We start from the raw sequence: 63,196 nt of genomic DNA, 5'->3' as shown, positions 1-63,196 counted from the left end.
TGCTCTGGAATTAAATATCTATCCAATTGCCTACTGGATCTCTCTCCTTTAGAAGATTCCAAAGATATTGGGAATTTAACAAAACAGAATTATGCCAATCGTCTTTCCCCTCAATTTATTTCTCTCTCTCTTTTTTTTTTTTTTTTTTTTTTTTTTTTTTTTTTGTGAATGGCATCACTTGTTATCTGGTTATTGAAACCAGAAACCTAGGATCAACTTGACCCTTTCTGTTCACTTCTCACATCTATTACCAAGTCCCATTAATTCTGCATCCTTAAGAATTGCCCGCTTTTCATTTTGACACTTTAGTTTAGTGCTGTCTTTTTCCTGGGTTATTACAGTTGGTTTCTAACTGGTTTCTCAGAACTTTCATGATCTGGCAGTAGCATGTAAGCTTCATGAGGGCAGTCATCCCTATCTATTTCTCAGTGCCTAGAAAAAGCACCTGGCACAAAGTGGGGACTCAAAGAATATTTGCTGAGTGAATGTTGCATGAGTAAACGTCTCTTAGTCTGTCTTTTCAGCCTCGCTTCACACACCATGTACAATCTTCACTCAGCAGCCCTACTTGAGTGTTTAGATTGCTGAACAAGTTGTTTTTGTGCATTTTGTACCTTCTGCCTGCATGTGCTTGGCTCACATCTACTCATTATTTAAGACTCAGCACCCGCATAGTCACCTATAGGAAGATTTGTCTCCCCCAGTCTTGGTTAAGTCCCCCTTCTCTGTGGTCCTATAGCACTCTGCGTGTACCTCTAAAGTAGCGTTATCTTGCTTTCTTGTATTTGTTGATAGACGTTGACTATGAACTCTCTGAAGGCAGGGTTTTTCATCATTCCATCTCTATTCCCAGTGACCCGTAAAAAGCACTTTATGAAGTTTTTTGAATTAGTGCACGAAATAGCTCTATCCCAACTGACATCACATTTTGTCCTTTCAGGCCACACAGGACATTTCAACAGTATTGGTGATTTTTTTTAAAGCTGGTTAGTAAGTCCAATGATGTGTACTTTACTATCCTTTATCCCTTATACATTGACATGTGTATCATTTTGTATGTATGAAATATTTTATTAAAATAATTTTAAAAATTATTTTTGGAGGACCGACCCCATATGCCAGTCTCCATCTGGACTTTAGGAACATGAGATAAAAACACAGGGTCTACCTTCAAGCTGCTTATAGTCAGGAGAGAAGAAAAACTTGTAAACATGTAGTGTGTTTTTACAAAGTACTCTATGTGGTATCTCACAGGATAACTGAAGGAAGTCAAGTAAGGCTTCATGGAGGAGGTACCCTTTGAGCTGACGGGAAAGCATACGTTCAGAGGCTTGCAAAAGTAGGGCTGATTTCTGTGGAGTGGTTCAGTAATGCTGAAGCCAAGGGTTCCTTAGGGTAGGATGGGAAATGGAAATGCAAGTGGGACCTGACTGGAGGACTGAGTGGTCTGTACTTCATGTTCTCATAGGTAAGAGGCAGCCATTGAAGTTCTGTAAGTGGGGAATGATGTTTACATTCATTCATTTCCTACCAAATACTGACATCGGAGTTCCTATTTGCTGCTTCTTGGTCTGACTTTTCCTTTCACACAAGGCTCTCAAGCCCACTCAGGTCCATCAGTTTCTGCATGGATGCTGAGAAGCAGGGGAAAGGGATGATCCATTTCAGAAGGGAAATGAGTAGAAAGGCTGAGTTGCCAAATATGACACAGTAAGTAGGATAAAGAACTTGAATAGGAACCCAGGTGTCTTCTCTCCCTGCTCATGCAGTCAATTATCCTTCCCTGACCTCCCTGTCAGGGACCAGGCACTGCATCCTGGGGTAGGCAAATCGTGAGTAAGGAAGAGAAATGCCTCTATACTACTGGGAAACTCTCAGCCTGAAGGTGCAGATTGCACACCAGAAGACATACAAAGGGCAGAGAAAGGAATAGCTGGGGCCTCTAAATATCTGGAGGGAGGAGTCTGATGAGGGAATCAGGGCTTCATGGAGGAGGGGAGTGTGGAGCAGGTTTGGGAAGGTGAAGGAGAATTGGGCTTGGGAGAAAGGAAGGTAGTGAGAACAATCCATGTCAAGTTTTGGAGGTGAGAAAGAATGAAACCTATGCTGCAGTCCTCCAAAGAGCTTTCAGTCTAGCAGCCTGTGTCAACAGCCTTGTGCAGCTTCTTATGTGGCTCCTGTGGGGTGTGTGAAGCTTGGCAAGGGCTTTAGGGTGGGAGCAGGGGCCCTGGGTTCCTGTTTTTGTCTTCCTCCTCTTTTGAACAAGGGGGCCACCTTTCTGGAAGTCAGGGTATCTGGGTTCCAGATTCTTTTCTCCTCAACCTCCCAGACATAAATCACAAGTGATTTCATTAAATGCACCTCCTGCTGGGGATGTTGGCTCATAATTCCTCTCTGATTAACCCCCACTACCCCAGCAAGTTTATAGGCCAAGAGTGGGAGGGGGAAAAGGGAGGGGAAAAGGAGGGCTGGGGGGAATCCCAGGCGGGTGATGGATGCCTCTGTCAGCCCAGCTCGTATTTATTAATAGTCTTAATACGGGAAGCAATAAAGGAAGAGAGGGATTCTATTAATTAAATCATTGTTATAATTAACTTTCATTAAAGGAGGATCAATAAAGAGGAGTTGAGATGGAGAGAAGAGAGATCCATTATCTCTAATTTCCTTGGAAGGGATTCAGGGAATAAGATGGGGTTGCTAGGAGACAGCAATGTGAGAGAAGGAAGGAAGGATATAAGATGTCATCCAGGTGGGGCTGGAAGTGGGGTGGATGGGAGAGTTTCAGATGGATGGAGACAGGGAATAGTGGGGTGGCAGCGGCCCACCTTGGGGCTCTGAAGGGAATAGGGGGTGGCTGATAAGGGAACTACTGGGATGGCAAACAAGGGGGGCTGTATGCATGGCTTGTGCTGGGCACTGCTGCGAGCGCTAGTAAGAATGCAGGTCCTTAGTAAATGCTTTATGATGCTGTGTGTGTATTCTAGCCTGTGAAACTGGTTAGAGTGTGTTCATGGATGAGGATGGCAATGGAGGAAAAGAGGGAGGCAGGGCTTGGAGGAAAGTCAAGTAGTCATTAGAGGTATGGGGTTTAGGGCAGTTTTACAAAATGTATACTCAAAGGTGTGCACTCTTGACAGGCAACAATGGCTGCTATGGAGGGCGAAGAACTGAGTGGTGGGAACCTCACCTGCCTTTCAAGGCATGCACCTTGGTCCAATAATCTGGGTCCCACCCCACCCCATCCTGGGACTACACCCTGAGTACAGCTGACATAAACCCACAGTTCGCTCCCTTCCCCACTGTAGTATTCCCCAAGCCAGACCCCCATCTGAGACAAAAGTTCCTCCCTCTTCCTCTTTCTACTTGTGGCCAGTACAGCAGGAGACACAATGAGATAAAGCCACCTGGAGTCCCTTCCCTCCCTCACTCCTCTATCAAGGTCTAAGAGCCCAGTGTCTGGACCTTCTTTGCTCTGGTCACACCTCATGATAAGAACATATTTTATTAGAAGAGTTATACTTACAATATAAATATATTTGTCCAAACTATGGGGGTAGGGATACTGGGGCAAAGCTGTTATTGCTGGGGAGGAACCTGGAGAGGGAGGAAGGGCTGGGAAATGGGGGTACCTGGGGCCATTTGTTCCCCCATCCCTCACAGAAGGCACAAATGCATTATTTCCATGTGAGGACACTGAGGGGAAGGGCGGCAGCAAGGAGTAGAAGATAAGAGTACAGAAAACCTCGAAAATACAAAAGAAACCTCCAAACTTAATATCTAATGGTATGGAAAAGGCTGAGGTGGGTGCGGAAAGCAATGGGAGTGGGGGACAGTAAGAGGAACCAGCGAAGCTCAGAACCGAAAGAGACCTGCAGAGGTCGTGATGTCCATGCTGCTGCCTCAACACAGGCCCCAGAGGAAACCCAGGGGAATAAACATAGATCCCAAATAAGAGGGTGGGTGCCCCAGGGATTGGCTTTGGGGCACCAAAGAGTATGTGTTTGTGTGTGTGTATGTGGCGATGGTGGTGTGGTGGCTAGTGAGAGTGACAGAAGCAACCAGGGCTAGGAGGCGCTGATTCTATTCCTCCTGGGGAATGCCTCCTCCACCCTGGCTCCTCCAAAACCGCTTTCAGTGGGTAAATTCTGCCACTGCTTCCAAGAGGGACCCTTGCCTTGACAAAAGAGCCATATAGGAAAGGATGAAGTTGGAGAGCTTAGGGTGAAAAGAGCACATGGGAGTGGTTCTTAGGGAACAGACTATCGTAGAGCTCACTGTGTTGAAAAGAGGCATGAGACTAAAGTGTGTGTCTGTGCATAAGTGTGTCGCATGCGTGTGTGTGTTTGTGCTTGTACTAGGGAGGGGTTAGATCACTCAAAGGTGAAGGGGTCCTGGGTGCTGAAAAAGAAGTGTCCATCCATGTGGTCCTCCAGGGCATCCTTGTCACTCTCAGCTGGGAAGCGCTCCTTACAAATAGGGCACTCCTTCCACGGAGGGGTGGCAGGGCCCCCAGTGTTGGCCTCTGACAAGGGACCTACTGTAAAGCCACTAAAAAGAGACAGGGGAAAGGAGAGGGTCAGTTTGCTCTACTGCCCTGACTCGTGGACCTCAGGTAGAAGGACCCATGTGCCTGGGCTCCCAGATTCCTGTTCCTAATGCAGCATCCTAGTAGTTCTCTCCTAGCCTCTCCCACAGCATCTTTCTCCCCACAATACTGGAAGCCTTAGTTTCCCTGCCCGCCCCCGCCCCCCGCCTTCTTTAGTCCCTGCTGGTCTCTGTAGTGCAGAGCCCAACCCCCAACCCCCTGCTCTCCTCCCTCCATCTCCGTCTGCTGCCTAATGAGGCTGAAAATGAGTCTGACATCGTCCTTCATCTTCCTGCTCCAGCCAAGAAGGATGACAGCATCACTCCCACCCTGCCCTTAGCGCATCTCAGATCCAGGCAGAGCTAGTGATAAAATTTCTCTTCCCCCTGCCTTTCTCTCCTGACCTACTGTGGAAGGCAGAGGGGACAATCTGATCCCTGAATTCCCCACCCCTGCTGCTTTACCACCCAAAGGGTTTTCCCAGGGAAGTCACAGAAGAGGGACAGCATCTCAGGGGTGATCAGATGGATGCTAGATCTCAGTTTTCTCCCTGTTCCTGTCCCTGGGGGCTTGATCACTCCCTTCCTCCCCCAATGGAGCCTAGGTACCTACCTGATAGTTGGGAAAGGGGTAGGGGCAGGAAACAGGGGATGCAGGGCAATTTGGGCTCCACGAAGGATAGTGCTAGAATACAGAAGCCAGTTAAAGGCAGGGCCTGTGAGTGCACATGTCCATTGATAAGCTGAGGGGCGGGATTACCAGAAGGCACCTGGGATTTGGAATTATGGGTAATTTTCAGTGTCAATCATACCCATGTCTCCTTTTCTTGGCTAGAGCCAAGAAGAGGGAATTTAGGGGAAGGGCACCTGGATGCCCTTTCTGGCATTCTCTCATTTCCCTCCTGTCCACCTCCTTCTGTACTTACCTGGCCATATCATAGAAGGTACTGCCCAGTTCAGGAAGCAGCAGATTGGCCTCCTCACCCCCACTCTGCACAGCTGCCATCAGGACTGACTTCTCATCTTCAGCCTCCTAGGCACCAAAGAGATAGGTTGGGTTTTCAAGTAGTGTCCCAGGATCGGGGAGTACCACACTGGGACAGGTAATGGAAGAGCAGTCCAGGTCAGTACAGAGAACAGTGGGCTGTTGTAAGAGTAAGGCAGGAAAAGTGTTTTGATGGGAGCTGGGGGATAAGAAGAGGAGTGTGGGGAGCAATTACTCATAGCAGTGAGGCTATTGGGCCAGATTAGGTTTTGGGGTGCTGTCCACTGGGTGACCCTGAAGACAGGCTGGGCCTGCCTTCGTGCAAGAAAAAATGAGAGCCCTATATGGCTAAGACTTCCTGCTCTGGAGGCGGGGCCACTGGGCTTGGCCCTACCCCGTCTTCACTGCTCACCGAGTCAGAGCTGCTGTCCTCAGCTGGCCCTGAGAGGTGGGGAGCAATGGGAGCTGGTTGGCTGATGACAACTAGAGAAGCCTCTCGTGGCCCAGCAGGAGAGGAGCCTGGGTCTCCACGCTCACATAGGCCATAGGGCGGGAGCCTCATGTCTTCAGGGGATTCATCCTCTGAGTCTGTCAGAGCTGCTGGGCAGCCTGTAGGCAGAGCAGGAAGAGAAGAAGGATGCATTGTTAGAGGGTTGGATCAGCTCTGGCTCCTTTAGATAAGGGATACAGTTAAATTAGATAGGGGCCAGGGTCTAGGAAGGAAAAAGGCAAAACACAGACGGCACAGGCAGCTCCCAGAGGGGTCGCATGGAGCTTTCCCCAGTAGGAGAAGGAAGAGCGGGAAAGAGGTGTTACAAGATTGGGGGTGTACAGACTCAGCCCTGCAGCAGCTTCCTCATCCTCTGTGGCAGCATCCTCATTCCACTTCTCATCTGCTACCTTCTCCAAGCGGGCTTCCAGCTTTCTCATGTACTCTAGTAGTTCCTGGAGTTGGGAAGGAAAAGAGGTGAGGTGCTAGAGGCTGGGAAGATGCCAACTTTGCTAACCTGCAGAGCCTTCTCTTGATTCAGGATTAAGTCTGAGCTCCTCAGGATTACACACCTTTACCAAAGGGTAGGGCAGCTTAAGGTAGACCCTCAGCACCCCTCACAAAGGCCCTTCTTCACCCTATACATCCTTCCCTTCTGCCAGCAACTGTCTCCTGTCCTGCCAAGTCAGCTAATAAGAGAAGCCATGGTCCCATTTTTAGCTTCTGGGCCTTCTTAGAGGTACCAGTTTCTCAGCCAAGAGATAACAAGAAGATACAAAGTTTCTAGCCCCCAAGTCCTCATCAATTCCGGTGTCTAGGGGGCCCGAGTTAGGGGTTCTCACCTGCTTCTCCTCCTGCAACTGTTCCTTTTCCTTCTGGAGCACACGCAGGGCTGACCGCAGCTCTGTCAGCTCCCGCTTACTCTCTGACAACTGCACCTAAGGGAAAAGGGCCAGGTATAGTCTGAAGCCTTGAATGTACCTCCAAGAACCTGGGCTCTGGGACCTGGACCAACAATCTAGAAGCACTTCTCTCCATGCCTTTGTTTCTCTCTTGCCCAGACACACACAGGGGAAGCTCTAACACTTTTTCCGTGAGTCCTTTGTCTTGGCTGTGAGAGATTCAGTTGCCTGAGTCCTAGTTTCTGCCTCTCGAATAGAAACCTGGATGACTGCTCTGGGCTGGGCTGCAAAGGCCTTGGTCATAGTAGGGCCACTCTATAATTCTCTTAAGTCATCACTACTACACCCAGAATGTGTGCCCTGAGAGCAGAAAGGGACACTGCATGTTTCAAACCAGTGAGGGCTAAGAGGTGTGCAAGTGAGATGCCGCCGCTAACATATAAGTGAGCACCTTGCACTTTTGAGCCCACACCTAAGACAGAGGGGCATTGGCCTCAGGAAGCCACAGGACCAGGACTCAGGAGTGGCTAGGCACCTTACCAGGCTAGAATCCTTTTCCCGGGCCAGTTCGGTCTTGAGCACTTGATTCTGTGTCCTCTCCTCCTGAATGGCCTTTTCCAGCCGAAGTATCTCTGCACTCAGCTTCAGGATCTTGTCCTTCTCTGCCTGGGAGATGGCCAGCAAGGAAAAAGCAAGGTGAAGGCAAAGGGATGCCACTAGCAACAACACCTTCTCTCATCATAACCCTTCATTTAATTGAATCTTTTGGGAGCAATTTTTCCTTTCTGCCTTCCTCATTCCTTCATTCCCTTAAATGAAGGAAGAGACCTGACAGCAAGGCACCTTGCTGATCAGGAATGGCATATGGCATAACTTGGTGCCTAGAATGGTAAACGTTTTTGAATCAAGATGCTAACTAAGGAAGTTGCTACGGAGACCAGGGTTGAGACACTGTTTAGGGATAGGTCATACCTGGACAGTGAAGTGTTCCGCCCCCCATAGCCCTTTCCCCCGCAAGTCCTCTGAAGTTCCCACCACCCACTTTCTCTCCTCCCAGGAGATCTGACCACATACAGGTGAGCCTGCCAGGTCCCCATACTGCTCTACCTCCACACTCTGCAACATCCCTGCCCGCTCCTTGCTCCATTGGCTTTTTTCTTCCTTCAAGTGCAGACTGAGCTCAGCCAGCCTGCCATTGACTCCAGCCACTTCCAGGCGGCTGTGGTGTAACTTGGCTATGGTGCGGTCCCTGGCTCTGGCTGCGCTGGCCAACTCTTCCCCAAGAAGAACGGCTTTCTGCTGGCTTGAAGCTGCAAGCTCCTGCGCCTCTCGAAGTTGTTCCTTCAGGGGCTCCAGCTCAGCCTCAGAAGAAAAGATGAAATGGAGATTAGGGCTCTCAGTGAGTCATCATGAACCAGGGAGGCGACTAGACTTCCCCCAACCCCGCCACATTAGGACTCAGGGTTGTTAAGTCTTTAACCATGTCTTTCCCCATACTTGTCTACAACTACCCCTTAGAACTTTCTCTGCTTCTTGTTGCCTAGGGGTTTCACTCACCACCCGCTGCTGGGCCTGGTTTAGGGTTTCCTTCATCTGGGCCACCTTGTCCTTCAGTCGCTGGGCCTGAGCACCCTGCTCCTCCTGCCGGCCCTTGGCCTCCTGCAGTTCCAAATTCAAGCAATGATTCTCCTGTTGTGCCATTTGGAGCTCAGCCTGATGGAGGTGGAGAGTAGGTAAGGAAAGGGGTATGTGTATTTGGGGTGCCCAGAGAGGTGAACCACGGTGATGAGAGAGGTCAAGGTTCTACTTCTCAGATTTAACACAAACTCAAGCATTCAGTTCTTGCCAGCCCTCCTTGGGTTCTCAGCTGAAAGTGGCTTAATTCTAAACATCTAGTCTCTATCTCCCAAAATGAAGTATCCTGTCACAGCCTAGGATCTTACATGAGTCTAGGTATCCCATGTCCCATTTCTGCTTCCACACTTTTCCTTTTAAATCAAAACACAGTCTGGGTATTCTAAAGGCCCTGCAAACTCAGCATATTCTCCCAGTCTACTGTAGGCATTTCCACTTTTATTTCTGTCCATGGTACTAACTGCTTCACAAGTCACTCAGATACCTTGGTGCCATGCTTGGTTCTGTTCTCTCCCTAGTGGCCCACAGAAAAGCCTATTGCTTCTCCATTTTCCATCTTGTTTATAGGTTGTTTTCTTTTTTCTACTATCTCTATGACCATGTTAGCTCAGGCTCTGGTCATTTCTTGCTTGGACTGCTGAATAACCTTACAACTAGTTTATTTTCCACAAGGCAATCAGATTAATCTTAAGTACAGTTCTTTAAGTACATGTCACTTGAAAATTATCAATGCCTCTTACTGCTTGCAGAATAAAGATTAAACTCAAAATCATTTACAATCTGACATAGGCCTTATCTCAAACTCTTTACCCACACATTCAACTGCTCTGAGTGTTCTGGGTGTTCTAAGCCTTTGCTCATGTTTTCCCATTCCTACAATGGCCTCCTTTCATCTCTGTTTATTCAAATTCTACCTATCCTTCATTGTTGAGCAAATGGTTTTCAAACGATCTTTTACAGAGGACTAGAGTTCTGAGAAAGCCATTTAGAAGTTCTGCAAGTATTTGGCTTAAATTTCTAAATTATTAAAAACTCTAATAAAACAATGATGCAAACTCACAAGTTAACACATTAGAGATCACCAATCCACTGACATGTGCTTCCAGGTTAATTCATTTTTGTGTAAACATCATAATAAAGTTTCTATTGTATTTTCTATTGAAGTGAAGAACAAATAGATTGCAAGGTGGATAGTTTAAAAATTATTATCAATTTGCACTCGTTTGTGTGTGACTCAAGGTTTTTCAATATTATACAACCGAAACAAATTCAGAGACACATTAGTTGCTAAGGCTGACAGAGCAGTCATCCATAACTTCTAATTTCAAGGTTTGGTATCCATCAAAATTACCTAATTGCTTTCATGACCTTTTAAGTAAATGTTATACTTTTGAATTTATAAAAATAAATTCATAGTAATAAAATATTGCTTTTATTTATTCAGTGAGGTTCCACTTAAGATGTAAAACTTCATTGCAGAGTGGGGCAGAAAGGGTTATGCTGCTGAAAAAATTTAGAACTACTAGGCTAATTTATGCTTCCTTTTTAAAAGTTCTTTCTAATGTCCCCAACAAGATGTTCCCCCATTTTACCTCCATGGAGCATCGTGACACTTTATTACACTTCTTTGTGACACTTACTACGTTCCCCTTTGACAAATCCTGATTTGGGTATATGACTTGTGTTCCCTAGGAGAGTGTACACAATGTTTTCTTTACATTTTTATCCCCTTTGGTGCCCAGCACTCAGAAGAGACTCGATGAATGCTGGACGAACAACTGAGAAAGCAAATCAACCCTGAGCCCTTACCTCACTTTGCTCCTTATCTGCAAGCACCTCCTTCAGTTGCCCAAGGAGCTTCTCTTGTTCCCGAGTCAGGGCCTTCACTGTGTCCCTAACCCTGTGAGTAGAAGGATGGGATATCAGATAACTGACTGGTAGCCAGAGAAGGAATGAAGGCCATGCACTTCTGGCTTAAGATCTTCTACTGGTGCTCCTCTAGGCCCAGACCTCTACTTCTCTCTGGGATGCTCAAATCCCCAAACCATGACAATCTTGTTCGAGCCCCAAGTACCTAAGATTCCTGGTTCTAGAGCACAATCTAGAAATAAACAATTTTTTTCCTTTTCTTTATTGTATCACTTTAAGGAATGTTCTGTTGATGGCTCCCTTGTTTTCACTCAGTCAAGAGACCAGAATCCAGTCTCTTCTAAAAAGGCTGATAATAAACTTTTGGTCTAGGTTAGAAGTTGGCAGGCTTTTTCTGTAAAAGGCCTAACGGTAAATATTTTAGGCTTTACAGGCCATGTGGTTTCTGTGACAACTACTCAACTCTGCCACTGTTGTGTGGAAACAGCATAGACTATAAGTAAATGAGAGAGCATGGCTGTTCCAATAACACTTTATTTATAAATGCTGAAATTTGAATTTCACATAGTTTTCCCATGTAAAAAAAATTTCCCATGTTAACCATTAAAAACTGTCAAAACCATTTTTACCTCAGGGGATATTAAAAAACAGGTAGCTAGTGAGATCTGGCACATGGGCCATAGTTTGCTGACCCCTGGTGTAGACAGTCTTTAATCTTTTCCAGATGCTCAGTCCAATCCCTGCTTTTCTATTCCATGATCTAGAACCTAAACATTTAGTCTCTCTCTAAGGCAAGTCTAACGTATCCTGGACTGAAGAAGCCTCATGGATTAACTCACTTTTTACTCCTGGATAGAATGCTTTTCTTTAAAGAGTTTTTAAAAATATCAAATCTACTTGTACTAAATGAATGAAAATTATGTCATTTGATAAAAAGAAAGAATTAGAGTATTTCTCTTGATGAAATGTGAAGAATGGGCAGGGGAGCTGGTCAATATTTGTGCTATTTTGTAGAAATAATAATTATCTGGTAGAAGAAAGAAATTTATTCTGTGTGGCTCCAATGGGTGAAAGTTACAGGATGGCAGAGTTTGGCTCAATATAAGACATACAAAAATAACAGCTTTCCAATATTGAAAAAAGCTGCCTTCTAAGACAGTAATCTTCTCTTACATACCCTCTTAAATACCTTATATCCCTCCCAATGCAAAGATTCTATGATTTATACCTTTTTTTCAGGGGAGAGATTCCCTAACATTCATAGATCACCAGTTCTAACATTTTCTAATAGTGAGAACAGAGTCTAATCTTATTCTTTGCTGTGGCAAAATCTGAAATACATCCTCTCTTAACTTGCATTGACTCTTCTACCCATTCTTTTTTTCCAAATCCTCTACTCCTAGCTCCTGCTTAGCCTTTGCTGCACAATAAATGGTTAACTACGATTGCTGCTGCAGTTCAGGAATACAGAATAGGTTAGGAAAGATGGAAGAGGGCCTAGGCAGAAAAAGATATCCTTAGTAATTGGAATACCCTAAGTGAGGTTGATAAGGGAAAGAGAAGCCATGTGAGACAGAGTGTAGCCTTGCCTGTCTGAAACAGAAAGCTGGAGTTCCGGGGTCATAGGAAATGATGGGAAGTAATGGGAAGAGAGGAGGTCTCCTCACCTGTCTAGCTCCACTTCCTTTGTTAGAACTTTGTCACTGATGGTCTGGATGTCATCTTCCAGCTCCAGGATGCGTGCCACGTGGTCTCCCTGCTGCTGGCTCAGGATGTCCCTCTCTTCAGTGAGCTCCCCGTGGGACCGGGAAAGCCCCTAGAATTAAAGTTCCCCCAGAAGAAGAGAGAAGCTAACACTCATCTTAAAGAGTGCAACATACCGAGTTTGACTGTTCCCACCTCCCTATCCAGTCACCTTTCTCAAAAAAGAAACTAAGGGAATATTCCCTTACCGGTGAATACAGTGAGCCACCTCCACCCTGCCTCAGCATTCCTGTGTTCAAAGAACTGCATCTCATTACAAATTTGGGATGTGTATCCTGTCATATCAACTTTAATGCCACTTGTTAGCCCTTAAACCTATTTCTTTGATGCCAAAAATAGCCCACGAATGTCTCCCCTTTATCTTCTTCACTAGGTTCAGATTTTCGACCATGGGTGAGCAGCTAGGTCTGTCCCCCATGTGGTCCAATTCCCACCTTGTATTGCTCCATCAGCTCTGCATGCTCCTGCCTGGCAGTTGCCAGAGCCATCTCGAGCTCCTGCACTCGGCTCCCCAGCTCCGTGACCTGCCCCTCTAGCTGCAGCTTCAGTTGCATCAGGTCATTCCTCTCTTGCTGGCTCTCATCCAGCTGGTTCTACAGGGGGCAGGATGGAAAGAGAGGTGTGCTTGTGAAGTACCCATTCCAAGGTCCTTTCTCAATCATTTTGCAGATCCATTTCAGGGTTGGGAAGTTACATCAGCACAGGCTACAAAGAGGCAAGTAAGGGGAGGCTTTGTGTGCTACTGAAGCCTGCCCACCACCCAGCAGACACACCAGCTGGCACTCTTAACTGCTCACCCCTCTCTTACCATTCCCCACCCAAGGCCTGGTCCCTGCTTCACTCAGCAACTGCAAGAACCCTTGTCTGGCAAAAGTCTTTCTCAATCTGCACAGACAAAAAGAATGGCTCCCCTCATTTCACCCTATCTGTTCTGGAATCAGATAGATGTGGGTTTAAATCTTCAATACAATCCTTATTAGTTATGTGACTCTGAACAAGTGACTTAATTTCTCTGAGTCTCTGTGTCTTCATTTGTAAAGAGATCCCTTAGTATAGGTTGTTGTAAGGTAATTGTAATGAAAATAATAAATGTAGAAACAACACAGGGTAGAAGCTCATATATCTCTTGACTCATGTGTTGATCCTATGTGTACAGAGTGTTCTAGAGGGTAGGAATTTATTTAAATCACAGATAAGCTACTCATTTTCTCCTTCTAAGCCTTCCTCAGGCTTGTCCTCCTGTCTGGGGAGTATACTTCCTCCCTACTTAGCCCTGGCCCTCGCCTTCCTCAGGGAGTCTTCCTTGCTAATGTCTACCTCTACTCTTGAATTCTTCTCTATTTGGTCCAACAGAAAAATAATATGAGCCACATGTATAATTTAAATTTTTCCAGTAGATACCTTAAAAAAAAAATTACTAGTAAGAAACAGGTGAAATTAATTTTAACAATATTTTCTCCAACCCAGTCTACCTAAAATATTATCATTTCAACATGTAATCAATATAAAAAGTTATGAAAATCTTTTACACTTTTTTTTTTAAAACTAAGTCTTCCAATTCCGGTATGTGGTTTACTCATACAGTACATCTCAATTTGGACCAGTCATGTTTAAAGTCCTCAAGCGCCACATGTGGGTGGCACCTTTGGTACTGGATACAGCAGACCTGGGGGCATACCCATCTGCTCTCACTCTTCACCTATCCTGGAAGTGGGTCTCATCCTCCCCTTCCTCTGGTTGTTCCTTCCCTGGAGTGGCCTCACTCCACCCTATGCATCTTCCTCTAGGGTCTAAGGCAGGATATAGCACTTGAAAAAGGAAGGATCAAAAAGCTCTTAGGAAATCTTGAGTGATGTTGGTCTGTGGGTGGCTTGCTTTTCTGCCCTACATGTTTGTGTCTATGTTGGATTGAGACTTTCTTGAAGGAAAGACTTTCTGTAACTCCCAGTGAGGTCTCCAGCTGAAGCTACAGCTGAGGGGAGGGTGCAGTGGGAAGGGGCCCCTTGCTGTCCTCCTACTCTTCTGCCCAGGAACAGCTCTGCTGCTGTTCTCACCTGCAGCACAGTTGCCTTGGGGACAACAAGCAGGATGTCAGAGCCGCTGTCAGTCTCTTCCAGAGTCACTAGTTCATCCATGGGCCTTGGCTCTCGGAACTGGAAAGGAGGACTCTGTCCACACACCCGGCCCTGGCGGTTCACGTATCGGAACTGGTAGAGCTGGGCTCCTGGTTTGGGCAGGTAGCTGGCTGCAGGAAGAAGAATGAACCCAAGACCCCAATATGATCTGAGGTTCCCCTAGTGTATCAGATTATCCACTGTCTTTGGCTCTGGCTCCTTGCTCCCTGTTCTGTATTTTGTGGTCTCTCCTCTCCACTTCCCACAGGCTATTTCTGTTCCCTGGGATAATCTCTCTCCTTTCTGCCTAGTTCTCTCCTTCCTCTCTTTCCCAAACCTACCCTCCTTAATAATAATAGTAATAATAATAATAGTAACTATTTATTGAGTGCCCACTACGTAACAGACACTTGCTAACAGTTTTACTTATATCATTTAAAATCCTTACATTATTCCTGTAAGCCAGGCATCCCCCTTTACTGTTAAAATAACAAACACAGAGAGGTTAAGTAATTTGCCTAAGATCAAATAGCTTATAAGTATTAGAGCTGAGATTTGAACCCAGGTCATCAGAATCCAATGATTCTAAATATATGACACCACCTTTTCCTCTTCCCTACTCTCTAGTTCCTCCATCTTTTGGTAGGAGGCAGGATTAGCTGCCCTCCACAGTTCCTTCCATCCCTAAGTTTCTGATTCTGTGATAATCCCATAATTCTATGTCTGCTAAGTCCTGTTGGATATATATTTTTTTATTTATTTATACTTATTTTTCCTTGTCCTGTGTCTAACTTTTATGTTTCCGAGCCTGCTTCCTTTTTCCAAACCTCTATCCCCTTGGTTCCTCCTTCCCCGTTTTCCATCTTCCCTTGTACCTTGGAACTGGACACTGGCATGGACAGGGGAACCATCAGATGCACTTTCAGGCACTGAAGACCACACAAACGTGTGGTAATCCCGAACACAGGCAGCCTCCACCTGTGAAAGCCCAAGATGGGAGAGAATTATGGTGATGAAACTACCAGCTATGGATGGTAGAAAGGGTTGATGGGATGGTGTTACAGGGCCAAGGATGAGGAGAGGAAAAGTGAAGGGACACAAATGTGTTAGGAGAGCAAGCCTCAGATGGGTAGGTGAGCTTTGCTTATATAGACAGCGTCTGTCACATCTTTTTCCTGTGACATCTTTTTCCCTTCTCTATCATCACAAGATTGAGAATTCAAGAACCTAGTCATTTGTCTTATTCCAACCAACCCATGGCCCATGAGCCTGAGCCTAAAGGGGTTCCAGGGATACCTTGAAGATGCCAATCCAGTCACTGGCACTGGGCACGGTGCCTGGGGGAAGGGTGTAGTGACATTCCACCTTGGTGTTGGGGATGTAGGTCCGGGCTACATTCAGAAAGCTGACTCCACACCGAGATGGTGCCCGGCTTAGTGATGATTCTTCCATTCTGCCCTCCTGTGAAACAAAGGATAAATATCCTAAAGTCTCTCCACTTCATTTTCCCCCTCAACTTCATCCCCTCCTAACTACAGTCCCCGCCACTGCACCTGGAGATGAAGACATATCTAGTGTCTAGTCCCTAAGGGGTATAGCAGGGGTCCCCAACCCCTAGGATGCAGACCAGTACCAGTCTGTGGCCTGTTAGGAACTGGGCCGCCAGCAGGAGGTGAGTGATGGGCAAGCAAAGTTTCACCTATATTTGCAGCTGCTTCCCAGTGCTAGCATCACTGCCTCAGCTCCACCTCAGACCATCAGCCATTAGATTCTCATAGGAGCACTGGTCCCTGGCACCAAAAAGGTTGGGGACCGCTGCATTATAGGACCCTTTTAGATGTATCACTCTTAGTCTATACAACATAAGTCTGGCCTTCCAAGTCGGTCCACATCCTGTCTCGCACTGCACCCACTCTGAATCACAGACTCTTTCTAGAGTTAAGATCTCTAATTTCTGCTCCCTTTTCACTTCCCCACTAATCAAATCTGTTTCCTAGGCTCCTTTTTTAGGTCTTAACATCCTGGAACATTCCAAATTCTTCAGCCTGCATCTCCACATCCTATGCCCCATATGTTTTTGGCTCTTGAATTCAAAATCCAACTGAGGTGTGAGGCCCCCTCATTCTGAGCCAGTCTCTGTACACTCTTGGGCTTGTTAACCTAACTGTGCACAGGAATGGCTTATGACACCTGAAAACAACAACTAATCTCTGTTCAGAGCTGGAATATGGGAAACATTCCAATCCTCAGGCCCCTCTCTGAGCTATCTACCCCATGAATTAAAAAAAAAAAAAAAAAAAAAGAAAGAAAGAAAAGAAAAAGAAAGCTTCCAATCTCATCCAAGAGACAAAGGGAAAGAGAAGATATAAGACAGGTTCTGTCCTCAACTTCATTACTGCAAGAAGCCAAGAATCCTGGAGGCGGCTGCTACAAGGGTGGAGTAAAATACTAAGCAGGAACGTGGTCGTGTGGCGAGATGGAATGTGGGGGCCTGAAGCCAGGAAAGCCCCACCCTTGGGCGAGGGACAGACTGGAAGGTAGGAAGTAAGGGGCCCTCAGAAGGGGAAATGTATATATAATATTCAGAGAAGGAAGAGATAGTTCAAAAAAACCTAATAATCTTCTCTTTGGGTCTTGCCTGAAGCAGTACTAGAAACCTACTAGTTTGACTATATGTTAACCCAGCTCCACTATTTCCCTCCCCATCTTCTCTCTGCTTCCCTTAGCCTTATTTTTAAGTGCTTGAATCCCTCCATCTGCATGGACTGGTAGTTGGAAGTACACTATAGGATGAGATTGAGAGGAAGATTGAGATTGATAGTTGGAGGTACACTATAGGATGTCTCAAGTTAAGTAGGGAGAGTTAATGGGAAAATATGGGGGTGGGGCGAGAAAAGATAACAATAACAATCAAGAGAACTCTTCAGTCCAGGGCTGTAAGATGACCACCGTCATCTCTCTAGTCCACTAATCTTCATCTGAGTCAGCCACAACTGACAGCATCTGGCATCCAATCAGCCATAGCCACTAGTCATGTGCATGCCTCCAAACATCATAAACCCACACCAGGCTGAAGTCAGAGCGTTAGGAACTTTAAAAGAAGACAGAAACTAGGTAGAGAAAGAAAAGTGGGCCAACTCTACAAAACGGAATAACTTCTACTTCTAAAAAAATGGACTGAATTGAGAAAAATAAGTTTCTTCAGATTTTCATCTCTTTAAAAAATCGCTAGTTAAAATTAGTCCATGTTTTCTCCAAATACAATTCTCTGGCTTTCTAAGGAGGCGGGGGGGATGAATTGTCCCAAAGATCTAAGCCTTGGGAATCCCAAATACTCTCCACAAATAAAATCCTTAACGGTTTGAAACGTTCCCCAGGCCTGAAAGAGCTCTGGGCACCTAAGGTGTATGCGTGTAGCCAGACTGAGGTGTTCGCATTCTGCAGGGATCTACAGTTCCTTGACATTCTACATCTTGTAAGGTTTTATCCCCAGGAAGTCAGTGTCGTAAAGCTTTTGGATTGGCGGGGGAGTGGGAAGGGGGGAAGGGAAGGGTTGAAGGGAAGGGTTGTGGGGGCCAAGTCTTGCATGGGTGAAAATGAGCAAAGATTTCAGCCTCTCCCCACCTCCCTTAAGCGTATCAAGCTTTATAGAGAAGGACTGAGAGGAAAGTGAACACAATGAGGGGTCAACCTCTTGATTACGGCCCCCTTGAGACCAAGAACTCTCCAAACAGTGGGGGTGGCTTCTTCAGTACGGAAAGCGTTAAAACCCAAACGCTACTGCATCACCTTTATAGTCTCCTTAGCTTATCCCTTCACAGACTGGAAAGCGGGGTGACTCCCCATAAGATCGTCCCCAAATTAGGCCAAGTTTCTTACCCCACAGACGGATCAGCTGTTCCCTCACCTTTCACCAACAACAAAAACAGCACTCCGACTTCGAGAGAGGAGGGAGATGAGCGGGCGCGAGGCTTTCTGGGATTTGTGGTTCCTCCGCGCCCTTTTGCCGGCGAACCTCCAAGACCCGGGACTACATGTCACAGGAGGCTGTGCGCAAAGGGGGCGGAGTATGGGGCGGTCGTGGCCGCGGCCTCTCTATTGCAGTCTGGGAGGCGTAGTTCTCACTACCATAACAGTAAACGAGGGTGTGGCTATTAAAGGACTTCACGGCCCATGATTCCTTAGGAGGGGGCAGGCTATGTTAGTGGTGACTGCTGGTCTGTAACGTGCGTGGTTGGGGGTGGGGAGGAGTTAAGGCTCTAACGCCTTCCGTACTGTACTTTACAGAGATTCCCCAACGAAATACAGTCTCTCGTTCACTTTCAACCGCAACGAGGTGTTAGATAGGCGGTCTTGTTATCCATACTTTACAGAGGAAGAAACTAAAGCCCAGAACGGTTAAGGAACCGGTCTAAAGAATCAAAGTTATGAGATGGTAGGACACCAGGATTGCACGACTCCGCGTGCAGTGCTCTTGCCACTACATTACAGCTATCTACCGTTTAGGGCATGGGAAGCTAACAGCTGTGCTAGCAGTTTCTTCTTTGCTTCAACCTCAGGGACAGCACTTGTAAAACCTACGTGTTGTGCGCCGCTATTATTATTTTTTTCTTTCCAATTTTAAGGTTTCAGTGATGGGCCTTCCAATATACTCCTCGAGTGGGCTCTCCTAGAGTGACCTCTAGGTCTAGGAAGAGAATCCGTTTCCTGAGGATGAGGTGGTGGGAGAGAGGGGAGGTCAAGTGGAAGAATGAAGTTGGTAGGGAAGCCTGAAAGAATCCAGGACCTGTCAACTCACAAACAAGCTACTTACTGGGGCCACAGTTTGCCCATAGCCTTTTAATTGGCTTAAATTAATTAGGCTAACAATACATGTTGTTCCTGTTTTTTTGTTTGTTTGTTTTTGTTTTTGTTTTTGTTTTTAAGAGGCGAAATGTTCACAGTCCTCCCACAGCCCAAGTTAGAGTCAAAGCCTTGGGCATATACATCCTGCTCTGGACCCCAGCCCCTGTCCAGTCCCCATGTAGGCTGAGGCATTTTAAATGATCTCTCTCCTTGTCTTCATGTTAGGAGATTACAGTCCAAGGATTGATTTGCTCTTCCTGGGTGCCTGCTTTAATTCTCTGCTACACTAACTTATGGAGCCTCTGCCTAAGTTTTTTGGTAGTATTTTGCTTTTATGACTGAATAGGGTGTTTGGTGCCTGACCTTAGGTCAGGTAGTATAAGTCACTGGGCTTTACAAACATTAGGTGACATGTCTGTATAATTAGTCAAGATTTATGACTATTCCTGTTTAATGAGCTGCTTGTTGAGCTCAAGGTCCTGGGGTAAGTTAAGAGTGAGGCCAAAACAAAACAAAGAGTGAGGCCAGTTCAGGCACCCATGTCTCAAGTATTCTTGGTTTTTATCTTACACCTAGAATAAGAGCTTGGAGGAAAACTCAGTCTCAAGCTGGTGCTAAGAATAATAACTCCTATTTATTGTGTTCTTACAATGTGTTTAAACTATGCTAAGAAGTTTTCCATTTAATACAATAGCCTCTGTAGTAGGCCCTATCATTATCCCCACTTTATATGTGATGAAGACTGAGGCACAGATAATTAAGTGATTTACCTGTGGTCACCCAACTAGTAAGTGGCAGAATCAGGATTCGAGCACAAATAGTCAGTACATCATAGTAGTCAGTAGTCAGTACACCATATTCCCACCCAAGAAACTCCTGGTATGTGATACTGACTCCCATTGTTCTAAGGAACAGTGCTGTTAATCAGGGAACAAATGTTCACTGAGCATTTATATGTGCGAGGCACGAAATGATGTTAAACAGATTCATTCAATAAATATTTGTGTCAGGAACTGTGCTAGGTATTCATTAAATTTTGCTGAAAGAATGAATATAAAATACAGATATTCAAAGGATGTATTGGATTTGGATAGTTTGGCAGGACAGGTCTAGAAAGGATAAGCTTGTTCTAGGCTGAAGCAAAGATTCAGAGGTAGGAATGAATAATGTTTCCTGGAATCTAGGAGGTCACGTAAGAACAGTATATCAATTTAAACTTTTTTTTTTTTAATCTAATTCAGGTTATTGGTAATGACTGCCTAAAATGTTGTGTTGAGAAGGACTGGGAGGAAAGAGTTCTGGGATTAATTAGTAATGTCTGTCATGTACTTCAGATGGAAGATGGTGGTTGTAATGGATTGACTTATTGTTTGAAGTTATTTACTTCCCTGCCCATTGCCATGTGAATTGTAGTATTTCTTGCAGAAGGAATATATATCTCATTTAACTGACTTTGGATCACGTTTGATATATTGGCCAAAGGATGTGAATAGGCGTGACTCATGCCATGTTTGAGGATGTGAGTTTCCATTTTCTTGTTTTTCTCTGCCACTAGCATGGGCGTATGCTACAGGAGAGTTTTTCCTTCTACCTGGGTTCTGGAATTAGAAGACCCATGGGGCAGAGCTGCGGCCTGCCCACAGCCTATATATACATAAGACAGAAATAAACTTTTGTTGCTGTAAGCCCCTGAGATTTGGGGATTGGATGTTATTGCAGCAAAGATGACTAAGAACCATAATTGGATAATGATATCAAGTTTGAAAGGTAAATGGTATCAACTTTGAAAGATCAATTTTGAAAGGTAAGCGTAAGCTGGAGTGTGGAGAATCTTGAATGCTAGGTGAGGCAGAGCCTGCTATGTGTTTATCAGATCTCTTTCCTTCGTTTTCTTAGACACACAGCTGGACCACATTTTTCAGTTTTTCTTTAAGTGATTTCTTCTACTTCCAGGCTTGACCCATGAAACCTCTCAAGAGAGATCCTTCACGTTCTTTCCTTTCTGGCTTGATACATATAACCTTAAGCACAGTGACCTTGAAGGCCAAATGTTAAAGATGGTGGGGCCACAGGTTGGAATAAACCTAGCACCCTTAATCGCCCTTGGCAGAGAACCTTCTGCTAATCGCTAACATGCGTTTTGGACTTCACTTGACCAATAAATCAAATTTTGTTTGCTACGCCACTAAAATTTTGGGCTTATATTTTATAGTAGCTAGTATTTTCTTAACCCATACATCTGGTTAAAGGATTTGGACTTGATTCCCACCAGGTATAGGAAGTTAGTCACTGATAATTTTTTTTAAACAAGGGGAATAAGACGGTGAAGACCATTGGAAGAGAAAGTTATGGGGAACAAAAAATACATCTGAGTGAGGTTGTGAGATTTTGGACTGTTGGAGTTTTCAGAATACAGGATAACTCCTGCCTGGGGCTAGGGGAAGATTGACATGATCTTTGGAAGGCTCTCTAGAGGCTGTGGAAAAAGCTTCTGCAAAATGAATTGTATTTCCTGAAATTTAAAGTCTCTTTTCTCTTTTGTAAAAGTCCTAACTGTGATATTTCTTCATCTAGCCCAGTGCCTGATACATAATAAATGTTGAATAAACGTTATTTCTGGAGTCTTGGAATGCTTTGAGGAGTTACCACTATTTGAGTGCCTACTATGTGAGAGGGCTCTTCCTCTCATAAAATCATCACAATAACCATGCAAGATGCTATCAGATTTTATAGATGAAGAAACTGAAACTCTAAGAGTAGCTTATCCAAGATGTCTCAGAACAATCTTTTTCTAAAACCCATGTATTTTCCCATATGAGATGATTTCTCAGAAAATCATAATGGCCAGTATTTACTGAATGCCTACCATGTGTCAGGTGCTCTGTTGGATGCTTTACAAAGGTACAGAAGCAGTTGATGTATCATTTATTTGCAGGCTGTTACTAGTGTTTCCAAACTGTGGACTCTGTGGGAAGTAGGTATCATAGTCTGCTCTGGCTGCCATAACAAAATATCATAGGCTCGGTGACACAAACAACAGGAATTTATTTCTCACATTTATAGAGGTTGAGAAGTCCAAGATCAAAGTGCTGGCTAGTTGGGTTCCTTGATGAGGATTCTCTTCCTGGCTTGTAGACAGCTGACTTCTCACTGTGTCCTCACATGGAGGAGAGTGAAAAAAGCAACAACCGTGACCTCTTTTATAAAGGCACTAATTCTATCATGAGAACCCCACCCTCATGACCTTATCTAATGCTAATTACTTCCCAAAAGCCCCATCTCTAAATACCATCACGTTGTGGTTTAGGGCTTTAACGTAAGAATTTTGGGTGGACTGCAGACATTCATTCCATAATAGTAGGAAAAACATTTACATATTTTTAGGGCTAAGTCTGATTGTTTTGGACTTTCCTTAGGGGCCCTGTCCCATTTTCTTTTGTCTTCGTAGTTTTTGGCTCCAATTTTCTTGGGCTGGGTGGAAGGGTGATATAGAGTTCTCAATAATACTCAGGTCCTATCGCTCCTGCTTTACTCCATAGGCCTACAAACCCAGTCAAAGGCCTTTTACATTCTTGGACTCACTTGATCCTTACAACCAATACTGTGAAGTGGATCATATTATTATTATGTAATTTTTATCAACGAAGAAACCAAGGCTATGACATATTAAAAAACTTGACCAAAGTCACACAGCAAGTATGAGATTCAAATCAAGAATTTCTGACTTTCAAGTGCTTCTCTCTGCCCTCTATATCCATCACAGCACAGATTCTACAATGCCTCAAGCCTGATTTCTTGCAATTTTGATTTCACTACATTGATTCGTACATTAAGGTACATATAACAGCTACAACAGACAAACCCCAGATCTCAGCGTCTCAACATGACTAAGATTTAGACATTACATAGTCCAATGTGGATATTTGTGATCAAGTAAATCAGGAATCCAGATCCATTCACGCTGTGAATCTGCCATCTTAAATATGTGGCTTCAGGTTGCCCAAGTGTCATCCCACCAGGAGAGGGAAAGAGCAGGCATGTGGAGAAGACACAACAACTCTACTTGCTCAGCCAGGAGGTAAGACATTACTTTTGTTTATATTTCATTGGTGGTCACCAGTTACATGACCTTGCCTTGCTGCAAAGGGGCTGGAGATGAGTTTAGCTATGTGCCCATGCCACTTTCTATCAATGTGGGGTTGAGTCAATGTTCTAGAATTAACAGAGTTGTCCTGGGAGAAAAGATGCCTCTAGAGAGAATGATTCTAATCTGCCTGCACATTCATATTTGTATCTCATGAATTCCATGGAATTCACAGAGCACCAACTCTGTGAACCACTCCTTGTCAAGGATCTCCTGGCTAAAGAACAGATTGGAACCCAGGCAACCAAAACGTTGGTAGGTCATCAGGCCATAGACTTATTGGTGATGGAAGTGGTCTTTTCCCCTCAAGAGTGTTATTCCTATAGCTTATTTTCATATTGTATCAAAAAGTTTGAAAATTTTTATACTATTACAAAATAAACAGAGCTGTGTTATAGTCACAATTTTAGTAGTTGATCTGATGTACTTGACAGTTCTATAACCTTTCTAGTAGTTTCAAAATACCTCTTTCTGGGAAACTGTGTGGGCGGGCATGTCCTCTCTGCTTCCAGGCCTCCCCAGTGCTGTGGGAATAGAGAGGGTTAACCCTGGAGCCTGGGAAAGCAATAATAAGGCAGCTCAGTCATCTTGCAAAGAACTGACTCATCTGCTAGAGAAAATGGAGTGAAGTGGGTAGACTCAAGAGATCTTTAGGAGGTGACATGTGCAGGGTATGGGAGGTGAAGGAGAGGGGAGCAGGACATTTTGATTTTTGAAGTCATTTTGATGCCTGTGGATGTGTGACCCTAAAAAAGTCAAACTTTCAGTTTTTTTAAAAAAATTGTCAAATAAGTTGCTTAATGAGTGTGGCTGACTACCTTGTGCCAACCCTAACCCAGGGAGAAAAGAGTCATGGCTGATCTCAGATTCCTGGCTTGGTGGATGGTTGTCCCTCCCTGAGATGGGAACCTTAGCAGAAGAAGCAGGTTTGGGGTAGGATTCAGGTGGGGGAAGTTTTTCCATTTTTGGATGTAGAGGGTTTGAAGTACTTCTCAGTCTCCAGAAAGCCATTTTGTGTACTGTGGAGCTCAACCTTCTTGACCATTTTTCTGTGGCTCCGAACTTGTTTTTAAAGGAGAAGATGGAGGGTGCTCCAGAAATTCAGGTGCTGGGAGAAACAGAGGAGCCAATCGCAGGTAAAATCGTGTGTGTGTGTGTGTGTGTGTGTGTGTGTGTGTAAATGCCATTAGGAGCAGGGTTGGGATTGAAAAGACAATAGATGTTCATTTGTATTGTGCATAAGATTTGTACATTAATTAACACACATAAAAATGATTGGAGACCCCTCAAATATCAGCCCCTCTCCCGAGTGAGGAAGCATTCTTCTCCTCTTTTTTGGTTGCACCCCCAAACCTTTAGTTCCTGTTGTGTAAGGTTGGGCTGGTCACACTTGAAAAGAAATAGCAGGTTGGCCTCCCTTGTGTTAGTTCAGGGTGACTTCCCTGGGTCAAAGTTGTGGGGGAGGGAGCGGCTATTGACAGGAAAGGATGGGGGCAGATATTGGCTTAGTTTGGTCTCAGGAGGTGTCCTTGTCTGTATCTATCTGAATCTCTCTTTCTATCTCTTTCCACTCACAGATTGTGTGGCATTTTGGAGGGTGGAGTGCCTGGGCACCTAGCCCACTACTTCCCGCCCCAATCTGGCCCTTGGTACAAGCCACATGGTGCTGGCCATCAGCCTGGCCTCTTGCCCATCCATTATAGCCTCAGCTGCCAGGCTGGCACAGATTTCAGGAGGAACTTCTACGAGGCCCTGCCCTCCCCTAATTCTGTTCCTGGGATGAAGTAGAGGAGAGTTGTCAGATGGAGAGAGCACAATCAGGGTGGGGAACCTATGCCAACACACACCCCTTGATGGTGGAAGGGACATCTGTGCCTTGGGGAGGAGTGCTGAGGTGCTAGGCTGTAGTCTACTGAGGAGGACCACCTTAGCGTGTGTATGGGCTGGGGGCAGTATTGGGAGGAGACAGCAGTAGTTGCTACAGTGTAAAGGTGGACACTCTACTAGGTCCTAGGGAATGTTTCCTCCTTTCCTTCTGTGTCTATGCAAAGCATGTGGACTTGTGCATGTTTCCTGCTTGTGGGTATATGCCCAGGTGGGGTTGCGCACAGGGCTCTGATACTGTGGGAAGGGGCCTCTAATTATGCTGAGGCAGCGGTGAGATGAACCTGAACTGAGTATTGCATGTCAGGATATGACTCTATCTTGCGTGGGAAAGACATCTATGAGAGTGCTGTTAGGGTAGAAGAAAAGTACAAACATGGCTGAGGCATGGGACCTTTCAGTCCCTTGGTATGGACCTGCTATATCTGCTATACGGGGCACATGAATACCACATACAAGGACCCAAGTTGTGGAAGACATGTGCCCTCATTCCTGAGAGCAGTGGCCTGGTCTGGGTGTCAACTGTATCTGTGTTTGGGCAGTGAGGATGGTGCTGGTGAGTGGTATGTCCTGTGGGGAATGCTAGTCATGCCTTACCTTTACACCCATGTGAATTGCATGCTTAAATATGTGAATCCCCTGGAGAGAAGTTAGGTGATGAGGGGGCGGGAAGCCTGAAAAAGATGGAGAATTTATGAGCTGCTTTTGTCGGGAGACAGTCGTAATGAAGAAAATTCAATTTTCTGCAGCTCGGAGAGTCAATATGTTAAATCTTGGAGAAGCTGTAGATTGACAGCGGAATGGCAAAGTCAATGGGATGTGGGGGCGGATGGGAGCCTCTATCTGTGTCTGCAGTGAGGCTGCTTCCTCTCTGTACCCTTGAACGGTAGCTGGGGGATGGGTTGGAACCAGATACCTGTGTTCCTGGAACTGCCCCTCTCTTATGTCCTCCTCCGTCTCAGTGGCCATCTTCTCTTGCCTCCTGCTTATAAGGAGGAAGGCTACTCTTTCCCAGGCCCAATCCTACCCTATCACCTCCTCAGGAAGTCCTTCCTGTAGTCTAACCAGCACTTGCTCTTGCTGCAGTTACTAATTTCGGAGTGGCTGTTTATAACCCAATGTGATTAGTAGAAAAATTCTCTTTTCCTTTTAACTTTTCATTCCCACTTTCCCCTCAGTTACTCCATGACTGGTCTCTCGTTTTCCAGCACATTTCAACTTTATCCCAACCAGTCTTTACCTCCTTCCAGCCTTCTGTACTATGAGGCAGGAGCATGTGTATGTCAGGGGGAGAGCAATGTAGGGAGAGGGGAGATGGGGATTCCTCTGTGAGCCACAATGTCACTAGGAGCCATGATTAGCTGAGCTGCTGGCTGTGTAATTGGTGTGTGCCCGCATCCCAGGGGTCTGGTACGTTAACAGTGGGTCCCTGTGGTGAGTAATGAGATCGTGCCCATGGCTGGTTGCACATGCTAATTAATTAGGGCTCCTCTGGTGTTGAGGAATGAGGAGATGCGGTGGGGGGGGGGTGTCTCAAAGCTTGAGAGCCCATGTCTTCAGAGCCCAGAGGTCACCTAAGGTTCTGCCAGAATGGGAGCATTTAGGCTGATGTGCAGGGTTGGGGTCAGAGGTCTGGGAGCCCTAGCTGAAGAGAGGGTGTGTGTGTGTGGGGGGGGTACAGTGGGCTGGGCTCTTGGTGGTGGGTGGCTTGGGCTGGGCTGGGTGGAGGTGGATGGTTTTTTAAGGAGGTCTCCAGGCCCAGGGCCTGTCTTATAACATCTTCTCTTTAGGTAGCCCAGGAAAGGGAGTGGCATGGGGAGGAGGCATTCCTGCCTCATTCCTGTCCCCTCTACCCTCCCTCATCTCACTAAATCAGCTTCTCAATCAGCTGTTTCACAGTTATTACACACTTACCATGCACAGAGCTCAAAGTGCTCTCTGACCATTCTCACCTTAATAAGCACTGCGTTCCCCTTGCCACCCAGACAGATACCCAGACCCCTTAGTTCTTGGGTTGATCTTGGAGCCCAGAAGCCTCTTCTGAAACCTAGGATCTGAAACCTAGATATTTGAGAGAAATACCATGGAAAAACTAAGGAGGTAGAGAGAGAGGAGAAGGTTGGGAGAGAGCCGCACAATCTCCCAGGACAGTATGATTACTTATAGCAGCAAGGAAGATTAAGGTGAGAGGAGAGGATGAACTTCCAGCAGGCAGACAGCTCTCCTTGTTTATGCGGCAGAAATTCTACGCTGGATATAAGGAAGGAACGGGGATGAAAAGAGACCCAAAGGAGAGGTTCTCCCCTTAAGTGTTGGGATTCAGCAAGGTGTGGCAGGAGGCAGGGAAGACAGACTAGAGAAAACAGGCAGAAAAAGTGAGACTGTGGTGGGGAATCTTTGGCTTCCTTGTGGAGGCACGAGTCCCGTTCCTGCACACGGTAATTGCTAAATTACCCGCCATCTGCTCAGCTCTCAAACATAAATTATCTACGAGGAGAAAAGACGCAGAGACTGCGCACTTTCCTTTCTCTTCCCCAAACCCGCACTAGGAGCTCTGGGGGAGTCTTTCTTCTAGGTAGGGGCAGAGGTGGTTGGACCCAGCAGGTGGGGAACAATCACCATTTGCTTCTGTCCTCTTCTAAGGGGGAGTGGCTTTGGAGTGACCAAGAAACCAGGCCCTCCTGAGGTCCCAGCACTGCCAAGGGTCCCTTAGGACTGGGGCTCGGGCTCGGTGTGGGTTTGATGCGGGCACGGGTGGTGGGGCTTCCATCAGGTGTGACCGAATTGCCTAGCAGGTTTTCTCCAGGTCACCCTCTTCCTCACCCCAACTCCCGCCCATCATTTTGCTTGTGGGCAGATGACTCAAGCTCTCCTTAACACCTGTCCGGTCTGCCAGAAGGAAACGAGGGAGGAGGGCAGGAAGAGGGCATGAAGAGAGAGAAAGAGCAAGCCTCCTTCCTTTCATTTTGTTCTGAACCCCTCCTTTCCCCCTAGGTTCTGAAGGGTTGGGAGAGGGGTGAAAGCAGTTGTAGGGGGAAGCCTTGAAATAGGGCAAAATGGTAGGATGCAGCAGGTTGGAGCGATAGAGGTAACGAGCAAGTGGAACCTGCTTGGAGGTGGGCTCGTCTGGGGAGGTGGGCAAGAGAAGGAGGTGGCCAGGCTGGAGGGGAACAGAATCAGAGGCGGGAGGATGACGGGGTCAGAGGAATGGGGTGGGGCAGGGTGGGGAGGTGGAGAGATGGAGCATGTGGAAGAGGATGGAGTGATAGATGGGCCAGGTGGGGAGGTGGAAGAAACAGGATGTGGCTATGCCAGATGGAAACTCAGAGATGGTAAGGATAGTGAATTGTCTGGAAAGAGAGCTGGAGGAAGATCAGAGTGGGAGAGAGGGATGACTGACAGCAGTTCAGAAGCCGGTCAGGTCCTGGAAGGAATGTAGGGACCAGAGACTGTATGGAGGAAAGCAAGAGTGTTTGTGGGTCCTTGAAGGGTCCCAGAAAGATGAGAGTAAGACCCCCAGAGCCACTTCCCACCCTGAGGCTGAGGCTTGACTCTGAAAGGGAGCTGAGGAGGCCACCTAAGCAGCAGGAATGGTGGTGGGTGCAATCTCTGCCCGCACCCCCCACCCCCCAGCTCCAGGCACCTGCAGGGTGTGCCCGCCAGGGTGGGGGCAGCCTGGGCCGCTTCCCAGCTCTGAGCGCAGAAGCTTGTGGGGTTTCTTCCGAGCGATTGTTTAGTATTCATGGGGCGACGCAATCTCTCCCACATCTGCTTAGCACAGCAAGTCCTGTCATATAACTGTCTCCCGCACTGTCTGTCCATAAAGAATGTCTCGGAATTGGTGTAATTCAGAGAAATTAATGACGACTTTCCGCGGGACGGCTCCCTGGGGGATGATTAACACTTCATCGTCCATCTGATGCGCGGGGCCCAGCGCTCCATCGCGAACATTTGGGCCGTGGCCAGCCGCATTAAAGGTTATTACGGAAAACGCGACCTGCAAACGGGCAGGCGAGAGGCATGATGGACCAGGAGGGGCGGGGGCCGGGGTGGGAGCGGGAGTCGGATGGAGCCGGCCAAGTCCGAGATCAAGATTCCCGGGGCGTGCGCACCTGCGGGTCTGAGGCTGAAGGAGACTGGGTTTCTATTTCAGCGACTGCGGGACTGGGAGGGTGTTGGGGAGATGCCTGCCTCAGGGGCTGGGGAAGGAAAGGGGGTGGCTTTCTCTGTGTGGATACATTGCCTATGGAGGTTTTCCCTGTATTTTAATCCTCACAGAATTATTGCGTAAATTTTATTAACTTCACCTTACAAGTGATGAAACTGAGGCTCAGAGAGGTTATGTAAGGTGTCCAAGGTTACACAGCTTATTAAGAGGCACAGGCCGGATTTGAACTCAGGTCCTAAACTCCTGAGCTTTTTCCACCATGTCACTGAGCAGAGGGTCTTACTCTTACAGTACAGTTTCAGGCCTAGAAGAGGGGTGCAGGTGGGGGGCGTTGGCAGATAGGTGCTCAAAAATGTTTGTTGTGTTGTCTTTGCAGGTTCCATATCCATGGTGTGGGCCAGAGACCTAGAGACCCTGGTGGCAGGAAGGGGGATATAGCAAAAGATTTTCACTTTGGGCCAGGAAACTGGAAGGAGGTTTCCTGTGGGTTTCCATGTCTCTCCCTGGACATTCTAGACCTCTGGAATCTAGAGGACTGGGCTCTTCCTCCTCAGTCAAAAGAAAGGAATAGAGATGTATTGTGTACGTGCACAAGTGTGCTTGGTGAGTGTATGAGTTTGTGTCAGTTTGTATATGCCTGTCTGTAAATGTATGTGTTTGCATTGCATACATGTGAAAATGTTTGTGATGTGTAGGTGTGTTCATATGTGTGTGTATCTGCATGTGTGCAAGTGAATGTGTGCATATGTGTACACGTACATGTGTGGTGTCCCAGAGGAGCCTGAAGACTCATAGCCAAAGATGTTTTTGATTTGATTTGCCCAAATCTCTAGCACGTTTTGGGCTGTGGTTTGTGGTGGGGCTGAGGTGGGAGGCCAAAAGAGGAAGGCTGTATCTGCTTGGGGTGTGGGAGATTTTATAGCCTGAGTAGTGGGTGCCTCTGTCCTTCCAGGCACAGGGGAATGGTGTCAGGGTTCCAGGTCTGAGGCTGGGTGGAAACTGGGTCCTGAAACCTTCATTCAGGGCTTACATTGGGACTGTTCACAGGCCCTGCTCTGATGGGGAGAGTGATGAAGAGGTGGAGCCAGGGTGGGAAGGTGCCGGAACAGTGGAGGGGTGGGGCCTACTCCCTTCTCCTCTCCCCAACCTCCAGGTTTAGAGAATGATCTAACCAGGCTGCAATTCCTTCCTCTAGGCTCAACCCATTCTGCCCTAGGGTGGTAGAGTCCCTAACAGTCTTGGTGTGCAACATCTGACTCTGGGGGAACCATAACCACAATGAAAATTTCTCTTTCTAGTCAACACTACCCAGAGAGGTCCAAAAGAATATCCTTGTCTCTTGGAGGCCTCTGGCAAGGCCATGCACACATTCTTATCGAACTTCACACAACCTGAGGTTTTCAGACCTCTTGTGCTGGGAAGTTCTTCCAGAGTCTAACCTTGAATCCTCTTGTACCTTGTTCACATAAGCCCGGTCTGAGTTTGTGAAATTGGAATCTAGTCCCCCCCCCCCCATATAGAAATAATTTCTTCTGGATAGCGGAGTGGTCTGGAGTATAGAGAAATGAGAGAATATGGGGCTAAAGCCTGTTGGATCACAGATGAGCTGGACCATTCTCGGAAAAGAGGCAATGATCAACAGGACGGTTTCAGAGAAGGGAGTTAAGAGACCATCAGTTCCAACCCTCTTGCTTTATAGACAGGAGCCAGAGGCCTCAGAGGGGGAAAGTCTCAGTCAATATCCCCTGCTACATGGTGGCCACTTCTGGGAAACCCAGGCCCCTGATTCCTGATTTAGGAGTCTTTCTTGTGCCCCATTTGGAGGAACCTAGACTATGTTCCTATCCTCTTGGCTTTATGGTGATGGGGAGAGAGGGAGGACGACTTCGGCTAGACTGGGGTGCTGCCCCTTCCTCTTCCTTAAGCCTGTAGTAACTTCCAGCTAGGCTTCTAGGTCTCTTGCCCACTGATACCTTTTCCTTCCACTTCCCATTCTCCCTCAACAGGAACCTCCATCTGGTCTCTTAGATCCACCTGGGGAGCCATCCCAGTATTCAATCCTTCCTCCCTCCCTCCTTGCCTCGCAGTCTGTCTTCAGCCTTGACCATCTTTTCTCTTCTTCCTACAGGCTAGCCTCTCAGACCTTTGCAATATCTCCCCATACTCTCCTCCTCTGCGAAGTCTTCCTTGATTAACCCTCCTGGTTCTAGATCCCAAACTTCCTATTTCTAAGTCACTGCTATGGTACCTGCAGGCCTTTTCTTGTTCCTCTCTCTTCTCTTTCCTGGCTGTGTGCCTTTCCCTGTTCACCCTTCCCCATTCCCTCAACCACATGCACTGGCACCTCTCTATGAGCAGGCCTACATTTTCTCCTTCCTCCCAGAACCCTCTCAATGTGCTAGGTAGGTCAGGACTGCAGTGGAGAAAACCTGTTTTCTATGTTCTGGGAATGGCAGAGATAATGGAATCCAATTGAGTGCCATGCTGAGGAGGGAGATGGCAGTGTGGGCCTTTCTCTGTCTGTATCCTGGTGTTTATTCTGAGTTAGGCCTTCTCCCAGCTCCTGGTCCTCCTCCTCCTGGGTGCCTGTGGCCCAGGTAAGAGGCCCCTCTAGTCTGCAGCCCTGGAACCCCTGGGATCCTGGGCCTGATGCAGGGAGTGGCAGGTGGCTCCATTATGATTTCTCAACTTGGCCTTCATACTTCACCTAACCGTCTGCTCCCACTGGGTCTCTTCAGACTTGTTTTTTCTCTTAGGCTTCTTTTCCACCTTCCCTTTCCTTCGTCCATTCCAATCCTCACCCAGACCACCTATCCCCAAAGCTTGAGTATTTTTCAGAAAGCCCTTCCTTTTTTGGGACCCTCAGAGTTGATTTCTGCCTGGAGAGGTGGGGGTGGAATGAGTGGAGATTTGGGTGGAGGAGAGGGTCCTGACTCCAGTGAGGCGCAAGGTCTAGCTCTGGACCATTTGAGGCATTGGCCGCCACCTTGTGGCAGCTACTGAGAACTGCAGGGCTGGGGTCTCAGTGCTGAGAGCAGGACCTCCTGGAAAGGGAGAGGAGGATGCCTGCAGGAGTGTGCACTATAAGGGTAGTGGGCCTCAGAATTCCTCATTGACATTGGGGGTTCCTTCAGGGAGCCTTTGTATTCCTAAATTACAAGGGAGTAGAGACCTGGAAGGAAAGCCAAGTAGCAAGACATTTCTAGATGGACAGAGAAAATTGAAACTCCATCCTAAAGTCTGAAACCTACTATTCTAATTCTCTTTCTAAAAGAGTTCTAAAAGGGAAACAGCCTGAAACTAAAGCAGGAGTTGAGGTCTGACCTGCAAAAGAACTTCCCATTAAATCCAAGCGTATTTAATGCCACTGCTTCTGACAGTTTCACAGCTTTTTTTAAAGTTCCCATGCCCATACCTAGGGACTTGCCCCACCTTCTCCAGGTTCCCTGATCTCATGTTCAACTCACTGGGCCTATTCAGAAAAACCCAGGGTCCTTAGACTTCCCTACCCCAGCTTGTGTTGTTCCTATGACTAAGATGCCAATCCGAGAAGTCCCTTCTGTGGTCTAACTCAAGCCCTTCCTATAGTACTGGAAATGGACAGAACCACCATATGGCTAGCAGAGCTGCGGAAGGAAAGGTGGCCCGTGGAAGGAACCTATAAGGAAGGTTCTGAGGGAGGGCAGTTCTACCTCAGTTTCTCCTTCCTTCCTCCTCTCAGCTGCCCCATTGGATCCTTGGAGATGAAGGGGAAGGAATAAAGTTGTCCATTTCACTGGAGAACTCTCTTGCTTGAGATTCAGGATTCATGAGTGTTGGGGGCAGGATGAACCCCTAAATTCCAATCATGGCCCTTGTTATTTTCTTGTGCACAGTTAGTCTGTAGGGAGAGAATAAAGGGGGGTATTTGTCTCCATCAACCTGAGTCTTCTGGTCCTAGAGTCCCTTCGAAGACTTTTTCTTTCTCTGCACCCAGATACCAGTTCCTCAGAAGCCCTCCCAATGATATCTCCTCCTCCATCCCCTGAGGCCAGTCCCCTTCCTTGGTGGGCTGAGAGTCATTGAATCTCCCCTGCCGTTTTCCCTCTACTTCTCCAGGCACTGCCTGGAGATCTTGGCCAGAAGCCCTGGTTCTGCAGGCTCAGGGTGGGGGCTATGCCCCGGCACCCTCCCTCAGAGGTACCATTCCTCCCCTGCCTCATTTACTGCCACTGACCTTACTGAGTTAAATTAAAAAGCAATGTTCTGTGTGCAGCTCCAGCCCCATGGAGCTTGACTCTGGGAAGACGAAGACAATTACCGGTCCCTCCGTCTCCCTCTCATCTGGCTGCCTTATAATTTTTCCCCCCGCTGCCTGGTATGCAACATTTATGTTTTTAATAACATCAGAATGGTTTTGACCTTGGGAATTCATAGCAGAATGGGCACCGTGAGAGGCACCAGTGTGATTGGCGTTTGTCTCAGTCCTTTGCAGGGAGGAGGCTGCATCTGGTGCTTTCTTGATACTGGGGAAGGTGTGTGTGTTGGGGGCTGTACCCAGAGATCTAGGGGGAAATCTCAAAAGCCAGAGTGGGCGGGAGGCAGATGGGGAAAGAAAAAAACGGGGGGGGGGGGAGGTCTTGTCTTTTCAGTTTTCCCCAAGAGGATAAAAATTGGAATAAGGTTTTTGAGAGGTTGAGATGATATTTTTTTCCTCCTGTTTTATAAAGGAGTCCTGGACAGGGGCACGGCATGGAGTACATGTGTGTGTGGGCTATTTAGAAGGGGCGGTGTGTGGCACGCGTGTATGTGTACACAGCCTATCAGCCCACGAGTTTACACACACATCCCCTCAGTTACCCTCACCTCTGTTAGCTCTTTAGCTCCAAGGAGAGAGGGAGAAGTGAGGGCTAGACAGAGGACTGGGGTCATGGAGGGCCAATAGTAGCAAGAAGGATCTGGAGGAGAAATAGGTGGGTCAGCAGAGGGATGAGGAGAGGCAAGGAGCAGTGACGGGCCTGGGAGAGAGGATTCTTGGGCAGCCCTTCTTCTCCATTTGTACAGGGCTGTGCTGTGGTAGGAGGGACCAAGGTTAAAACTGGGAAAGTGTTTGTATGTAGCTTTGAGGAGCCTCTGAAAATACAGTGAAAATGCAGATTATAAATGAAGAGACATTCCTCTTGCAGTTCAGGAAGAAGAGAGGGACAGGGGCTGTGGGACTCTGAGGGGTAGACAGGTGTGTGTACCTAATGAAGAGGAGGTTATTTGTCTGCTCTGTGGTCAACAGTTTTATATGCACCAGTTATATATGTAAACATGGGAAAAGGTACAGCTTTGACATTATTTATTTGTTTGTTTGTTTGTTTATATTTCTTTATTTTTTTGTGAGAAGCAACCCTTGGTCGACCTCACAGATTGCAAGGACCTTGTCAGCTTACAATCCCTTATTTTTTTTTTTATTTTTTACACCTACAGTACCTGGTCTTCCTAGGTGGTCTCCCATCCAAGTATTAACCAGGCCTGACCCTGCTTTAGCTTCTGAGATCAGATGGGCTCAGGCTTGTTCAGGGTGGCATGGCCATAGACTCGACATTGATTTTTTTAAACCAAGGGTTGTGAGCTGGATTTCCATTGGGGCTTGTAAAGTATGCTTTTCTTTCAGGAATATCAGCCAGGACAATGGGAAGAATTCTGTATTAAGAATGGAGAAAACTTGGGTTCTAGTTCTGGCTCCAGTTATTAGTTAGGACCCTATGAAACGTCACCTCTTTCTTTGAGCTTGAGTGTCATTTGCTGTACAGCTGTGAAGGAAAAGCCACAGGGCCTTTCTGTGCCAGCAGCCCCAGTGCCGAGGGACCAGAATGGAAGTGGATGACGGTACTTCAGGGTCCTAAGAGCCTGAGAAGGGATGCCCAAACGGAGAGAGCTGCAAGAAGTATTTATTGAATTCAGAAATTCACGGTTTCTTGCTAAAGCAACACTCCTCTAGCTTGTGTAGCACAGCCCCATCTTTGACAGTACCCAGGGCCGAGGTCTGGGTTCTGCAGGGAGCACCGTTCTCTGCCGCCCTCCTGTGGTCGCCGAGTCCTTCGCAGGTCACTGCAGAGAAGGTTCCACCCAAGTCTGCGTCCTTCGCCCTCTGGTGGAAATTTGGTATATTACAAGAAGTGATCTTTGGTTGTCAAACCGCATCTTTTTTCCCCCAACAATTCTCTAGTTTCTGGAGGCATTCACAACCTCTTTAAGGCTAGGATGGTCTTCTTGAGATTTAATCCTTCATACCATTGCCTGAAGTTTTGAGTTTTACTTTTGAAGATGTGTGGTGGAGACAAGGTGCTGAGTCTAAGATATTGAGCAGAGAGGGCAATTTCTCTTCCTCCTTGGGTTCCATCTACAGCCCCAGCTTCCTAGGGTTGCCCGGAGTTTCAAAGAAAGACATCAGGGTCTAGTGACACTCCTGGAGAAAATGGGTCTGAAGCAGACCAGGCATTACACGACTTCCATGAATTTGCACCTGAGCTCAGTCCGTCAACGTCAGCAGGGAGATGGATTGGCAGAAGCCAGGAGGCAAGAGACAGGGATGATGGAGGGAGATGGCATATATGACAGATGCTGACAAGGCTCGTTATTTGCTAGCTCTGGAATCCCCTCCCACCCACCAGGCTTCTCTTGGCACCTCCCCCCCCCCTTCTAGTTCTCAGTGCTTATTAGTAACTGACTGTCTTTGGGGAGGAACCCAGATGGCCAGGCTGCATTGGGGTGGGCAAAGGAGGGACAGGAGGAGGGAGGGTCACCAGGTAGATAGATGATGGAGGTGGAGTGGTTGGAATGACTGAGATTTGGAGCTGGGATGTATTAATCACTGGGGTGCTTGGAAGGCTTGGCAGGGGAAACTGTTCAGAGGGCAGATACTGGATTGCTGTGGGTGGATAAGTGGGGGAGGGGGGATGAGGAGGCATATTTAAAAGAATTGAGTTTCTGACTTAAGCACTAATTATTGGAGAAATGATGAAATACGAGCCAATAATTTAATTGGGAGCTTCCTATGTACAAGGAAGGGTTATAGGTGCTATGAGGGGAATAGAGGGGCATGCATATTTCTGTTCCCCTTTCTGTATTTTAAAACCTGCCACTTCTCATCCCTGGACTTGTTGCTCCTCAGGTGCCTGTCTGAGGGGTGCAAGGAGCTGCTTGGCAATTCTTCATCAGGGATGCTGGGACAAAGCTCCCAGGGACATTTCTGTTCTTCACATGCCTCCTACCCTCCTGCCACCAGCAAAGCACCACCAGTCAGCCTCCCACCTCTCCTCATTGTTTTTTCTTACAATGCACAAAATGTGGATCCCTGGGTAAGAGAGGAGGCCCTGGACTGCCTTTCCAGAATATTTAGTGGCTCCCAGTGGAGAAATTGGGGCAGGGGGAAAGGTAAAGCACACCACCCTGAGACTGATAGCAGGCAGAGAGGGGACCAGCATTTGGAGTCATGGAGAATGTTTGGTGAGGAGAATGCTGCAGTCGGACCCCGCGCTGCATCCTAATCAGCGCTGCGGAGGCTGCGCTGCGGTGTGGCCGTCAATCTTCCACACAAAGGGCCACCCGCCCGGTCCCCCTTGGAAGCCCGCCGCGCCAGCCCACCCCCCATAACTGCAGGGCAGTGCAAAGAGGCAGTGAAGGGGGGAGACAGACACAGATACAGGGGCAGAAATACCCAATAAATTCAAGCCAAGACTGACAGAGCAGGACCAATAATGCAGAGTGAGGTGCAGCACCCTGGAGATTAAAAGAGACTGAGACACAGAGTGAACAGAGACATTCACAGAGTGGAATGGGAGAGACAGAAGAGAGACAGACTCAGAAGCAGGAGAGAGGAAAGAGAGAGGAGCATCTGGAAAGCAGAGAGAAAGATTGAAGGCAGATACAAAAACAGAGCCAGAGGCTAGAAATAGCAGAGACAGATACAGACTCAGATGTCAGTTGGAACCAGGCTCAGGAAGAAACCAAAAGCCCTGAACCCAGAACCAAAGGCAAAGCAACTCGGGGCCAGGGCTGAGAGATACAGAGAGATACGGAGAGATACGGAGACAAATGTGCACAGAGACAGAGGGAGAGAGAGACAGAGAAGGGAAGAGAGGAAATGGAAACCAGAGGATTGGAGGGTAGGAGAAGGCAGTGAGAAGGGCCAGGTAGAGATTGTAGAGGGTGGGATGGAGGCTCTGGGTCAAGGGCTCTGCTGGCCTCTCAGGACCAGGGACTTGGGTAGGAGGAGAGGCTCGTAAGTGTGTGTGTGGGGGGGGGGGGCTGGGGCAGGGGGGAGCAGGAACACAGCAATTCCAAGCTCCATCCAAAATGTCAGTCATTTGGTACTGAACTAGACTTCTATACACACTCCCCGTACAGTGACTGCTCTGAGCAATGGAGGTGGAGGGCAGGAGAGAATAGAAAAAAAAATGGAAATTAGAGAAAGACTGAGATAGGAAAAGAAATGGCAGCGCCCCAACAAAAATCAGAGGGGGAGAAACTGATATCGAAAAAGGGAGAAGAGAAATCAACAGAAGACAGAGAAAGACAGAGGTGGAAAAATAAATATGATGGAGGCTTATTTGTAAATGAAAGACAGGGAGAGGGTGGGAGCCTCCATCTGCAGGAGGGACAGAAGGACATGGAGGGAAATCTGGCTGTTAAGACTAAGGGGAAGAGGTGGTGGTGGGGGGAAGCAGGCAGGGCACTCATCTCCTCAGAGAGGTTGGGCTGGGATGAAACTACCCTGCGGTGAGTTGGGGAGGCAGTCAACAAATGAATTTTTAGGGCAATCTTTTTTTTTTTTTTTTTTAATACAAAAAACCCATTCCAATGCATGCCATCTTCTTCAAAGTAGCACTTTCAGGTGATGCTGCTATAGCCAGGGCATTCCTGGCATTCCTCTCTGGGGATTGCCATTAGAGAAGGTAGCAAAGCTCTGAGCATCATCACTAGAGGCACATTTTCATCCTTTAGGGTGGATCTAATTTTTGAAAACAGCCAAATTTTCTCCTGGAGAATAAGGTGAGGACCCAGCTCGGAAGCAGTGTTTCCAGTTAGGAACAATGTGAAGGTGAGAGGACACCTCGGAAGGTGTAGCCCTCCAAAGTGGCTCTGAAAGGTTATTTTGAATGAGATAGTTTCACAATGTAACAGAAGGAGAACTTTCTAGTGACTGCTCGAGGCCTGGTTTCATTTTTCCACCTGTTAAAACCAGGTAGTAATGCTCCCAGGAGCATTCACAGCCTTGCCTCAAGGGGTGAGGCCTGGCATTTGACAGAAATACTTGGCCATGTGGTCCTGCCCTTGGGGAGTTTACAGTCCTCCTCCCCACCAAGATAACATGCAAACTAACCTGGTACCGCTCACCACAACACAGATCAACAAGTGCAAATGACTAGGGCAAACTCAGAATCAGAGCCAGTTAGTTCATCAGGGAAGGCTGCCTGGAGGAGGGGAGTTATAAGTAGGGTATGGAAGGAGAAATGCAACACAGCATGGAACAGAGTCAAAGAAGAGGGAAAATATCTCTCTGACAGTTCTGAAGCAGGATGAACAAACCACAATCCAGCCAGCTTTGCTGGCCTGGAATGAAGAGCCGATTGGGGAACCATCATGAAGCGGAATGGAAGACAAATTCTGAAGGCCGCGCTGGGCGATTTGAATTTGCTACCAGAGGAATTGGGGCCTGCTGGAGGGTACACTGACAAGTGTCAGGCAGTGATGCATGCGTGCATGCACAATTGTCTGGAGAAGTGTGTATCCTAGTTTGCATGACTTCTGTGTATGTGTGGGTGGGGAGAAGCATGTACATCCAGGTGGCTTTGTGCCATGTGGCTTTGCACCCCAGGCTCTTGTCTTTCCATCTGTGTGTGTGACTGGCATGTCACTATAAGCGCATTTGTTCATTTATGTTTCTATGTGGTCATGGGTGAATGTTATCTCCATTGCTTTTTGTCTATCTGGCTACATGCGGTGGAGGGCAGAGTGTGTGTGCATGAGTGTGTGTTGCGTATGTGTGTGTCGCTTGTCTGAAGGAAGAATGGGGCCGGCGGGGAGTCCTGGCTGCCCAAGCATCACCGTCTGTCTCTCCCCCTCCACTGGCTCCATCTGCCCTCGCTGAGGTCGTGACAAGAAGGCAAACAGCAAAACGGCAAACTGCTGCGCCCAGAGAGACCAGAACACTGTAAGTCACCCGCAGACTCCCCCTGCGGGGGAGAAAGAGGCATGAGCAGCCAGAGGGACCCACCAACAGACAGACATAGAGTCCTGCGCACACAGGCCGTTTGGGGACGCGGTCCCAGGTGCAGGTGCACTCACACGCACATACACACAGGCCTAGTAGGCACAGGACACTTATCCTTGCTCATGATCTTCTTTCCGCGCCTCCTTAAGAGCCCTGCGGCCTTGCCTTCTATCACCTCCAAACGCTTGCCATGTTTTGGGGCGATGGGGCTGCGGGTCACCACTCGGACCTCGGCGCCAATCGCCGGATATCTAATTGCTCCTCCGCCCGTGTAAAGGTCTGCGCGCGCGCGCGCCCGTGTGTGTGCGGGGGGGGGGATGCCCCCTCCTTCACTGCTTCCCTAGTCCCGCCACCTCCCGCCCCCCTTCCGGCCCGCGGCAGTTTCCGAAATCGCCCGGCGGCCGAGAATTCATTAGCAGGGGGCGGATGTAAACGCAGCGCGGTGGAACGTTTTAATTAGGCCTGAACAATAAACAAGCTAAACGAGGCGCGCACGGCTCCCTGGCGGGCCCTCAGCATCCTCCGCGCGGCGCGGACTCATTACAGCTGCAGCCAATTTCATGCGAGCGCCGGGCTGGGCTGGGCCGGGGAGGGCGGGGGCGCGCTCGGGGGCTGCGGGGCGCCGAACGGGGGCGTCCGGGGCGAGGGCAGCGCAACCGCGGGCGGCGCGGCTGGGCCGGATCCCGCCTCGCTGGGGTCGCCGCTCCGCTGTTTTCCACCATCCATCTGCCTTTCTCAGTGTCCTTGAGATGAAGGTCTCTCCCCCACACACCAGACGGCCGGAGTGAGCGTCTGGCTCTCTTTTTTCGGGTCGCTCTCGCTCCCTCCTCCGCTCTCCCCTCCCCTTACTCCCTCTCGCGCTGCGGCGGACTCCAGCTCTCCCTCTCCGCGCTCTGCCTCTAACCCTCGCTTCCTCTTTTTGCCGCAGTCTACATATCTCTTGCACAGGGTCGCTCCTCCCGCCCTCCCGCTTTTCACACTTTCCCCTGGACTTTAGCTTTTCCTTCTGTGCCGCAGCCATCACGGTCCCCTTAGCATCATAGACTCCTCGGCGTGGCGGCCGTTCAGCTCCGTCTCCACGCGCCTGGCCTCGCCCTCCATGCTCTCCTTCAGCTCTCCTGCGGGCTGCCTGCGGCTGGCGCAGGCCCCCCCCCCCTCCCCGGTCTCCCTCTCGCTCTGCTTCTGCCGGGGTTCTTTCTCTGACAGGCCCTGCTCCTCACCATGTAGCTTCTAACCTGGGCTTACTTGTAAAATGTGGGAAATAATTTTAGGTGCTTGAAGGAACTTGTGAGAATTAGCGCCGTGATTACCAATGTAACGACATACTTGGCACGTGGTATGTACTCAACATATATTAGTTCATATTATTATTATTCGCCCTTCCGCAATCTGCCTTCCTGTGTCATCAGCTTGGAATTAAAAAAATTTTTTTGAGGGGAGGAGAACCAAGTTATAAACTTTATAGGCCCAAACCAATTGAATATCAGGAGTTTCATATGGTTCAATCTAATACTCTCAGCTTTGAGCACAGGAAATGCCTGTGAGTGTGGACAAGAAGGGAGGATGGAGATGGACTTGAACCACAGAACACCGGAACCTTGTGGACTGAGCACATTCACACCCAGGGAGTGTGGAAGCATGCCCAAAGTCCAACCTGCTTTAGGCCCGCAGCAGCAGTCTCACCCTCCGTAGATGCAGTCATAGGACTGTGTCCACTAGGAGGCTGCAGTGAGTCTGGAAGTCCAGCTCCCCTAGTACTCCCGCCCCTTGAGCCTCAAACCAGCTTCGTCCTCTGGCCTCCAAGCTTATGTTCGCCCACTCCCCTCAAGGGGCCCTGAATTCCTAAAGGAACGCAGTACTGCAGTGGAGATCAATTCTCTCCAGCTGCCTGTCTTCTTGACACTAAATCTTACAGGGTGAAGTGTGGCCTCAGAATTCTAACCCTGCTTGGGTTTCTCTCTCAGTTCTCTCCTCTCTGCTGGAAAGTAGAATCAATGAGTTACACACTCTACTGGTAGAGTGAGGGGAGATCCAGAGGGAGAACAGGCCCTGCCCTGCCCTGCCCTGCGGGAGTTTTTAGACTGATAGTAAGATGAGGCTGTTATCCAAGACCCAGAGGCACAGCACTGGGCACTCCTTCAGCAAATGCTTGTGAGTTGAGGTGGTCAAGAGCAACTGGACCAAGGCTATGACTCTAATAATGGGCGACTGGAAATGATCAAAGGAGGGAAAATAGAGGAAGACAGAGGAAGTCCATAGGCTTCCTGGAAGACAAAGAGAATGCTATTCATTTAGTTAGGAGCAGTAAAACTAAGAGAGCTCTCAGTAACTGCGTTATCTTGGGGTAGGGAATATGAACCTTGGAGGCAGATGAGGAAGAAATGTGTAGGTGTGCGTGTATACGCATCGGGGAATGTGTGTTCGGGAGGCAGAGGGCTGGAGGGGGCGACGTTTGGGAGGTCAGGTTTCCTGGAGGGAGTAGGCAGAGAGCTTGGGCTGTGATGTCGTAGAGGGCTACCCCTCCAGGGGTGGGGTGTAATGGGGTGGCAGTGGTGGTGGGGATGTGGGACAGCAATATAAAATGTCCCACATTGTAGTTCCATTGTGATTCTGGGCTGGGTGGGCAAGATGCTGGAAAGCTAGGCTGACTTCCCTGGCCTTGATGTGCTCACATAGAGTGTGAGGATGAATGATCCTGGACTTCAAGGGCTAGTGAGCCATGGCTGAGTGAAGAAAGCTGTTCAGACTGAAATGTGAGAAAAAGGCCTCTCGGGGGTCAGCAAAGAGGGGAAGACAGGTATTGGGATGGGGACCAGTAATGGGAAGACCGAAGCCTTTGAAACCTTTATCCTGGCTTTCCCCTTTATTTACCCCTTTCACGGGTTGAATTATTGCATTTTAAAGCTTAAAAATTTTTCAATAAATTATTTGTTTTAGCCTGTCTTCACAGGGTAAGATATCACTTTCCCATTTTACATATGAAGCCTGGGCTCACTTGCTGGAGTTCTGGGCAGAACATCCTGAAAAAGGCACCAGAAGGCAGGTCTTTTGCCCTCTGGAGAGTGATCTCTCCCTCACACAACTAGGCCCCAAGCCTGGTTGCTTCCCAGGGCAGAACCTGTAGGAGTCAGCACCAGAATGCAGTAATTTGATTCCTCGTTCTGCCACTTATCAGCTCTGTGACCTGAAGCAAGTTACTTAACCTCTCTGTGCCTTAGTTTCATTATCTGCAAAATGGCAATACCAATACCAGCTTCTGTGACTTGTTATTGAGAATAAAATGAGATTTATGCAAAAGAACTGTGTACAGTTGTAAAGACTTATAAATTTCTATGTATTAGGCATTTTAAATCATCCTCATCTGTGGTATCTTCTCAGCTTATTCTCTCCATACCTGCTGAGCACATCAACCTCCTGGCTCCCAAGCCCTTTGGATCCATCCTCCATCGTCTAAAACTGACATTTACTTTCCTCCAGTCTTGCTTTATACTCTTAGCCTCTATTCCCACTCTCCTTCCCATATGTCCCTCAGCACTTGAAGGATTAGGCTACAATGTTTTAACTTACATGCATTTTTTGGCTCTTCCTGGATTTTTTGTTTGGTAGGTGTCTCTTCTCACATCGTGGAGAGCAGGGTTCTGTCTTTTCTCTTTGGACCCTTTCCCCCTTCTCCCCCTCCCCAGGATTTGGTTCACAGGGTGAGTCCAAAGAACAGACACTGAGAGGTGCAGAGAGGTTGAGATAAAACAGGAGAGGGAGGGCTTGGGGCATATGACTCCAGGCTAGGCATCTGCATGTGGGGCTCTTACTGACAAGCTATGTGATCTTTCTGTAGCACATTTGCCATGACCTGGGGAGGGAAATAGTCATCTCCCTCCTGGAACTAAGGGTTAGAGGGCAATTATTTTCCTAATGTTCAGAGAGACTATATTTTGTCTCATAATGTGGGCGACATCATTTGGAGATCAATCCCACGTGAAAAGCAACAATCAAGGAATAGTCAATAGGGCTTTCCTATTTCTGTGTGTGTGTGTGTGTGTGTGTGTGTGTGTGTGCGCGCGCGCGTGCACTTCTCTTCTTATTTGTTCTAGCATTTACCAGTTCTAACTCTAAGGAAATCCTTTCCAAAGTGTATTCTAAATTCCTTTTGCTGAAGTTAAGCCCACCTCTTTAGTGGAGGTATTTTCTGAAGTCCAGGATATGGTTCAACGTCTTTCATAAAAGATGTGCGTATGTAGGGGAGGAAAAAGGTAAAGGGTAGCACATGGAGAAGAAAAATAATTACCTAGCTCCTGGATTTAATTACACGTAAACCCTGGACATTCTGAACGTTATTAAACTCCTAAGTATTCATGGGGGTGGGATGGACCTGGTAGGTTTTTCTTCTTGATCTTTGCAGGGCTTCTCTGGAGAGTTTCCTCTCCATCCTCCCACCCCATCTCAGCCTTTGGCTACACATCTTTTCTCCAGGCTACAGGTGGCGCTATAAATCAGCTCTCCCAGAAAGGGGGCTATCACCTGTCTAGGTCAGGTGTCCCAGTGGCTCTTTATTTTCCCCCCAAACCCCTGGTTCCTTCTCACCAAACCCAAATGCTCTCCTCCAACACCACTGTTTTTGATAACCCACTTAGCTGTTTTGGAGGGAGGGACTTGTTTTGCAGGGAGCTCCCTCTCCTCCTAAGTGGCTTGGTAATTACAAACAGAGAAACCCTGGTCCATGAGGTTAGTCTTTCCCCAGCTCCCTGATTTGGTGGAGGGAGCCAGGAGCTAGGGGATTTAAAGTGCAATTTCCTGTACCTTTTTCATTTCCTGCTGGGGGTTGTGGAGAGCAATAAGCAAGGTGGGTGGCAAGGGCCAGCATGACTGGGCCAGTGGGGGTGGGGCTGGGGGAAGCATCCCTCCATACACCCTTCTGATATCTCCCCTTTTTTAGGGTTTCAAGGTGAGTTTCTTGGGAATGGGGCACTTGATATATCAGTACCTGGCACTCCTTCCAATCCCCTTTTTACCTCCCTGAGGTAAAGAAACTGAGTAGAGAGTACTGAGAGACATTCAGGTCCAATTATTAGAATAAAAGGTGAGGGGATGGGAAGGAATCTTGGACATCCTTTGGACCTCCTCAGGCTGCAGACCAGGAAGGACACTGAGGCCTTGGAGAGGTCATAACCTGCCCAAGGTCACATGTGTAGTGGTGTGCTGGTGTGGCTGGGACTGTTGTTCAGTGCTCTTTCCTCAGTCAGGGTGGGCTGTGAGTCAGTGATGTGTCTGCCTGTGTGTGTGTGGGGGGTTGTGGTGGTAGTGATGGTGTTGAGATGGGAGGAGGTGGGTTAGGGGGTAGGAGGGTGTGGAGAGGTGTCTGGACAGCTAGGGTCCAAGTCCTGAAATATTCACCCTTGGGTGGGTCTCGTAGAAGAACACAGGAAAGTCCAGCCTTGGGGTAGGCTTTGTTAGTTTGTCTAGAAAACAGATGCGTGGCTAAAAAAAGAGAGGGAGTCACCGTGGCCCTCGGAAACGATTAGCCCCACGTCTCTTCTTACCCTCCCCACAGTCAGATGTGGATGGGGTGGTGGAGGGGGCACGGTAGAGGACAAAGGAGCCAATTATTGAGTGAGTGGATTAATTGATTAATTGTCCAAAAGGTTCCAATGCTCCTCCAACAATGACATCCCCTCCCCCACGACCCCAGTCAGGCATGGCCTCGGTTGGCCTGGATTATTAATTAGGGCTTGAAGTCATTTAACGATGATTTCATTATCGACGGGCTGTCTGTCTCGGGCTCAGCTCGGTTGCCAGGGCGACTCTGATCGATTGCCTTCCGGTCTTCGGTCTCCTTCACGTCAGACGACTATTGACTCTCTGGAGCCTGGCTATTGGCGAGCACTTCCTAGCGGCCCCTTTTGGTACTGCAGAGCTTCCTAGTTAACCAGTTTTGCGTGACCCCACCAATGAATTAGAACTGTCTTGGGAATTCTTCAGCTGGTTTGGAGCCTGGACTGCCCAACCTTGGTCCCTATTCCAGATATACTGACCTATCTAGCTGTTGCCAGGGCCCCAGGGAATTGGGCCCTCCTTTACCCTGTTTGTGAAGTCTCTCTGATCCTCTGGTGGCCACCCACCCAAACCCCTTTGTGATGGGTGTAGGAAGAGATAAAGGACCTCAGTTGTTGCCCTGCAGCCTCTGAATTTAACTCTGAGAGGCCCAAATCAGCTGTGATAAGGTTCTTCTTGCTTCCCAAGAGACACCTTCGGTTCCAACAATAACATCTGGCCTCTGGGACCTTAAATGTGCCTGGCAGGGAAGGGAGAGGGGAGAACAATTCCTGTGTAGATTGCTTCAGTTAACGTTCTTAGGGTCTTCCTTGGCCTTGAGGGTTGCCAGGGGAGCTAGTCTTTACAAATCTGAGCTGCTCGCTCAGCCTCAAGGTAACCTTGGGGAAAAAAGGCAGGGTCCAGCTTGCCATACTATCTTAGATCTTCAGAAACTAGCCGCTTACTCTATCACTGGTCCCTTAAAATCTAGATTCACACACATACACTGACCTCAGGATCTCTATTCTATCCCTCAGTTTCCCTTTTTGTAGGTTGGTGTGTATTTTTGTAGGGGCCTATTAGTGGAAAGTTCTTTGAAGGCATTGATCGTGACTTCTCAGAAGGTGTCTGCCCCCAAAGTAATAGTCACTAGTGTCTTATTTTGCTTATATTCTGCATGCTGCTTATTTAGCTCTCACACACAGACATCTTCCTAGTCCTTACCTCTTCTTACTCTTCTTCAGGTGATCCCTAACCAAAGTCTGTCCCCCCCCCCCACTTCTTCCAGAACTTGCTTCCCTTGCTCCCTTGCTCGCCTGTCTACCTTTATTCTTTTTTCTTCTTTGCCCCACTCCTCCCTGAATCTGTTGTGCCAGGCTGCATTAGCTCTGAAAAATTTAGGGCTGAGATTCAGGCCTCTTTTGATTTCAGCATTTTTGGGGACAGCGTAGGGGAGGCAGGCTGGGTTTTCATATCCATGTAGTAGTCTCTGAAGATCCCCCAGGTTGGCACTGGGAGAGAGTGTGGGGGCCGCTATGGCAGCAGCTTCACCCTATCAGCTTTCTGGGCACATCCGCCACAGAGCAGCACCTGAGAGGAGAACAGCCACAGCAGCGAGCCGAGTGAGATTGAAGAGGATCATAAAGAAAATATATATCCCCCTCCCCGGCCGCGCTCCCTCCTCCTGCTCTGCACTTGCCTCCTTCTCCTCTCTTTGTCTAGCTCCCTCCCCCCTCCTCACTGCATCCCTGTTTTCTTTGTTCCTTCTTTGCCTCCTTCACCTTCATCTCAGGCAAATATGTCTGTCTGTGATTCTATCCGTCTGTCTCTCTGACTCCAGATTTTTTTTGGGGTCTGAGTTTTTCTGGAACTATATCTGCCATCAGCGGCCCTCTCTCCCTCCTTCCCTCCTTCCTTCCCTCTCTCCGTCTCCGAGGGTCTCATACCATCACATCTTTATGAGTTTCACCATGTGTGCCTCTTAGTCTCTCTATCCCGTCTCCTCCCATCGATCTCCTTTTCCTGCCTCCCGTCACTGTTCCCATCTCTTGTCCTCCCTTTCTTCTCTCTTTTTTGCCTCTCTTATCTCTCTCTTTCAGCCTCCTCTGGTGTCTGGTTCACACCCCTGCCAGCCTCTCATTGTCCCTCCTCCTACCCCTCGAGGTTCAGATACCTCATATGAAATCACCTGGATGGGCTCCAACTGTCAGGTCCCCCTATTTTTGTACCTCCTCCTCCAAGAGAGATTTATGGCTTCAACTCTGCATCCTCTGCATTCCCCCCAGCCCTGGACCAGTTCTTTTCATTACCTGGTGATTATCTGGGGGCCCTGGCATGTCCCCCAGCCTCCCACCCCCTACCCAGCAGGCAGTGCTAGCACAGGAAGAGAGGGGAAGGGATTGCTCTTGGGACCAGATGCAAGGACATGGAGACCCTCCCCCTGCTCCCGCCCTTCTTTCCCTCAAGCAGATGCACATCTGGGAAAATCCCAGCTTGAGGCAAGGGAAGACAGCCTAGGACTGTTGGAACAGACATAAATCAAACACCCAGATGCCCCTCCCCTACTATTCTGTCATTACAGCCATCTTTCCAACTCCTGCCTGTCTCCTTTGCCTCTAGGAAGTTTGGCTCTGTAGCCTTGGCTGGGGCCACTCATCCACTACCCAGCACAGCGCTTGGAACAAAAGAGGTGTTCAGTTAGTGCTTCATGCCTAATGATGACACATTAGGGCAGGGTCGATGTGATTTTTATGTTTTCCTCAGTTAGAGGTTCTTTCTGAGATCTAGAGCAATTCGCCATGGTGCCCCTTTTTCTTGAGACCAAAGGCCTCTCGAACTGATGACTTGTCCATTCAGCCCCCAGTCTTTAAGTAGGCCCCACCTTCTCCATCCCCGATGGTTCACAGCCTTGCCTCTGAAGATTAACGTGCTGGGATGGAGGAGGAACTTTCCTCTGGTCACAGTTTTAGGTTCTTGGAAGTCCTACTTTTTGAATGTCTAGAACAGGAAGCTCTCTAGGCAAGGACTATATCTTTTTCATCTTTATTTCCTCCAGCGCGATGCATATTCATTTAGAATATACTAGGAACGCTGGATGACTATCTCAGGAAATCCCTTGTGATGAAGTTTAAACTAGTTCCTTTTTAGTTTTATCTTTGGCGTACTGGAAATTGTGGGCGAGGGGGCCGGGATAGGTGGTGGTAGCAGAGGAACCTAGGAGGAGTATTCTGGAGAGACTGGCAAACGCTTCTATCTTTGTTTAAAGGACTCTTGAGTAGAGATTCTTAAGCCCGATCTGGAATTGGCTCCCAAATCGCCACAGGGAGGACCCCGCCCCCTCCCCAGACTCTCCTTCAGCCAGAAGGGACTCTGGAAATCGGGTTTACTTCTAGATCCACATCCTGCTGTCCATCCCAGCCTAGCTCTGTTTAAGCCCCTCCTCACCCAGGCAGGGCCTCCCACTTGCCTTCCACCGCCCACCTCCAGCTCTCCTCGTGGATTCTCCGCTAAACCTTCTGGTTCACAGTTTCCCACCCCTTCCCAAAGGCCCGCCTCCTCGGGGCCCCGCCTCTCCTTGGTACCACCTCCCCTTGGTTCCCTTTCCTCTGGCCCCGCCTGCTTGGGGGACAGACCTGCTCCCTGGTGCTGGTTGTCCAAGCCCCTTCCCTGTCCCTGGGTTTGGCTTGCATTTTTCTCCTCAGGTCTTTCTCCTCTGAGGTAGAAAAGATCATGGATAAGTGACTTCCTGTGGTTATAGACTTGTAAGACAACAGAGCCAGAGAGGAAGGCTGGGCCTGGAGTGCTGCTGGCTCTAGAAGTCCTGTGGGGTTTGAGCAGAGGGTATTCCACGGGCCAGGGCAGAACTTCTTATCGGAGGGTGCAGACCAGAGGCCTTGCAAGCTTGGGGAGGGCCAGCGAGTTGCTAAGGCCAGAGTGATTTGGAGGCCTACACTCCATTCTCTCCATAACCAGAAAAGTCCACAGCAGAGCAGGTCCTAGGAAATTATGACTTAGGAGAAGTTAGTCCTGGGCTCCTCTCTTCCATGGTCCTTCCCTCCTCTCTGCCATGCCCTCTGTCCAGGCTTGCTTTGTTCATCTTTTGTCCTTCCCACAGGGCCTAACACATAGTATGGTTAGACATGTTCTTTTAATGAATGAAGATTCTTCCACCTGGGTCTGATGCCTCCTTTATGGTTGCCACCGTTTCTCACTTGAGATTCCGAAAGTATCTTATCTTCTTAGGGAGGGCATTGATGTGGATTTTGCAGAAAATTAACTCCAGCTCCATACGGTGGTCCACGATAATGAGAGAGGATTTGAGGGTCTTCTTCCTAGGTGCTCAAGGATCTAGATATGTATTTTTATAGTTGCTGAAGGTAGTCTCCCTGCCTTTAAAAAAAAAAAAAACTCATTTAAAAAAGCTGTGGTTGAGGATTATAGGCCAGGTCAGGCTGCAGAAAGAAAGATTACAAAATAACATTTGTGGGTGTGGCTACCTAGTGGTCTTTAAAACATTGTGTGAAGGGTGTTCTGAGGTCTCAAGTATATTGTAAATGAACCAGTGCTAAATAAACCTTGAAACTTGATGGCTTTGTTCTCTCTTGGAATCTGTCAATTTTATGTATATGATAGGCATATTATTGATTGATAAAGGCTTGGAGGAGAAGCCTGAAATAAGACTGGCTTCCTTGGTCTTCTAGAGGCAGTTTGCTGCTATCACAAAACATGTTTGCAACTCTTTAATTTCTAAGGCTGTTGGAGTCTTCAACTATTCTCCCCCTTACCCTTACCCCCCACACTTTGGGCAGTACCCCAACACCAGAAGCTCAGACAACACTTATCCATGCATGGCACCTATTTTGCTGATCACATGTGGCCAATGTAATCTGCAAAACAGGTGCCGTGCATGGATATGGGAGGAACCAAGCAAAGTCTGGTGAGAGGACAGAGAGGAAGAGAGGTAGCCAACTACTTACATGGGAGGACAAAACACATTTAAAGGTGTGAAGGGAGATGTCCAGAGTGATAGTTGGCATTTCCTAAGCCACCTTGCGTGTAGGACATTATTGTGGGTGTTGGGAGGAGGTACGTGAAAGAAGAGGCCACAAGGCTCTGACCACTCACAGCTGTTCGTCTAAAAGTAGAGACAGAATATAGTGATAGAAGGGACCACCGGGTGGAAAATAATGTAGACAGCCTGCTGTTTTCTCCTGATGACTTTTATTAGGAGTTCTGGGCTGATAGGATGCAGGGTTGAGAAAAAGGAAGTAGAGAATCCCAGGGGGTAGGAGGAGAAAAGAAATTGACTTTCACTGTCGACATCAGTGAATTATGTCACTTTCTAATCCCTTAATTTCACACCTTTCTTGGCTTTTTCCACCTTTCATTGTAATTCCTGTTAGGAAAATCTAATTTTGTTTCTTCCTGGTAGCCCATCTAGTTTCTGAAGAGCTCTAGAAGTAAAAGTGTCTGCTTCTGCTTTCTGATTTGTCAAATTAATAATCTTGTTTTGGTGTGATAGAAATGTTAATAATTTCAAAATCTGAATTCTGACTGAAAAACCTGTGAATGTGTCAAATCATGAATGAGGAATGTTGGACTTAGCTCTAATTGTATTCTCAGAAGTTATCCCAGAGGAACTAAGGAAAGCTGCCTTCTTCACAACCATTCCAGAATGATACTAGATGATGTGGAGTACATGTAGCTTCTAGAGAAGCTCTGGATAGCTCATCGTTTACCCAAATAATGGTGTAATGATACTAATGTAGTGTTTGCACATGGTATGGACTCCATAAATATTGAAGGAAGGAAGCAAAAATGTTTTGGTTCACCTCTACATGGATTTTGGTCTACATTTGGGTGGATGGATTTTGTCTACATCATTTTGGCACAGTTAGTCTGTAGTGTTTTAGTCTACATTGATTGGGTTTTCACCGACTTGGAATTTAGCCTCTGCCAGACTGGGATGGGATTTGAGAGGTGTAGTGCTGGGGTGGTAGGGCAGGTCTAAGGAACAAACATTTTAGGGGCTGCCATAGCTTTCAAGTTCAAGTCTTGGTTGCAGCTGGCAATATTTGCTTGCAGAATTACAGTTTCTGGCTTCAGTGAAAGAATATACAGCAGCTTCTACCCTAAGGAGTTTTTTTTTATTTTTGAAAGCGAGACAAAGTATCCTCTCAAATAACATTTAAACAATGCAGTACAAAGTAAGATCATAGATGGGAGAAGATGCCTGGTGAGCTGTTAGTTTGGTGAGATGGCTCTTGGAAGACTCCTGCGAGATAAGCTTTTATTTTCTTCAGTATAAGCTGAATTTGGTTACTTCAGCTTTCTCTCTAGCCTTTCAGGGAAGCTATCTGAGCTTCACTTCTCTTTCCCCAGGGGAGAGTAACATACTTATTACTACTAAAATGGTTTCTCTCTTTTCCTTTTCTGCACAGACCCAAGACTGAGAATTATTATTATTTTTGTATTTTAGATCTATATTCGTATCTGAAGCAAATATTTAACTGGATTTTGTATAGTCGGGAAAACATGATTTACTGATTCAGAGTATGGGGGTGGTGGGGGGGGGAGAGAGAGAGAGAGAGAGAGAGAGAGAGAGAGAGAGAGTGAGAGAGAGTGTGTGTGTGTGTGTGTGTGTGTTTGGTGGGAAACATGGAAGGAAGGTCTAAATGAGCTTCAATGTACTGGATCTTAGCCCAAGCTTTACACCAGCATGAAGATGTAGCTTAAACTGATGTTTCCCTGGGAAACACTTAGACAAAATGCCGAAATAAAGGTAATTCCCTCCTCTTCCATGCAGCCTTCTCAGATTAACCCAAGGTGAACAGAAGACATGCTCTAATCTTGCCAACACTGGAAATGAAGCCCTTACCACTCTTACTTTACATCAGCTATGAAGTCATCTGGGATCTTGACATGCCCTTGCCTCTCATGTGAATACCATACTGTTCATCTCTGATTTAGGAATACCCTTTCCATTTCATGGTTTATATATGTTTTACTTATTTTATGAGGCAGGGAAGAATTTACAAAATGCCCTTAATACTAAGTTTCCAGAGAAAGGAATTCTCTATTTGCCACTATTGTCTCACACTATGTGTAAATGAGTCTGTGGTGATTGCAACAGTGTTTATAATTGTGTGTGGGGACAGTGCTTTTCCTTGACTTCTTTTATGTAAAGAATCATTTTGGTGCCTGAATTGTCTAATTTGGAATTTTCCTTTGTCTGTACTTATACTTAGCTGAAATCTAATTTTTAATAGTTTGAATCCAGTCTTTTTCACTTGGAAACCTTTTGTGTTTTCCACTTGAGGAAAACACCAAACCTTATAGGGACTATCCAGTTCTCACTTTACAACTAAACCAAACTAAACAGAATCCATCTGTGTACTTATTTACAGACAATATGAGATAAATGGGAACAAATACAGAAAATTATCTTCTCTGGGAGCTTACAATATAAGGGCATTATGTGGATACTTCCCTATTCTCCCAAGACAAGTAAAATCCTTTTAAAAATAACACGCAACCATTTGACTGTTAGACCACTCCTCTTTTCTGTAGTCTAAACTTAAACTTAGTTATTGCAGATTATCATATCATGTTGCCTAATACCAAAGCTTGAGATGACTTATTTTCCAAATTAAATAAAGCAATAAAAGTAATAAAACTCTGAGTTGTCTGTTCAGTCATTGGAGATCAAGGGGATGACGCTGGAGCAAATAATAAATGTCACAGAAAATGTACTTTGTCTCAGCCAATTTGAGTTACTTCCTTTGTACTTTCACTTTGTTGTGGTGAAAGAGACTTGGACCTGAGTTCTTGTTGCAAATCTCTGACATTGCCAAATTGGGCCGAAGATCCTGGAGTACTTCCTTAGCTGTGGCCAGTTAACTCTTTGTACCTTAGGCTTCACCGGGGTTGGAAAGGCAAGCTGAAATCTTCTTCAGGCAGGAGCTGTGCTTCTCAGCAACACCTCACCATTTAGTACTCCTACCCTCTTCCCTAACTGGACATTCTCCCAGTGCAAAGTTCTAGGCCAGTGAGTTATACCACTGGGCATCAGCGAGGGGAGAGCAGTGGGCAAGGAGAGCATACTGGAGAAATAGATATCTGGTATGTGGTTAGAGAAGCTTCCTGAAGGAGGGTCATGTTGAACAGGAAAGAGAATATTCTAGGCAGAGAGGGACGTTTCGTGTGAAGGCCGAGGTGAATGAGAGCCAGGAGGTTCACATGTGGGGAAAGATTAGCTCTGTTCAAGCAGAGAGCCACAGAAAAGGTTAATAGTGGGAGTAAATGGCAGAAGAACAGTGAAAAGAAAGCCCTGGAAGTATAATCAGAGCAGCTTGGACTTATTGGACTTAACAGAGAACAGGAAACTGCAGATCAGGTTGGGAGAAGAGGGGTGTGTGGTTGTGTGTGTGTGTGTGTGTGTGTGTGTGTGTGTGTGTGTGTCTATTTTTAAGACTTGAGGAGAGTGTCATTTTCCACAAGGAGGGTAGAGGGCACTCACACTTCAGTTATCTACTGCAATGCAGCAGTCAGGGCGAATGTGATTTAGGGCTGTAGCCTGCTTCAAGAAAGGATAGTACTTTCTGATGGCTGCTAAATGAATCTGAGTGGAATATGAGAGGATCTCATTGTTTAGAGTTAACACCCAGGAGGGTGGACCAAGGAATAGGGCAGGAGGCTGGCCCTGGATACAGTATAAGCAAACTGTAGGATTCTACCAGATAGAATTCTAGTGAGGACAAGGTGCTAAGGGACTCTATGTCAGCTTAATTGAATTGAGGGCTAGGATAGTATCCCCAAATATCTGAAACCAAAGATATCAGTTGGAATTCCTTAGATTTAGTCCAAAATCTGGTGCAATTTCTCTGAATAAAATCAGGATTCTTAGAGGTTTCTCTGTCGATCCTCTTGTTTTTAATCGCAACTGGAGCTTTCTTCCTTTTGAAACTAAAATGGAAAAGCAATCCTTTATTTTTGGTTGATCTTCATATAATGATAACATGTTCAGAATACTCATTATTCCTTATCTCGTTGCTATTTCTTAAGTTTTGTTGTAAAAGTAATGAGGAGATCCAAAAATAGAAAGACTAAGAGATCTGGGCTGGTGCCTGATGTCCACTGGTCTTTGTTTCTGTGGATGATTAATAAATACTAAAAATGTTCTAGATTTTGTGAGCTCAGAGCTGGTAACAGACATGGGTCATAATGGGGAACACTATGCTCATTTTTGATGTTCTACAAGTCTCTGGTTGACCAGACCAAAATGATGAACCTGATGTAGCTGAAGTTCCAGCATCTCAATGAATTTTTAGCTGTGGAATAGGATTAATCATGTTTTAAAGTGACCGACAAGCTGACATTTTTCTGGTACTGGGTTCTCCAGGGTTAAGAATAAGGAGGAGATTACCATTCTCTGGCAAACATTTCCAGTCTGCTTCTGATTGGCAGCCAAGTCTGGGGAGCAAATGGCCAAGTGAATTAGGAAACTTAAAAGATGTTTTGTTAAACCATCCTCATTAAACTGGCACCGTCTGCCTTCCTACGCTTTTTTGTCCCACTTGGGTCTGTCCTTTGTGACAGATGTTTCCTAATGGTGTGTGCCGGCAGCATCTGGAAGTCTTGGGTGACAGCTGAGGTTTGGGAAGGCCAAATATGAAGGTATTTCGCTTGTCAGGGAAATTGCAACCATTTTCCTGCCATTGGGCTATCATCTTTAAAAATGTCTAACTTCCCCCGCCCCCGGCCAACACGAATCAAGGTTTCATTTCCTTCTCTGACACTTCCTAACCTTCACTGAAGATTTTCTTTTTCCTCTCAAGAATGAGGTAATAAAAAGAAAAGATCTAGAATAGCATGAGGAAAGAAGTTTCAGAAGGGTGACATAGTTGGCATATAGAGATCTGTTACCTTATATTTCTACTAAAAACCAAGGAAAAGGAGATGGGTTAATGTTGGGGGAGTAGGAATTATAATTAGACATAAAATCATATCTAGGAACTACTAGAGTAGCTACAGGGATGCTTTGGGATCTCCTTTCCTGGCATCGCAAATGATAATCTGGAGACATTTTGGCCCCAGATTAGATTAGACGTGGTTAATATGGAGCTTTCAGATTTAATGACCCCACTACCTCCAGTCCTGGCCCATCAGCACCCATTTGGAAGGAAAGAGAAGACATTGGCAGGGTATGACCTGAGCACACAATAAGAACTGGCTCAAATTCTCCTTTAACAACCGTACCCTAGAATCTTTACTTTTTGTGGAATTAGGGTGGTGTAGTAGAAAGAACATGGGCTTTGAAGTCACGAAGAACCAAGTTCAAATTTCAGCTCTTCTTTTTACTGGCTGTATGATTTGGGGAAAGTTATTTAACCTCTCAATCTGTAAAGTGGAATTATAATACTTATGTCATTGGATTGTTATGGAGGTTAAATGAAATAACATATGTGCATGACTTGCAGCTTAACAAATTCTGCTTCTCTTTCACCTCTCTCTCCATATATCCTTAATTCTTACATATATACCAAGTACCCTTATGTGCCAGATACTGTTTTTTCTGCCTGCAGCCTCTGCATATCTTCCCCAATGCGTCTTAAAGTTCCAGCCTTGGGCCCTGATTTATTAATTTGTTAGTTCCACAAAATGACAATAACAGTATGTGTTTTTTTTATAATCATACTAACACGAGCCAAGGTTGTGGTTTCTTTTGAGGTATTTTCACTTGCTGACAATTTTGATCATAAATCAAAGACAAAGGAGCTCTGTGTTCCCATTTACCCCTCTAATCTAAAGTTCCTGATTTGGGACTAGATAATTCTGGGTGAGATTTTGTTCTTATCAAAAGTGACTGGCAAACTTGTTTAAAGGCCATTCAGAATAGGAGAATCCATAACCTTGTTTTCCTCCCAACTTTTCAGTTCGAAAAATATCAAACCTAAAGAAAAGTCATAAGAATAGTATAATTAACACCCACCTACCTTTCACCAGTATTGACCAGTCATTAGTATTTTGCTGCATTTGCATGCTCTCTCTTTAGTGCACACACACACACACACGCACACACACACACACACACACACACACACACGATATTGCCCATATTCAAATTTTGCTAATTGTCCAATAATATTTTTTATAATAAAATACTTCTCCTTGATCCAGGTCCAATCCATGGTTATACACTGCATTTTGTTTTCATGTCTTTTTATTCTCCTTTGATCTGGAACAGTTCCTCAGCCTGTCATTCCTGACCTTGAGAGTTTTGAAGAGTACAGATCAGTTGTTTTGCGGGAAGTCAACTCTCTGTAGAAAGTTGTTTTTCATCATTATATTCAGGAATCTTATATAAGAACATTATTAAGGACAGTGAGTGCCACATAGGCAAGAAACATGGCTTTTTCCTCCCTGTTGTGTTTGTAGCACCAAGCACAATGACTGGCATTTAGAAGAAGCTTCATATTTATTGAACGATTGAATGAATGACCTAAAACTCTCACTACCATTGTCTTTCTACTTGAGGAGAGAAGAAAGAAGGATATAGGAAGAAGTCTCCTATATCCTACTCTCATTTTTATTATAGATGTTTGCGGGCTTAAAAAAAGGTAACCTCTGTAATGAGACCACAGAGAAGGAAAATGAGACAGGGACTGCGACGTGAGGCGAGCTGCGGAGACTACCGAGGGTGCGGGCGGTGATCGCACTGCGTTGAGAATGGAAGAGAATAAGGTGGTCCTCAGGTGGAAAGAAAAAGAACACACAGAACCTGGGAGTACTCGGCCTGTTTTTTTGCTGAGAGAAATTAGTTATTTAGGTCTCCAGATTTTGCCATACTTCCCTTCCCTTAATCCTCATTTGAATCCTAAGAATTGCATAGTGAAAATTGATTCTTGTCCCTCCTCCTTTTCCAGAGGGGACAATGCCATAATTCTCTCCTTCTCTACCCTCCATCTCCCCCACCCGCACACCCACACACAAGTGTATATTTTCTAACATTTATAAACGTTGGCTGGGCGGCCATTCTCTCTAGATTATTTATTGTTGAGAAAATCTATAACTCCTCAGACTTCTCAATTTGATGCAGAAGCTTTCATCCCTGTCGCCTGGGGGAAGTGAAGTTATAAGAGGTACTCTTTGCTTTTCAAAAATGTGTTTTCAGGCTTCCCTTTGGGGCCCTTTCTCTCCCCAGCTCTGATCATCTCAGACATTTCTGACAATCCTTCCTGAGGCATCTGGGGCTTGGGACTGAATTCATCTATTTTATTCTGCAAGGCTTGTGAGTGCCTGATTCACATTGTTGCTGCCCTTTTTCTGAGAGTCTGCCTACTCCTGTCTTTGCAGTCCTTAATTTCACCAGTTTCCAGGAAAAGTGCTCTTTATCTCTATGTCAGCTCTTGATTATCCTCAATAATGGAGGGGATAATCCAAAATTGTGAATGATACCATGATTATGTTCGTTTGATTTTTAAATGATTGAATCCTGGGTAAAGATAATCCATAAAGTGAAGAACTTCGATGAAAGCAATCCATCATATTCATCTCTCACAGGTGGGGATATGGCATCTCTTCTTTGGGTATCTCGAGATGGAGGCAGATGGAAAATGGCTCAGCTTGTTCAGCCTTCATTTTATTGTCAGAAGTAACAGACATCTATTGAGAGCTCTGCAGAATTAGTCTCCATACTTTGTTTTCGTACTCTGGAGGAGGCCTATTCCTTAGTTTGAGAAGCAAATATTTAGTTTAAAGAACATGAAACCAGCAGCCAATGTACAAAACAATTTATCTAGGGTTCCCATCGCACCCAGAGTAAAAGTTAAAGTCCTCACAGTGACTCTCAAGCCTTACATGCATGACCTGGCCTCCTGCTTTCTTTCTGACCTCATCCCCTAACTGCTTCCCCCTCACTCATTCTGAGCTGGCCCCACAGGCCTCCTTATTATTCCTCAAAAATGGCCAGGTACCATTTCAAACCCAACAGGATGGCTTTTATTAAAAACAAAACAAAACAAAACAAAATAGAAAATAGTGAGTGTTGGCAAGGATGTGGAGAAATTGAAACCCTTGTATAATACTGGTGAGAATCAAAAATGGTACAGCTTCTGTAAAAAATGGTATTGGCGGTTTTCAAAAAAATTAAATATATATTTACCACATGATCCAGCAATTCCACTTCTGGGCATATATCCAAAAGAACTGAAAACAGGGCTTCAAAAAGATATTTTTACACCAGTGTTCAGAGCAGCTTTATTCACAACAGCCAAAAGGTGAAACAACCGAAATGTCAATCAACAGATGAGTGGATAAACAAAATGTGGTCTGTACCTACAATGGAATTCAGCCTTAAAAAGGATAGACATTGTGATACTTGCTACAACATGGATGAACCTTGAAGACATTATGCTACGTGAAATAAGCCAGTCACAAATAGACAATACTGTATAAATAATGGATACCTAGAGTAATCAAATTCAGAGACAGAAAGTTGAATGGTGGTTATTAGGGGCTGGGGGAGTGGGAAAAGAGAATTGGTGTTTAATGGGCACAGAGTTTCAGTTTTGCAAGATAAAAAGTTCTGGAGATGGATGGTGGTGATGGTTGCACAACAATGTGAATGTATTTAATGCCACCGAACTGTACACTTAAAAATGGCTAAAATGGTGAATTTTATGTTATGTGTATTTTACCACAATAAAAAATTTCATTAAAAAAAATGGCAAGGATCTTTGTACTTGCTCTTCTTAGAAATCTGCGTCGTGGCTTGTTTCCTCCTCTGCTTCTGATTTTTTTGGGGAAATGTCATCTTCTCAGTGAGGTCTTCTTGGACCACCCATTTTTAAATGGCAATTCCTGCCTGAGCCCAACCTAGCTTTCTCTTGCTTTACTTTTCTTTGCAGCACTGATTGCAATCCAACACAATACATATTCTTATTATTTGTTGATTGTCTGTTTCTTCCTACAGGAATGTAAACAACTTTAGTAGAAGGATTTTTGTATTTTTTCTTTGCTCGTCTATAGTGTTGAGCAGTTGGGGACCAGTAAATATTTGTTGAATGAATGACCATGACTGGACATAGACTTCATAGAAGGCACACACAGAAAGAGAAAATGAGAAAATTCCATTTTTCATTTGGCTTTGTTAACTAATTTCTTCTAGACCTTGGATATATGACTCAGACACAGTTTTCATGGTGGCTTTTGTTTTGTTTACTTTTTCATATGTATTCTGAACTGTTTCCAGTTTTGAAAGTGTTAGCATACTACATACACCACAGTTATTATTTGAAGCTCTCACCCTGAACTCAAAGCCTCTACTCTATTCCTGATTGTCCCCTACCAGGCAAGGGTGCTTGAGTTAGGACTTCGGAAACTCTGGGGAGGCTCAGCTATCCAGAAAACTTCAGACTTGTTTGTTTGGGAAACAGTGGTTTGATTGGCTCTTGAGTTCTCATTTTTAAGGAGCACAAGGAAACTTACACAATTCGGGATTGGGAAAGGAGTTATACGTGCATGCAAAGGGATTGGTATAATCTCTGGAAATGTTGCATTTAAAGTCCACTTCTTTGAAACGTCGAAACCTGAAAATAATTATTTAACAGCCTTATTAGCCTTCCTCTCTCAAGTCTTTGCCAAACTTACAGCAGAACAACTTGTATCCAAACTGTTTTTGAAGCTACTCAGCAGGAGCCATGAGGCCAAACTTCCTGACTGGCAGGCTTGGTAACACCCAACCAAGGGAACCAGTGGAACTTACTTCCTTCAAAAATGTTTTGAAAAGGAAAGGTCCAGAGTGAGGGCAGTACCCTACTTAGAGGCAGAGGAATGAACACAATGACCTCTAAGACAAAGGAGAGTGGGTGGGGTTGGCTGGGAAAGCAAGACAGCCTGCAATTTAGTGGGTGGATTGTTGGATTTGACTGGAGTTTTTGGCTACTTGGGATGGAACTTTTGTTTTGGAGTTTAGAATGAGCTCAGAGACTAAGAGAAACACAGGGAGGAGGAAGGAGGGATGGAGGGAGCTGGGGGCATAATGGAATTCGTGTAAGCTGGCTTCTAGTTCCCTGGCCTCTTTCTGCATTTCTTTAAGCACCTCCCCTGTGCCAAGCACCTCCTTTGGAAGAGACTGTTTCCTAATTAAACTGAGATTCACAGACCCAGGGCCCTCATTAGGAAATGTCCTCAGGAAATGCTCTTGAAATAGGTGATTGTGCACGTTCTTGTCTCCTGTTTCCACCTCTGTCTGGCCTTTTCTCTCTCCTCCCATACCCTCCCCACCCCAATTTCTACTTCTAGGAATCTTAAGATACAATAGTCAATCAATACATCTATATATTCATTCGCTCTGTCCTAAATGCCTGTTTTGGTTGCTTGGTACAATGAGGAACTGATCCTTGTTCTGGGTAGTAAAGGTTGAGGGTGGGTATGTGGAATTCAGAAGGAGGAGGTACATGGATCCTGGCCCTGCCCTCTAGAAGCTTTTAGACTATAAAGGAATTTAAGGAACACACCCAGGACACCACCAGACAGAAAGGGAAAATTAGAGCAGTATGTGCTGTTGGGGTGGGGAGGACAGTGGAAGATGAGAGAATCAGTTCAGGATGGTTTGTAAAAGGCTTCCTAGATGTCGGGGGAGAGGTTGTAGAAAAGGATTGAGAAGAGCTAGAAGGTCAAGACTGGGCAGCAAGGAGTGAGGAAGGCATCCTGGCAGAGCAAGTAACTTACACAGGCTAAAGGCTCATCACATGGTGGGAAAACCAGGGTGGAAGGAGCTGAGTTAGGAATGAGTTGATGGGCCTGAGGGTAGGGGGAGGTAGAATCTGGACTAATTATAAACTATTGGAATAATTGACGATTATTGCACAGGGAAAGGGTGTTTCTACACATTGCGTTTAAGAACGATGTTTCCTTTCATTATTTTAGGATGTTTTGCAGGTAGGCTTTCTCAGGATTCCCAGTCATGTGTTTGCTTTTTCTTCTGTAGGTTGTTTGTTTGTTTGTTTGTTCTACCTGCTTTTGTTTGAGTCATAAAATATGATTATTTAAATCCTCTACGCTTTGTTCTTTGGGTTGCTTCTCTGGCGTCTTCATACTTTGTCTATAGCTCTAATTTCACTCATCTTTAGTAAAAGTGGGAAGGGCCTAAGGACCACCCTGTGTAACTAAATTGAGAGAAACAAATTATCAAAGGTATTACTCATCTCCCACCTGCTCTTCAGGCTGTCCTCATCTGGGGTCGATGCTCAGGGTCCACAGATGGACTTCAGAGGAGTGTATGACATTTTTTATTTTTGAGGTGAGTGATCTTAAAGAGGTCTGTGATTCAGAAAATGTTAAGAACCACTGTTCTACTCTCTGTTGAAAGGTAGGTGGCTGAGGACTGTTCCCTAGACAGAAAACGGGATACAAGCATACTTAGCGCCAACTACAGGAGCCTCCAAAGACAGTTGAAGAAGATGAAGGAGAAGGAGGAACTGGGAAAAGGGAAATGGGCTCTGAGGGAACTGGTAGGAGGGCTGCTCTGTCTTCCCTAGTTCTTCCTCTGATTCCAGCTGGTATGCCTTCTTTTTACACTCTATATCCTGAAAATTACAGGATTACAGTTCCTCTTCAATTTGAATCTATTGAGTGCCTGCCATTTTTCATGTTCTGTACCAGGTACTCTCACAACGTTATCTCATGCAATTCCTTTGTTGAACCTCAAATGCACAGAATTAAATCACCTCCCTCACCTCACGGCATGTCAACTCTGTGTATGGCCCCTTTTCAATTTATGTTACTTTTTCCTTTCATTCCTCACGTCTATTTTCATATCTCCTCCTTTCTGGAGGCAACTGCTTTTGTATATTTAATAGATGCTCTTCTAATCCATGTTCTATATGTTTATTTAGATATATTTATCAATTCAACAAGTATTCAGTGCCGACTATGTGTCAGGTATGGTTGTAGGTGCTGGGAATATAGTCAAGAACAAAATGATAAAAAACATTCCTGCTTACATTCCAGTGGAGACAAATCAAGAACAAATAAATAAATAAAACATATAGTACCTTAAGTAGTGATAAGTGCTATTGAAAATAAAAAGAGCAGGGGGTAAGGTGTGTTGTGAGTGGTTTGCAGTTTTACACAGGGTGACTGAGGAAGGACTTGCTAAAAAGGTGCCGTTTTACCAAATGTGGGTAAGGGAGCAACTGTACAGATACCTGAGGTAGGAGTATCCAGGTATGGGGACAGCAAGTACAAAGGCCCTGAGGTAGGATCATGCCTGGTATGTTAGGTGCCAGAATGGTTAGGTGGCCAGTGGCTAGAGAAAAACGAGTGAGAAGAGAGAGAAATAGAAGGTAGCTGTGTCAGTGGCAAATGCTGTAGGTTGGACTTTGCAGTCCATTGAAATACTGACTTTGGCTTATTTATGCTCTGAATAAAAAGAGAAACCACTGGACGGTTTTGAGCAGAGGAATAATATAACATTTAAACAGATATATGTGTATCCTTGAAAAATAAACAGTGTTTTGGGGCTGTTTTTTTTTTTTTTAATGTACATAAATGGCAGTGTGCTATACACCTCATCCTGCTCTTACTTTTCTCAATTAACATCGTTTCTGAGATCTACTCATGCTCCTATATGTAAATCTACTTCATTATTTCTGACCGTTGTGCACATGTAGCACTTTTTACTTACATATTCCTCTAGTAATAGATGCTTGAGTAGCCTCCAACTTTCTTACTGCCATGAACAGTACTGTGATGAAGGAACTTACAGGGGCCTCCTATAGACTTGGGAGAGTTTCCTTGGGATATATACCTAGCAGTGGGATTGCTGGGTTGTAGGTGTGTGAACACTTAATTCCACTAAGATAGTGCTTCAGGATGGTGGCCCCAGTTATGTTCCCACCAACAGCATGTGATAGTTTGTATCTTCTCATTTAATTTTCATATTGACGCAGTAAGGTAAGTCTTATTATTCCCATTTTATGGATAAGAAAATTTAAGATTAGAGAGATTAAGCAAATTACCTGTGTTCATATAGTCT

The 63,196-nt window shown here is 46.3% G+C and overlaps 1 protein-coding gene and 1 pseudogene across 1 annotated transcript; both read right to left on the bottom strand.

Moving 5' to 3' along the window:
- Positions 1–3,483: 3,483 nt before the first annotated feature.
- Positions 3,484–18,324, bottom strand: CALCOCO1 (calcium binding and coiled-coil domain 1). Its single transcript, XM_016142757.2, has 15 exons — positions 18,223–18,324; positions 15,640–15,804; positions 15,219–15,321; positions 14,284–14,474; positions 12,664–12,822; positions 12,133–12,281; positions 10,406–10,496; positions 8,519–8,674; positions 8,069–8,323; positions 7,502–7,627; positions 6,902–6,997; positions 6,406–6,514; positions 5,982–6,178; positions 5,511–5,617; positions 3,484–4,548 (listed from the first exon to the last, which is right to left on the bottom strand). The coding sequence occupies exons 2-15, from the start codon at positions 15,793–15,795 to the stop codon at positions 4,371–4,373; spliced, it is 2,073 nt and encodes a 690-aa protein (XP_015998243.2). The 5' UTR covers positions 15,796–15,804; positions 18,223–18,324; the 3' UTR covers positions 3,484–4,370.
- Positions 18,325–34,829: 16,505 nt separating this feature from the next.
- On the bottom strand, positions 34,830–34,949 carry LOC118613877 (annotated as a pseudogene).
- Between the last annotated feature and the right edge of the window lie 28,247 nt (positions 34,950–63,196).

This window comes from Rousettus aegyptiacus, unplaced genomic scaffold, assembly GCF_014176215.1.
Source record: "Rousettus aegyptiacus isolate mRouAeg1 unplaced genomic scaffold, mRouAeg1.p scaffold_m13_p_2, whole genome shotgun sequence".
Lineage (NCBI taxonomy): Eukaryota > Metazoa > Chordata > Mammalia > Chiroptera > Pteropodidae > Rousettus > Rousettus aegyptiacus.
The sequence above is the reverse complement of the archived record's forward strand: the minus strand, read 5'-3'. Positions and strand labels throughout refer to the sequence as shown.

Coding starts and splice junctions, on each gene's coding strand:
- CALCOCO1 (XM_016142757.2), bottom strand. CDS start 15,795: ATGGAAGAATCATCACTAAGCCGGGCACCATCTCGGTGTGGAGTCAGC. Junction 15,322..15,639: donor ACTGGATTGGCATCTTCAAG/GTATCCCTGGAA, acceptor GGGCTTTCACAG/GTGGAGGCTGCCTGTGTTCG. Junction 8,324..8,518: donor ACCAGGCCCAGCAGCGGGTG/GTGAGTGAAACC, acceptor TTTTCTTCTGAG/GCTGAGCTGGAGCCCCTGAA.